The following is a 72,089-nucleotide window of genomic DNA, read 5'->3' on the forward strand; positions in this document are numbered from 1 at the left end:
GGCCTGCGCCACCTCCACCTAATCAAAGCTTCATGATGTTCCAACATTGATGGACGGATTAAAAGGCAGAAGTCTACGTGACCATCATCATCATCAAGCCCTAAATCCCTAAATCCAAAGAGGACTGTTTCATTTATGTTAGGTAGAATGCCCAGAGGGGACTGGGCGGTCTCATGGTCTGGAATCCCTACAGATTTTATTTTTCTCCAGCCGTCTGGAGTTTTTTTGTTTTTTCTGTCCCCCCTGCCCATTGAACCTTACTCTCATTCGATGTTAATTAATGTTGATTTATTTTGTTTTATAATCGTGTCTTTCATTTTTCTATTCTTTAATATGTAAAGCACTTTGAGCTACTGTTTGCATGAAAATGTGCTATATAAATAAATGTTGTTGTTGTTGTTGTTGCTCTCTGCATGCCCTTCGATTTATTTATAACCGGAAGCAATGTTTTTAGAACCTCATCGTTCCGAGAGACAGTACTTTTCAGCTGCTCCGGTTCGATCACGCTTCCCCCGCTCCTTCTGTCATGACACCACTCTCTCTTGTTGGGTTTGCAGTGATTTGGCACCCGCTACTTATTAATCGAGGGCCCGGATCGCACTGCATCTCTTTATAATGTACGGCACCGGTCCCACTCACCTGTACCACCACATCAATCATGACGGGAGACTCCTGACCAAAATGCTGTAGATAGTCCTGTACCCTTTTCAGCGGCGCTTCGGCCGTCGCTCCCAGCTCCTCGATGATCTTTTTAATCGCCATCAGCATCTGCAAGAAACTATGCACAGGCTCGATTAGCTTTTTGAGTACCTGGATGTCCATAAAGTTATTTAATTCGGCCGGAGGCAAGTTAACTTCCGCATTCTCCTTACCTACTGGCCGGGAGCCAATGAGCATGTCCGTTGTCAGCACATGCTCTGACGGGCTTCGTGGAGGCTCTTGGGAATTGGAGTCTCTAGAGGATCAGGTGACCGCTACCGGTCGACTGCGATCTGCCTTTTCTAATTTGTCGGCGGACCGTTCAGTCATGTCCTGCTCCTCTTTACCTTTATTTAATTCCAGCGCTGCTTCACTTGCCTCCCCCTTCCCCTTCAGGGTGCTCGGTTCTGCCGGAAAAAAAACGACCTCACCAATAGACCGATCCTGACCTTTCTCCTTCCCGAGATCCTTCGGGCGGGATCATGTGTCCTGTTCTAGTTAATAGGACGGTCTCTTCCTGGTCAGGTGACGCCGTGTTTTGCTTGTGGCCTACCCGTCCTGCCCCAGGATAGTCCATGTGACTACTGTCAACGAATAGGCTTTCCCCTTGTAGACTCCTAGAATGGCTCAACTTCTTCATATCGCGGCCATCTTACCTAGGTGTGAGGCAGGCATCCGATTCACCGTCTGCTTTCTGCAGGCAGGCCTCTGCAAAATAGGAATAATAAATTCCCAGCGCTTCGGGCATTTTTCCGGCACATACCTCTGAACTTAAACGACGTGTTCCCAGTCCATTTAGGAAGTCCGGTGTGTCTGATATCTGACAGTGCACCTGCTGTCGCGTCGCTCGGGCTTGCTCTGCCTTAATCAGCACCCTGTCTTCCTCACTTCACATCAGGTAAGTCCACATACTCACAGCATCATCTAGGGGTTGTTTTGCTGGGCGATCCCCATTCTTCTTCCCAGATTTTTTCCCCATCACGTACCGATGTTGAAGGAGGCCTCTTGTTGCAGCGCTCTCTGTAGAGGGTAGCGTTTTCACCTCCGTGCGTTCGAGCGGGACCTTCTTAGGGTCGTCTGCGTACACAATATTTGTTTTAAATGCTGGTCCCCTGCCAACAGATGGCCAGAGAATCCTGCCGACTATGCCAGTGTAGCAGTTGGGGGCGCTATCGCTCCCTTGAACCCTCAGGTACCACACCAAACACCAGGTAAAAGTGCTACAATAATTATTTTTATTATAATAATATGCACTAAGCACCCTCCACTGCACACTATTCATTAACCACAATAATAATCACAATACCGATCCTCCGACTCCCAGATGCGTTGCCCTCCGACCACCCAGCTCAGCTCCCCGTCTGGGAGCTCCCATAGTCCTTTTATAATTCCTGACCCGGAAGTGTTTCTCATCCTCCAGTCCATGATACCCTTATTCCTTCCAGGTCAGGGTGAATAGTCCTTATCTTCAACCCGGAAGCACGTCGTTTCTTCCTGTCACGGGATTATGACGCACTTCCATGTTATAGGGCATAAATGAGTCTACTGGCCTCCCGACAGCGACTCCCAGTGGTCCCCAAGGTATCCAGCAGGGCTGTGCATAAAAACTACATAGTCCATGAGGCCCTGCTGGAATTCGGGGCCCATCCATACTGTCGGGATAGCTCCTCTTGGCGGCCTGGGGTGAGGGCCAGAATATGAAGCCGGCCATCCATCACAATATATATATATATATATATATCCCTCCATCCATTTTCCAACCCACTGAATCCGAACACAGGGTCACGGGGGTCTGCTGGAGCCAATCCCAGCCAACACAGGGCACAAGGCAGGAATCCACTCCTGGGCAGGGTGCCAACCCACCGTAGGACACACACAAACACACCCACACACCAGGGCCAATTTAGAATCGCCAATCCACCTAACCTGCATGTCTTTGGATTGTGGGAGGAAACCGGAGCGCCCAGAGGAAACCCACGCAGACACGGGGAGAACGTGCAAACTCCACGCATATTATCAGTCTACACCTTGAACCCAGTCCCAGTTAATCAATACACAAGACACAATGTTCCTCCGGATATCAAGATTGAGCCTGATATGGCCATGCTATATGTAACACAGAGAATGTAAAAGGCAGACGGCATCTCCGGGCATGGAAACCATTCGGTAAGTGAAAGTTCTTTGATCGATGGTGATCACCTTGATAGAAATATCACTACCCAAATCACTACTCGTGAATCTAAGATGTTTAACAGGCATTCCCGGTATTAACTTGTGGATTTGCTTGCGAATATTTAGCAGCAGCATGTCTATGAACTTGTGGATTTTTCTGCGAGTATTTAGCGACAGCGTTTCAATGAACTTGTGGATTTGCCTGCGAGTATTTGGTGGAGGTATATACATATATATTTTTTCTATGTTGGGAATGTGCAGTAGTGTTTTGTTTTGCATTTAATACATTCACTTATTTGACATACCTGTTTTTGCGTGCTTGTGTAAACCGTCGATTGAGGGGAAAATTTCATTTGTTAGAGGTATGGCTTGATTTAAGATTCACCTCAGTAATTTATCCAGGCCACAGGTCTTGGAGGTCCTCACACCACTTATGTAACGGCCGTCCCCTTACCCAGCCGGCAGCTACACATGTACGCCTAATCATCTACTCCTGCTGATGTAGTTAAACAGCCACACAACTTTCTCTAATTTCCCTTTAATGTAGTCAGGACTGGCTTCAAAATTAAATCAAACTTGTCAACCCAACATGATTTTATGCACTTCCAATACCTGTAAGAAAAACACTGGAGATACTCGTTTCCCTTCTGGCAACACTTATCACTTTAAATATCTAGCATCACTTTGCTTCTGAAATCATCTGCACAGTTAGAAAACAGGACATTCAGAAAAAATATAAAGAAAGAAATAAATGGTATGCTCAAGACAAGCGAGAAGACAAACGAGAAGCTGCGGCTGGAGCTGCAAGAGCTGCGGCAGGATAATAAAGACTTGGAAAAACGTATATATAATCGCTTTGATGCAGCCTTTAAAGGTATGCTGGGAAAAACTGAGGGACACATTCAGGATAATGCATCTAAACTGAGAGAACTTGCCGATCAGCTAGAAGACGTTAAGCAGACATTCACAACGCAAATTGAAACAGCTAAGCATTTGGCATCTACTGCTGATGGAAAAGCTAAAGCTGTGAATACCAAATGCAAAAACTCGGAGACAGACTTGCAGCTCTGAAAGATGGATGAGAAGGAATAATATTCGAATCGAAGGTCTACCTGAGAATTGTGAAAGTCCAAAACCAGTGAAAACGTAGCCAAACTATTCTCAAATAATTGGAGAGGACTTTAAATCGGATACCGAGATAGCAGCAGCTTATCGTATATGTGGATCAAATACCTCTAAACCTAGGACTCTGTTGTGATGTGAGATTTTGCATATAACTTGATAAATATTTGGTATGTCTTTATTTGTAATTTAGGCAAAGCAATGTAATTTAGTGTTACTTTGGTCAGAGGCATTCATGTTTCTCCCCCCTTTACGACTGAGTCTCTTTGAATTTTACAACAGAGTTGGGGGAAGGAGGTGCTTGACACAGGTGTTTCTCTGCTAGAGTCTTTCAACCCCCCACAAGAAAGCCAGGTTGACTAACTGGCAAACTTTAGCTCAACAAATAATTTTGGGGGATGGCAGGTATTAAGATGTTTTATTTCCCCATTGGTCTGAGGTATGGTTGTTTGGGATTGGCTTTTCTCAGAGGCCTTTAAGTACTTTGACACTCTGTTGGCTCTAGGGGTTGGACAGAACATCTATAAATTTACTTACTGAACCTCACACTATCTCTCTCTCTCTTACCAACCTCTGATGATGAAGAAGTATCTCTCTTAATGATCTAATGAAGAAGACCATCACACCACGAACTGAAAGGACAACACAATGGAGAGCACAGCTCAGCTTCAGCCATATTGAACAGGCTTGCGGCCTGTTCTGGAGAAAGCTGAACACAAATGATGCATTGACTAGAGACATTTTAAATAACTAACAAGTCAGTGTGCCACCTGAACTACACATCACCATTTAATCAGGTTGTATGGTTGCCAATATTCAAATGTACTTTGCATATTGTTATTATTTATGAATATTATAAATAATAAATTATTTTATGTGTAACTTAACTCCTGCTTGTCTTTTTACTACACCTAATTGCCTGAGGTTATAGATATAGAAGGGAAGGTGGGGATAAGTTATATACTATAATACCTTATAAACAGTGGTAAATCTATGAGATTAGGCATTCTGAGAAAGGCTACTTATTAATAATACAAAAGGGGAAAGTAGAGCAATATATTACTCTGCCAAGATTAAACAGACTCTAATTGTCCACTTCGAGAGATTACAATTCAAGCTTAATGTAATGGGACAGAAACAAGAGATTATATTTGAAAATAACCACATTTGTATTTTCCCTGACTTCTCACCCTCAACAGCTGCTAAACATGCCACTTTTTACAACATTAAACAGCGGTTACGGAAAGCCGAAAACAGATACAGCCTCTTGTATCCTGCCAAACTGAAAGTGGATATTCAAGACAAATATTACATCTTCTCCACCGCAGAGGAAGCAGAAAAGGAGTTAAGAAAGCTGATCCCAACACTTTTTTGAAATACGAAAGTGAGTCGCTTCCTGTCATGGTATGGCAAAAAGATATTACCTGCTGTCTGATCCATTTGCAATAATACGGATATCATAATTATACATCCTTTTCTCGTCTCGACCACTTTCTCTTTATGTTTTAATTACAGTTATACGTGTATGTGTGGAAGAAATTAAAGTAGTTTTTATTTTTCTTTACTATTTCTAAAGGAGAATGTTTAACATCATACCCTTGGTTTATTGTTATTGTTATTATTGCATTAGGGTTTAATATGCTAATCCAGGGCCACTTTTTAACACCATTCCCTGGGTTTACTATCTTAATATTTCAAGACTGTTGAAGATTATATTTTACACTTATAGTATTTAGACTTTATCGACAATAGATATCTCTACTTTTTTTATTATTATTAATTTTATTACAATCAATACATAGCAATCAAGTTTTTACAAAAAAAAGAATTATGTTAAGAACAGATCGATCCCCACCCCTGAGAGAGAGAGCAAGCCAAACGGTGTAAAATTTAAGGCTTGTAAAAATACCTAAATTAATAAATTCTCTGTGCTTTATAAACTTATTTTAAAATATTACTGATTAGATCCTGCCATGTTTTGAAATAAGTCTGTACAGATCCTCTAACTGAGTATTTGATTTTTCCAATTTCAAATAGTATAACACATCAGTTTCCCACTGACTTAAAAGAGGAGAGTTTGGGTTCTTCCAGTTTATCAGAATAAGTCTGCGTGCCAACAGTGTAGTGAATGCAATCACAATTTGTTTCTCCTTCTCCACTTTAAGCCCCTCTGGAAGAACCCCAAACACAGCTGTTAATGGGTTAGGAGGGATTGTGAGTCCAACGCTGTCTGAGAGGTAATTAAAAATTTTTGTCCAGAATAATGTTAATTTGGTGCAGGCCCAGAACATGTGACCCAGTGAGGCTGGGGCTTGGTTGCAACGTTCGCAGGTTGGATCATGCCCTGGAAACATTTTGGAGAGTTTTAGTCGAGACAGATGTGCTCGATATATAATTTTGAGTTGTATAATTGTATGCTTTGCATATGGAGCTCGAGTGAATTCTCTGCATTGCTACTTTCCACTCCTTTTCTGATATATTAATTGAGAGGTCATTTTCCCAGTGTCCTCTTGGATCTTTGAAAGGAAGGGATTGTAAAATGATTTTATATATTGTAGAGATGGAGTCTAACTCCTTGAAATTGAGCAATATTTTTCCAGCGTGGATGAGGGTGCAAGATGAGGAAAATCTGGAAGGTTCTGTTTAACAAAGTTCCTGATTTGAAGATAGTGAAAGAAATGTGTAGCTGGAATGTTAAATTTGGAATGTAATTGTTCATAGGATGCAAAGACGTTGTCTATATAAAGATCTCTAAGCAAGTTAATTCCAAATTTTTCCAGATATTAAAACTGCATATGTTTGTGAAGGTTGAAAGAGGTGGTTCTTTGCAGGGTGCCACAGAAGAAGCTTCTCCGTCTTAAAATGCTTTCTACATTGGTTCCAGATTCTAAGTGAGTGGAGCACAATTGGGTTATTAGTGTATTGCCGATAACGTGTGTTTATTGGAGCACAGAGCAAGGAATACAAAGAAGTACTGCAGGATTTTACTTCTATTGCGGTCCATGCCTGTGTATGTTCTTCTATTTGTGTCCAGGTTCTTATCGCTGTATATTTGCTGCCCAGTAATAAAACTGGAAGTTAGGTAGAGCCATGCCGCCTTCTGCCTTTTGTCTTTGTAGGGTCGCTCTTTTGATGCGTGGATGTTTAGAATTCCAAATAAATGAGGTTATTGTTGAATCTAATTGCTTAAAGAATGATTTATTAATGTATATTGGTATGTTTTGAAATAAAAAGGAGCTTAGGAAGAATATTCATCTTAACAGTGTTAATTCTTCCAGCTAGTGTGAGATGAAGGGTTGACCATCTATGCAAGTCTTGTTTAATTTTTTCCATGCAGACGAAAATTTTGTTGATAAGAGCTTTATGTTTACTTGTGATGTTTACCCCTAGGTATTTAAACTGTTCTGCAATGATAAAAGGTAGGGTGTCTAATCTAATATTATATGCTTGAGAATTCACTGGAAAGAGTACACTTTTATTCAGATTAATTCTGAGACCAGAGAGCTTTTGAAATTCTGTGAGTGCTGCTAAGACTGCAGGCACAGAATTTTCTGGGTCCGATATATACAGTACCATGTCATCTGCATATAATGAGATTTTCTGTTCCAGTCCTTCTCTGCTAATCCCCTTTCTCTGATCAGTATTTCGACAATGTATTGCCAGTGGTTCAATGGCAATTGCAAAGCAGCGGTGACAAAGGGCATCCTTGTCTTGTGCCACGTTCTAGTTTAAAGTAGTCTGAGCAAATGTTATTGATGCAAACTGAAGCTTCTGGGTTAGTATACAGTAATTTAATCCATGCACAAATGTTCGGGCCAAACCCAAACTTCTCCAAAATAGTAAAAGGTATTTCCATTCAATCATGTCGAATGCTTTTTCTGCATCCAATGATAATAATATTTCTGGGGTGTTTGATTTAGTTGGTGAGTATATTACATTAAACAGGCGTCGAAGATTTGAAGATAAGTGTCGGCCCCTAATAAATCCAGTTTGGTCTTGTGATATTACGAGGGAGCACTTTCTCCATCCTTCTAGCTATGATTTTAGAGAGTATTTTAACGTCGTTATTCAGAAGTGAAATTGGTCTGTATGATGCACATTGTAATAAGTCCTTATTTTGTTTTGGAAAGACAGTGATTAGTGCTTGGCAAAGGTTTGTGGAAGAGATTGGTTATCTCTGGCTTCTGTAAATGTTGCTAATAGGAGGGAGCTAGCTGAGCGGAGAATTTCTTGTAAAACTCTGCAGGGTAGCCATCAGGGCCTGCTGCTTTTCCACCTTGGAGTGACTTTATAGCATCCAGTAATTCTGATAATGACAGAGGTTTATCAAGTTCCTCTACACTAAAAGCGTCTATTTGTGGTATCTGTAATGTATCCAGAAATGCATTAGATTGTATATTGTCTTCTTTAAACTCAGTAGTATATAGGGATTTATAGTAGTCTCTAAAAGTGTACATTATATTTTTGTGTTCATGATTTTATCTCCGTTCGTGTTAGTGATTACGAGATTGCGTTGCACATCTTGCTTGTGAATTTGTTGCTAAAAGCTTATTAGCTTTCTCTCCATGTTCATAATAATGATGTCTGGATTTGTAAATTAGTTGTTCAGTTTCTTTAGTTGTCAAGAGGTTTAATTCTGAATGTAGAGCCTGCCTCCTCTTATGTAGAGTCTCGCTTGGTAGTCTGGCATGTTCTTCATCTATTTTAGTAATTTCGCTTTTATCTCTGCTACTTTCTTCTTCGGATTTATTTCTGTGGGAAAGATATGAGATAATCTGTCCTCTTAAGAAGGCCTTAAGAGTTTCCCAGAGTATTCCTGCAGAGATCTCAGGGGATGTATTTGTCTCTAGAGAGAATTTGATTTGTTTGGATATAAATTCCGTACAATTCTCGTCAGCTAATAGAAGCGGTTGAGGCCATCTGCGGGTGAGTGTATGGGGCTTAGTAATTTCAGCTCCAAGATCATCGGAGCATGGTCTGAAATAACAATAGCATCGTATTTACAAGATTTAATCTTAGGCAAGAAGTTATTATCTATAAAGAAGTAATCAATCCTTGAGTAGCAATGATGTACTGGTGAGTAGAAAGAATATGTTCTTGAATTTGGGTTTAAAAACCTCCAGGGATCTGATAAGTTGTGATCAGTTATAAACTTTGTAATTATCTTTGCGGTGTTAGTTGCCGTTCCCCCTGTGGAGGAAGTCTTATCTAAAAGTGGATTTAAACACAATTAAAGTCCCCAGCCATTATAAGTTTATGAGTGTTCAGATTGGGAATGGATGCAAATAAATTTTGTATAAATTCCTTATCATCAACATTAGGTGCATAAACATTTATCAAAATCATTTTACAGTTAGATAAGTCTCCCATGACCATCACATATCTCCCTTCAGGATCCAATACTACATCTGATGCTACAAATGGTACTGTTCTATGTATGAGAATTCCCACCCTCTAGTTTTCTTTGTAAAACTAGAATGGAATATTTGGCCAGTCCAGTCTTTTTGCAGCCGGAACTGATCCTTACTTAGTAAGTGGGTTTCCTGTAAAAATACTATTTTAGCATTTAGACCTGTTAGGTGAGAAAGTACTTTCTTTCTCTTTAATTCGTGATTCAGGCCTTTAACATTCCAGCTTACAAGTTAACTGTCCCATCATGGAGACACTGATTCTGAGTTTTTGATGTCATTTTATAGTCTTAACTGGAAGTGAAATAGTTTAGGTCTTAATTTCCTATTCCCCAAGAGTTGTTGCCATGCAGCTTATTATTACGTTGATAGTTATAATTATAAAGATTGAGATGATAGATTAGGATCAAGCCTGCTCTCTTTCTCTTCCCCCCTTAACCCCCACCCTCCCTTTTGCCTCCCCAGGTGAGGCTAAAACCCACTTCACGCAGTCCCAGTCCTCTGACATACCCAGAGACAGAGCACGTCCAAAGCACATCAAGCCCCCATGCAGTGGCGCTTTAGGTTAAAAGATAGAGATATCTGTTACCAATATAGTCTTTAAAAGAGGAAAAAAAAAAAAAAGAATTTTGCACTATATATATATATATATATAATCTTCAGCAATTTTAGTGCATTAAGATGATACCCCAGATAATAAACCCAGGTGATGGTGTTAAAGATGTGTCCAAAATAAGCATAACAAGTCTTAATGCAGTAATAGCAATAACAGTAAACCAAGGGTATGATATTGAACAGTCTCATTTAGGGTACACATGAAATAATTAGAAAAGAAAAAGAAAAAAAAAAAAAAAAAAGGAGGAAAACGTAATTAAGCACAATAAAACATAAACATATAGCGCCCTAGTAATACTAAGTAATAATAAGAATATATGAGAATATATGCTGATAAAAAACCCGTATTTTAAAACAAATAGATCAGACAGTAGATTATTAATCCTAGCTTTATCATTTACCGCCATGACTCACAATTATGTATCAGAATAGTCCGGATCAGCTTTCTTAATTCATTTTCTGCTTCTTCCTTGCTAGCAAAACATAGAAATGACCCTGCCATTCCACTTTCAGTTTTGCCGGATACAGGAGGCTGTATTTGACACTGGCTTGCCGTAGCGCTGTTTAATATTATAGAAGGCTGCGCTTAATAGCTGTTGCTGGAGAGAAGTCAGGAAGATACGAATGTGGCTATTTTCATATATAATATCTTCCTTGTTTCTGAGGAGTGCCATCACCTCTAGCTTAAATGATAATCGTTCAAAACGAACTATAAAAGATCTTGGTCGGGTCTGACGGTGTTTGATCAGTGACGCTGTAAGCCGCTGCTATCTCAGATTCTGCTTTAAAGTCGCCCCCAATTATTTTAGAAAAAAGTTCAGTTGCGAATATCACAGGGTTTGAACTTTCTCGATTCTCCGCAGACCTTCAATTCTGACATTATACCTTCTACTCCCATCTTCTAAAGCAGCCAGTCTGTCTCCAAGTTTTTCTCTGAGTTTTTTACATTCGGAACTGACATTTACTGCTCTTTCCTCGGCACTGGCAGCTGAATGTTCGCCATTTCGATCCGATTCGTGAATGTCTCCTTAAGATGCTTCAATTGATCAGCAAGCGTGCTCAGTTTAACCGAGGTTTTCTGAATGCGCTCTTCAATTTTACCCAGCACCTGTCGAAGTTCAAGTTGTACCTCTTGACGCAGCCTTTCATTTGCCTGTTGAATTTCCTGTTGGAATTCCTGTCGCAGCCATTCATTGGCCTGTTTCATCTCCTGTTTCAATTCCTGTTTCAGTCTCTCAAGTGCCTTTGCCGCTGCTTTCTTCTTAGCCTTCTCGCTTTTCTTTATATCTTGCGTGAGCTCAGCGAGCAACACTTTCAGTTCAGATAGCTCAATTGTGCCTTCTTGTACCGTAGATGAAGCAGCAGACTTTGCTGAAGCCGGTGTCCCGCTGCTCCAGTCCCGCGTAATTGCGTAACTGAAGCCGCGGACTTCCCGGCCCTTTCCAGTTTCAGGTAATCTTCTCCAATCGGCGAGCTATCCACATCTGCACTCACGATCGCACCTTCGCTACCCTTTTCGCTCTCAGCCGGCGACGATGTAGCGGACCGTGGTCCCGAGGAGTCTGTGCTTTTGCCCATCTGATCCAGGTCTGTCTCTGATAGGCCATATCTTGAACTGGGGCTTGCTGATCGCAGCTTGGATGTAGCTTTAGTTTTCGATTCTTTCGAACCCCCCTTCTTGTTGGCCATGTTTATATGTGCTTACATATACTGTAGCAGTCCCTCTCGGGTTGAATAAATACAGGATATCTCAGAATAATAAGTAAATAATATGAAAAAATAGCACCACTGCTAGCGGAGCTCCACTTCAGACATCCATCTCTCGCATCGGACGAGACCAAATAGATATCTCTACTTTTTAATCCTCAAACGCCGCTGCTGGGGGGCTTTTTTTGTTTTGGACATGCTCTGTCTCTAGGTATGTCAGAGGACTGGGACTTTGTAGGTTCCAGCCTCACGTGGGGAGGCAAAATGGGGGGTGAGGGGATAAGGGGGGGAGAGAAAGAGAGCAAGCTATATCTAATCTATCCTTTTAATCCTTATAATTATAATTACCAATGTAACAATAGGCTGCATGGCAATAACTCATGGGAAAAAGGTTAAAGCTGTCTCACTTCCAGTTAAGACTACAAAATGACATCAAAAATTCAGAATCAATGTCTCCATGATGGGACAGTTAACTTTCTGACCAGGGGCCTCATGTATAAATGGTGCGTACGCACAGAAATGATGCATAAGAACTTTTCCACATTCAAATCGCGATGTATAAAACCTACACTTGGCGTAAAGCCACGCACTTTTCCACGGTACCTCATACCTTGTCGTACGCAAGTTCTCCGCTCGGTTTTGCAGACTGGCAGCACCCAGCATCAAAGCAGGGCTATTGTTCCTGTGTGGTTACTCTTTTATTTTCCTGATGCGGCTTTATAAATACAGTGAAACTAACCGCATATTGTTTATTAGTGTAATGCATCTGATTGTAATTAACTTGTAACAATATAATGGTCCAGGGAATAGCCATAGTATTCCAAATACCATAATTGTTTTAGCGTTGTTACTCTCACTGCACCTTCTTCTTCTTCTTTTTCTTCTTCTTTCAGCTGCTCCCATTAGGAGTTGCCACAGCGGATCATCTTTTTCCATATTACTCTCACTGCACCACTCAGAGTATTTATATCACTGTATCTGAGTGGGGAATCACAGCAGCAGCTGATTGGAAAGAGAATTATCGGTATACAGCATCAAACACACGCTGCCTCAGCCACTGCAAAATGTTTCAAAGCCTTTTCTGTATGGACCTCGCGGTTCAGAAACAGTTTCATCCCAAGAACTTTAAACGTACTTAATCAATTGCTCCTTGTAGAACTGTTTGTACTTATAAGTACAATCACCCCACTGTAAATTTGCACTACAGTTATAATATTACACAACCTGAGCCACTTTATAAAGCACGTATTTACATATGATGAAATCATTTTTAAGATGAAATACAGCAAAATATGTTTATTATATTATACAGATAAAACTTTAACTTCATTTAAATAATCTATATTCTTCACTGGAACTGGTGTGAAGGACAGAATAATTAAACATGTACTATGAAGATATTTCAATGTTCCTTAAACGTTTTGAAGAATTGGCGCTCTAAGCATACAGATGGCTTAACATCTATTACAGAGCTGATTGCCTGGCGATCGGTTACTTGGAGAAAGAAAAGCAAGGACTGCAGGGTCGGCCACGCCAATATATATTGAATATAAAACAGAAAGAGAAAATAACAACAGCTAAAAATGCAGCGGTAAATTTCGACAAAAGTTAAACGCTTGTGTCATGAGCACGAGGCGGCTATGCAGTGTCCGCAATGGATGTGGCCATCCGCCGTGCATAAGATACCATATAGACATTGGCGGCTAAGGGGCCACCGATTCTTTCTCTGCCCAGGGCCACCACAAACCTAGAACCACCCCTGAGTACTGCTGCAATAAATAATTTCATTGAAGGTCGCGCACAATCACTGCGCCGTGAAACCCATGTTTAATAACGTGCTTTAACTCCTATCATCATGAAAATGATATCACGTATACATCTCAATATTTTAGTTATTCAGAGAGCTGTAATATCACAAATGTAATGGATTCTGTGTCCAATCGGAGGAAGAGAGTCAGTTTAAGAAGCAAGTAGTGATTCACACACATAGAGCACATAGAAGATCAAATACAAAACAAAGCATTTAACATGCTGCTTTAATTACGATGTGATTTGAGAAACTGGTTATTTACACGATTTTAAAATGAAGTTTATGATGTTCTACTTTAATGACAAAATAAACTACATGATTAAAGTGCAAATTTTGAGATTGAAGTTGACATTTCGTGCTTTTTCCCTGTACCCTAATAAGCTTTCATATGACACTCAGACAGTGGGCTACAACTCACCTTTTTACGGCGACTTTGATATCTGACAAGTTCTTTTTTACTTCCGGCACTGTGTGACTTTGTGAACGTGAGCTTTCAAGTTTCTCCAACATGCTATGTCACTCGATCAACTTCCTTTTGTTGATTATACCACGGTTTAAATAAACAAATAGTATATCCTTTGCCTCTACTTGGTATTCGCTGAAATTCTTATATTTTCCCCCGTGCTTTTCCCATTGTCTTTTCACAGAAGGCTGATCTTAAGGGCGATTTATATTGCATATTCAAAGAGGCGTAATTCTGGGAGGAGTTGGGGCGGGAGAGAAGGCACGTGCACGTGCGTTAGTTTTCACGCTGATCGGGATTTATGGAGTGGAAGAACGCGAAAGTTGGAGTATGCACAGATTCCTGCATCTGGATTTTTCTGATAGGGGACTGGGCGGTATCATGGTCTGGAATCCCTACAGATTTTATTTTTTCTCCAGCCGTCTGGAGTTTTTGTTTTTTCTGTCCCCCCTGGCCATTAAACCTTACTCTTATTCGATGTTAATGTTGATTTATTTTGTTTTATAATTATGTCTTTCATTTTTCTATTCTTTAATATGTAAAGCACTTTGAGCTACTGTTTGTATGAAAATGTGCTATATAAATAAATGTTAAAGGCCTGAATAATGAATTAAAGAGAAAGAAAGTATTCTCTCACCTAACAGGTCTAAAAGCTAAGACAGTATTTTTACAGGAGACCCACTTATTAAGCAAGGATCAGTTCCGCTGCAAAAAGACTGGACTTACCAAATGTTCCATTCCAGCTTTACAAAGAAAACTAGAGGTGTGGGAATTCTCATACATAGAACAGTCTCATTTGTAGCATCAGATGTAGTATCTGATCCTGAAGGGAGATATGTGATTGTCATGGGCAATTTATTTAATTGTAAAGTGATTTTGATAAATGTTTATGTACCAATGTCAATGATAGAAAATTCATGCAAAATGTAATTGCATCCATTCCCAAGGTGAGTACTCATAAAATTATAATGGCTGGGGACTTTAATTGTGTTTTAAATCCACTCTTAGATAGGTCTCCTGTCACAGGGGTGATGACATCTAACACTGCAAAGACAATTGCACAGTTTTTAACAGGAATACTCTGGGAAACTCTAAAGGCTTTCTTAAGAGGGCAGATTATTTCATATCTTTTCCACAGATATAAATTAGAAACCAAGAAGATATCAGAGCTAACCAGCGAAATTACTAGAATAGATCAAAAACATGCCAGGTGTCCAAGTGAGGCTCTTCATAGGAAAAGGCAGGCTCTGCATTCAGAACTCAACCTTTTAACAACCAAAGAAACTGAACAACTCATTTTTAAATCAAGACATCATTACTATGAACACAGAGAGAAAGCTAATAAGCTCTTAGCTCAACAAATCCACAAGCAAGAAGTTTGCAATGCAATCACAGCAATCACCAACATGAATGGAGATAAAATCATTGACCATAAAAATATAATGCACACATTTAGAGACTACTATGAATCCTTATATTCTACTGAGTTTAAAGAAGACAACATACAATCTAATGCATTTCTGGATGCATTACAGATACCACAAATAGATACTCTTAATGCAGAGAAATTGGATAAACCTCTGGCGCTATCAGAATTACTAGATGCTATAAAATCACTTCAGAGTGGGAAAGCAGCAGGCCCTGATGGCTACTCTGTTGAATTTTATAAGAAATTCTCCACTCAACTAGCTCCCCTCTTATTAGCAACATTTACAGAAGCTAGAGACAATCAAATTCTACCTCAAACTTTTTACCAAGCATTAATCACCGTCTTTCCTAAACAAAATAAGGACTTATTACAATGTGCATTATACAGACCAGTTTCACTTTTGTATAATGATGTTAAGATACTCTCCAAAGTCCTAGCTAGAAGGATGGAGAAAGTGCTGCCTTTGGTAATATCACAAGATCATACTGAATTTATTAAAGGCCAACACTTAGTTTCCAATCTTTGACACCTGTTTAATGTAATATATTCACCTGCAAAGTCAAACACCCCAGAGATGATATTATCTTTGGATAGAGAAAAAACATTTGATATGATTGAATGGAACTAACTTTTCACTACATTAGAGAAATTTGGGTTTGACCCAAACATTTTTGCATGGATCAAACTACTATATACCAATCCAGAATCTTTAGTTTGTATTAACAACATTTGTTCAGACTACTTTAAACTGGAACGTGGTACCAGACAAGGATGCCCCTTGTCACCACTGCTATTTACAATCGCTATTGAACCACTGGCAGTTCACTGTCGAAATGCTTATCAGATAGAGGAGATTATCAGAGAAGGACTTGAACAGAAAATTTCTCTATATGCAGATGATGTGATACTGTATATATTAGACCCACAAAATACTGTGTGTGCAGTCTTAACGGCATTTAGAGAATTTCAGAATTTCTCAGAATTCATTTGAATAAAAGTGTGCTCTTTCCAGTGAATTCTCAAGCATACAATATTAGATTGGACACCTTCCCTTGTATCATTGCAGATCAGTTTAAATACCTTGGGGTAAATATCACAAGTAAACATAAAGGTCTTTATCAACAAAATTTTGCCATCTATAAGGAAAAAATGAAGCAAGACTTGCATAGATGGTCAATCCTTTATCTAATTCTAGCTGGAAGAATTAATGTTGTTAAGATGAACATCTTTCCTAAGCTTTTTATTTCAAAACATTCCAATATACATCAATAAATCATTTTTTAAGCAATTCAACCATAACCTCATTTATTTGGAATTTAAAACATCCATGTATCCAAAGAGCGACCCTATGAAGACCTAAGGCAGAAAGTGGCATGGCTTTACCTAACTTTCAGTTTTATTACTGGGCAGCAAACATACAAGCTGTAAAAACCTGGGCACAAATAGATAAACATACACAGGTTTGGTGCACAATAGAAATAAAATCCTGCAGTACTTCTTTATATTCTCTGCTTTGTGCCCCTATAAATGCAAGTTATCGCCAATATACTAATAACCCAATTGTGCTTCACTCACTCAGAATATGGAACCAATGCAGAAAGCATTGTAAGATGGAGAATCTTTTCTGTGGCATCTCTTACATGAGAACCACCTTTTTCAACCCTCGCAAACATATGCAGTTTTTAATATCTGGAAAACATTTGGAATTAAATTACTTAGAGATCTTTATATAGATATCAACATATTTGCATCCTATGAAAAAATTATTTTACAGTCCATTTCAATGATCCAAGAAGACAATGGGAAAAGGATCTCTCACTCAACATATCAGAAAAAGATGGGAAGGTAGCAATGCAGAGAATTCACCTGAGCTACGTATGCGAAAAGCATACAATTATTTAACTCAAAATTATATATCGAGCACATCTGTCTTGCCCAAAACTGTCCAAAATGTTTCCAGGGCAAGATCCAACCTGTGAACGCTGCAATCAAGTTCAAGCCTCACTGGGTCACATGTTTTGGGCCTGCACCAAATTAACATCATTCTGGACAAAAATTTCAGGTGCCTTTCAGACAGCCTTGGTGTCACAATCCCTCCTAACCCATTAACAGCTGTGTTTGGTGTTCTTCCAGATGGGCTTAAAGTGGAGAAGGACAAAAAAACTGTGATTGCCTTCACTACATTATTGGCACCAGACTTATTTTGCTAAACTGGAAGAATCCTAACTCTCGTCTTTTAAGTTAGTGGGTAACTGATGTTTTATATTATTTGAAATTGGAAAAAATCTAATTCTCACTTAGAGGATCTGTGAAGAACTTTTTCAAAACCTGGCAGGATCTAACCAATAATATTTTAGAATAAGCTCTTAAAGCACTAAGGAAGCAGATTCTGTCCCCATTTCTAAAACATCACAGTGAGAAACAAGCACTGAATTGAGAGAAGACTGTGACAATGCGGGTCCCCTCCAGACTCCCTCTTCACATATGGGAGCTTCTAGAACCCAACACAATCAATAGTTATGTCTGAGCTGAGCTGACTAATGGAGACAAATCTCACATGTAGCTAGGGAATGGTGGCAAAGTGTCAAAGTGCTTTTATTAAAAACAATTCCAAACAAAACAAAAACAGTGTCCACAGTGCAAAAACCCAAATGTCCATAAATAAATCCATAAAAACCAAGTGAAAAGTGGATGATAAAAACCATAATAAACACATCCATTAAAATCAGAGGTTAAAATACAGTCATTAACTCCTCGCGCTCTCAGCCCAACTCCTTCATCTCCCTGGCTCACGCATCACTTGCGTATCCGGCATAGATTCAGCAGCCACGAACTTTATTCCTCTAAACTGCGCAGCCAGACCATCCAAGGTCGGCTCTCCTCCCGTCTTACAACATGTCTCCTCTCAATTAAGTGCTGAATTTTAACTATGAATGCCATTACAGGAGGAAAGCATTGATAGTCATCTTAAGACATTGGTGTTGCAATACTTAAAACTATCGTCTCAATAGCATTTTGTTGAACATAAGAAGTACCTATAATATTCCAAGAATGACAAGTTGAACATTAAGTTGAAGCCAGTCATGCCTCCATTAAAGAGAAAATTATACAAGTTGTCCTTCTGTTTTATTGTACCAGCTGGAGAAGATTGGTCAACAACAGCCGTGAATAATGCGTCTCCTCTCCACTTAATTCTTCCAAAAAACATCGAGTTTTGAAAGTCCCTAGAGTCTTACTGTCTACCACACTACGTGGTAGCTTATTCCAAATGTCTATCATTCTTTGTGTAAAGAAAAACTCCCTAATGTTTGTGTGAAATTTACCCATAGTTTCCAACTATGTCCACGTGTTAATTGATAAACTCATTTTAAAATAACAGTCTCAATTCAATGTACTAATTCCTTTCATAATTTTAAACACTTCAATCATGTCACCTCTTAATCTTCTTTTGCTTAAACTGTAAAGGCTCAGCTCTTTTAATCTTTCCTCATAATTCAACCCCTGTAGACCTGGAATCAGCCTAGTCGCTCTTCTCTGGACCTTTTCTAGTGCTGCTATGTCCTTTTTGTAGCCTGGAGACCAAAACTGCACACAGAACTCCAGATAAGGCCTCACCAGTGCGTTATAAAGCTTGTGCATAACCTCCTTGGACTTGTACTCCACACATCGTGCTATGTAACATAACATTCTGCTTGCCTTCTTAATGGCTTCTGAACATTTTCAGGAAGTCAATAGCTTAGAGCAGGGGTCACCAAGTTCGGTTCTGGAGGATCACCATGGCTGCAGGTTTTCATTCTAACCCTTTTAAATTGAGTGCCCTGTTTGTGCTGTTAATTAGCTTCTTGTGAATTCATTTTAATAGATTTGCTTTTTTAAGATTTGTTCTGAATTTCTTCATCATTCCTCTGAATTGCTTCATTTCTTTCCTTAAATGGCACCCAAACAGAAATGAAATTTGAAGTGAGGGAGCCAACAGAAGACCAACTAAATCAGGGCCTCAAACTCCAACCAATTTAATTCCAACAAGTTGCTCAATGAGGTGCCAATTATTGTTGTTAATTAAACCCGTTCTTTAATTTTGTGGCTTGTTGCTGCTCTCGTGGGGCATTGTCAGACATTTACGAAATTGTTGATTTTCTCTTTTCTAAGAGCACTGTTAAAATGTTTTGGGGACCAGAGCAGATCAACATTCCTGAAACCTTCATCTTCCTTTTTTTCAGATATTGTATGATGGACACCAGTTTTTTTGGCTCATTTTGTATCACATTATTGTTTGGCTGCTAATTAAGGAAAAAGGAACAATTAAGGGGTCTGAGTCTTCAAGAGAAAATTAATTAAAATTAGTTCAATAGACGTTAATTAGCAGCAAAAACAGGTCACTCATTCAGAAAAGGGTTAGAATGAAAACCTGCATTCACAGTGGTCCTCCAGGACTGGAGTTGGTGACCCCTGGCTTACAGTCCACTATGACTCCTAAATCCTTCTCATAAGGTGTACTCTCGATTTTACGACTACACATTGTGTATTCAAACCTACCATTTTTACTTCCTATGTGAAATATTTTATATTTACTGACATTCAATTTCATCTGCGACAAATCTGCCCAAGACTGTATGCTATCCAAGTCCTTCTGTAATGATAAAACGGATTCCAAATTATCTGCTAATCCACCTATCTTGGTATTATCTGCAAACTTAACCAGCTTGTTACTTATATTCTATATCTAAATCACTTCTATATATATATATATATATACTGTATATATATATATATATATATATATATATATATATATTGTCACACATGGGTGATTAGGAGGCAGCCAAAGAGCCTAAAGGTGAGTAAAACATCGCGAGATAAGAGGTTGTCACGTGGTATTTACCTGTATTTATCTCTCATCAATAGAAAACAAGAAGAAATCTAATACCACAACTTCCGGGTTCCAAAATGGCTGCGATGACGTCACTTCCGGCACTCACAAAACACCTCACTTCCGGTTCCTGCTGCCACATCACCACCTTGCCAACCATTTCCTGTCACATGTTTTTCTCTTGCTATATAACCACCATTTTGAAAACAGTTCATTGTTCATTGTGATTTTTCAAAGACTCTGAATCAATTCTTTTCTTATTGTTTGACGACAATATACGGGGACGGTCCCCAAATCTTTATTTTGTATTTTGTGAAGTTTATTGGATCACAATATATATATATATATATATATATATATATATATATATATATATATATATATATATATATATATATATATATATACATACAGTATATATATATATTAAAAATAGCAGCGGCCCTAGCACTGACCCCTGTGGAACACCACTCTCAACATCAGCCAATTCTGCACTCATCTACAAAAATCACCCTGAACTCCCACTTATTTCAGTTTGATGCCCAACCTCTCATTTGGCACCTTATCAAATGATTTCTGAAAGTCAAGATAACTAACATCATAAGCTCCACTTTGATTATATTCTTTTGTTGCCTCCTCACAGAATTCCAGCATGTTAGTAAAACACAACCTCCCTGTTCTGAATTCATGCTGACTGTTCCGAATAACTCCTGTCCTTTCTAGGTGTTGCTCAATCTTATCCTTAATAATTCCTTCCATTAATTTTCCTGTGATGCATTTTAAGCTTACTGGCCTATAGTTGCTTGGATCTGCCCTGTCACCCTTTTTATATAATGTGATAATATTTGCCATTTTCCAGTCCTTCGGAATCTCTCCAGTGCGCAGTGACGTCCTAAAAATGTGTCAAGGGTTTATATATGTACTCGCTAGTCTCCTTAAAAACTCGAGGGTAAATACTGTATTATCTGGTCCTGGTGATATGTTTGATTTCAGCCGATTTAATCTGAGCAGTACTTCTCCCTCTACAATTTCCAAATCCTCCTAAGTAGTCCCATTTGACTCTGGAAGGTTATTCACTTGCTCACTTGTGAAGACCTCAGAAAAATGTAAGTTTAGGGCATCCGCTATTTCATTCTCTGTATCTTTTAATTCCCCTTTACTATTTCTGATGCACTTCACCTCCTCCTTGACTGCTTGTTTTACTACTAAAATACTGAAAGAATCTCTTAGGGTCTTCTTTCGCCTTATCTGCTATATTCCTCTCCAACTGTCTTTTAGCCTCCCTGATATCCTTCTTAATGGTTGCTTTCAAGTTCTCACACCCTAAGATTCACTTTGCAGTCCTTAGTCTTATATGCCTTATAAGGCATTTTGTTCCTTTGCAGCTTCTTTTTTAAATCTTTATTAATCTACTGTGGAGTTTTTTTAAATTTCCTATTAATTCCAAATTTACATATGTATCTGTCCTGCATTACATGTAAAACATTTTTAAACCTGTTCCACTGCTCCTCGACTGTCTCCACACTTAAAAGCTTATCCCAATGTATCCTCCTTAGACTTTGTCGCATCTGGTCAAAATTTGCCCTACCAAAGTTCAACTTAACAATTTTAGTCTTTGCATCTGCACTCTTACAAAACACTTTGAGAATTGTATTACATTATGGTCACTTGACCCTAGTGGTTCAATCACCTCTACACCCTCAATTCTGTCTTGATTATTACAAAATACAAAATCCAGACAAGCTTCACCCCATATTGGTGATTCAGTATACTGTGTTAAAAATCAGTCACTGATCACTCCTAAAAACTCTTGTGCTCCTCCATCTGCAAGGTTATCCCAGTTAATATTTGGATAATTAAAGTTCCCCATGAATATAATATCTCCCTGTAAACTTGCCTTTTTGATATTACTAAAAAGATGTGTGTTGAAAGTACTGTCTGATTTGGGTGGTCTATTACACACTCCTAAAATAAGACTTCTTTCCCTAATATTTTCTAGGCAAAGCCACATGTCCTCACTAAGATGGAGCTCATCATCCAGCTGAAGAGGACTTACATTTAAATTCTGTTTGACATAAACAGCAACCCCACCTCCTTTTCTGTTCTGTCTATCCTTCCTAAAAAATGTGCATCCCTCTGCATTCATCCCCATCTTTGTTATTTAGTCAGGTTTTCATTTTTGCTTTAATATCATAATTATGCTCTGCTACATACAACTCCAACTCACTTACCTTATTTTTGATACTTCTAGCATTAAGGCAATCTATGTTTAATGTGTTACTCCTTCTACATTTAAATGTTGGGTTAGAATTTACATTACCACACATTTTTATTTCTACACTGTTGTTTGTTCCTTCATGTATAGATCTAAACCTTGCCTGTCCTAAACTCCCTGCCCCATTTCCCTAGTTTAAACAATCCTTGAATAGTCTACTAATATGCCTCCACAATACTGTACATTGGTGCCCCTCCGGTTCAGATGTAACCTGTCATGGCAGAACAAGTTCCATCTGTTCCAAAAGGAGTCCCAATGCCCCATAAACCTATAACCTTCTACCCTGCACCAAGATTTGAGCCATGCATTAAGCCTTCTAATCTCCTCAATCTTACTTGGACTGGTGCGTGGCACAGGCAGAACTTCAGAGAAGACTACCTTGTCAGTTCTGCTCCTCAGCTTGGCACCTAACCCTTTGAATTTGGATCACAGAACTGACAGACTACTCTTATGTATGTCATTTGTTCCAACATGGACAATGACAACTGGATCCACCCCGTTCTGGCCAAGAGCCTATCCACCCTTCCAGGGAGCTCCCCAACCTGTGCACTGTGCAAGTCTCTCTGTCTCTGGAACACACCTGTGCTTCAATGCCCCTAATGATTGAGTCCCCAACCTCTCTCTTTCTGGGAACTGGTTTTGAAGTGGCTTGTTGGGGTTCCTCATCCCTGCCTTCCACCTCAGAATCATCAGAGACACCGTCCACCTCTGCAAGGATGTGACAATGGTTTGACACTTCTAATTCTAGGGTTGATGCCCCCGGACAATGTGCACCCTTTACCTTACGCCTTGTGACCGTGACCCACCTATTTCTACCTGTCTGGTCTGGATTCTCCTCCAGTGCCACCTTAGGGGTGCACACTATCTCTCTAAAGGACACCTGGGCCAGGTCTACCAATTCTCTACTACAATGCAGGCCAGCCAACTCCTCCCCAAGTTCAGCGTCCCTGAGCTTGAGGTGCTGGATCAGCTGGCATCTCCTGCAGATGTAGCCCTCATAGACAACTGGCTTCTCCAAACCATCATCTAAAAAGTTCAACATCCAACAGGACTTGCATTGCACTGACTTCGTTATTAAAATTTGATTTAGGAACAGTAAAATTGCCTTAACTTTTTTTTTCTTAAAATTAAATGATTTAACTTAAATGGTAACTACGGTGGCCAAGAAGGGCAAAACAAATTTACACTTCACAAAACAAATCTACAACCGTTAAGATAAATTTACAAAGGAAATTCAAATTAACATTTCAGAAAACAAATTTACAATAGTGAGAACAATTTACAACTCCCAAAACAAACTTACAAGCAGTAAACAAATTAACAGTTCAGAAAACTATTTTACATGTGGCCCAAAACAAATTTACAAGCGGCAAATTAAACAGAAAGGGTAGGTACAATACACAGGAAGTGCTTGTTGCTGACCTTTTGTGTCAATCAAATTGTTTTGTGAGGGAACATTGAACGGAGTTTGTGACGGTAAATCAAGAAACAATGTTTTGTCCATTTTGTGGAAACTATTTTATTATTTTATACTATTTAATTATTATTATTGCTTAGTTTACGTAGTACAAGTCATTTGAATTCCATTCAAATAAACAACTTTTGTGCAAGTTAGAATATACAGTATATATATGTGTGTCACACTTAATGCACGCATTTAATTTTTTAATTACTACCTGTTAACTTTCATAATAGTTGTAACCTAATAAAATAAATCATGATTTGGTCTTGTATTATTTTCAACATTCAGCATTGCCAGCACATTTCAAATTACAGATGTAGCTGCGTCTTTTAGGTTCCCAAGGTCAAGCAGAAATTGGCATGGTTGGATCCAGCATGAGTCAAACACGTATGAAAAGAAATATCTCAGTCCAATAAAGTTTGTTTCAAAAATGTTTAGTGAAAATTTGAAAAAGAAAATATCAAAACATTTTAGAAAAAAGTCATTACAGATGCAGAATAAAAGGCAAAAAGGAAAAAAAAGGTTTCCTCTTGGTCTATTTACAGTCTTAGCTTTCTTTTGTTAAACTTCAGTTACTTTCTATACTTAGAGGTTGTTACATTTCTGTGGAAAACTTACATAGACTTCATTTTAGTATGTTAGTACAGTTTGAAGCTGTTTGCCCTCCATGTCTTAACAACTGCAAGGCACATCATAAACTGAACTAGTCTGTAGTCAGAATGACAAGAAATAATTAGAATATTCCATTTACAATTTAGTTTGTAGGGCTTATAATAGAACCTCCCACTGACTATGCACTAATACAGTGGTGCTTGAAAGTTTGTGAACCCTTTAGAATGTATACTAATAAAAGGCAAAGCCCTCACTCACTCACTAACTCACTGACTCACTCACTGACTCATCATTAATTCTCCATACATTACCGTGTGGGTGGAAGGCTGAAATTTACAAAAGCTGGGCAGGTTTCATTTCGAAATTCTACGCGTAATGGTCATAACTGGAACCTATTTTTCTCCATATACTGTAATGGAGTTGAGCTCAAAAGCCGTGGGGGGCGGAGTTTCATGTTACATCATCACGCCTCCCACGTAATCACGTGAACTGACTGTCAACGCAGTACGTAAGTACGTAGAAAACCAGGAAGAGCTCCAAAAAGCGCTGAAGAAAACATGCATTATATAATTCAGAAGGCAGCGAAACAATAGTGTGACATATACAACCATATTCATGAGTGCTGCTAATTCGGAAACAAAGCACGGTGTAAACCTAAAGTTTAAATTAAGTTCATAAACAGGCTGCCGCTGGCGTTTGTCATGCCCACAGGTAATGCGGGATACAAGTTTAGTGAGAGGACACAGGATATAAACGAGAGTTTTGATCACTTTGTAACTAAGTTAAAATTGCAGGTGAAGGGCTGCGCTTATGCAAATTCTGAGAGACTGTGTTTGTGGGGGATTGACAGTTAAGGCGGGTGGGAGAGTCACGTCATCATCTCCCCTCCCATTCACCTCATTTCGCTCTGAGCTGAGCTCCGCAGCTAACGCTAACGCAGTGATGCCCACGGGTAATGCGGGATACAAGTTTAATGAGAGGACGCAGGATATAAACGAGAGTTTTGATCACTTTGTAACTAAGTTAAAATTGCAGGTGAAGGGCTGTGCTCATGCAAATTCCGAGAGACTGTGTTTGTGGGGGATTGACAGTTAAGGCAGGTGTGGGAGTCACGTCATCATCTCCCCTCCCATTCACCTCATTTCGCTCTGGGCTGAGCTTCGCAGCTAACGCAGTGTTACGGAAGCGGGTTTGTGACGCTGCCACCAAATACTCACAGAAATATCCACAAGTTAATACACACACTGTCTCTACAGTTTCTCCACACTGAATCCTCCAGGCACTACTTACAAAAGGTTACATTGATAATCGTGTTACGTTATTTTTAAAATGTTTCCTTTTCTTAGCACAAGCACAGCTGAGAAGCTTCGATGCATGTGCTCCATAACGCGTTAAAAAAATCACGCATTTAATCACACTTTGCATTACAAACAAAGGGGAACTTCTGTCAATGCATGATTTCATGGTACACCGATTACATTGATCAGCGCTTCCCGATTCATTTTACCCTCGCACCCCCTTGGTTTGAGAACAAGTATGAAAAAATATGAGGTTAACACAGAAAAACAGATCACCAATTGAAGCTTTATGAATAATCGATACTTTATTCGCCATCAATAATTGTTTTGGTAAGGCCATACTCAGTGTAATCCTCCTTCCATTTTATAATTTTTCCGCCACTAGCCATGATTAAATGAACGGTAAAAAAGTAATAGCGAAGCGAGGGTGACTTATTCAGGCAGGCAGGCAGGCGACAGCTCAATAGCTCAAATTTGGATATAAGTAGGTTCTATTTAGTCGCCAGAAATATCTTTGGTAGGAATGGAAGTTGAATTTAGTCTTTAAATTTCTATGGTGAAGAAAAATTTATGCAATGATGCATAAATGCACCCTAGTACTGCAATGATGACTAAATTTAACTATATAAAGTCAAAACTTGATTATATAAAGTCAGTGTCGGAATAAATAAAGTCAAAACTTGAATATTCCAGCGATGACTTTATATATTCAAGTTTTGACTTTATATATTCAGAAAAAAGTTTTGACTTTATATATACCGACGCTGACTTTATATATTCAACTTTTGACTTTATATATTCGGGAATGACTTTATATATTCAAGTTTTGACTTTATATATTCTGACCCCGACTTTATATATTCAGAAAATCAATGTATTTGCCTGTTTGGCACCCCATAGTATATGTGTGTGTGTATATACAGTATGTACACATGTACAGTATATATATATATATATATATATATATTGTCACAAAACGAGACAAAGACAGAAAAAGGTTTGGGGCAGCCACCCATGTAATTTGGTATCCTGGCTGCAAAAGTCGTTTTTCTTTTCAAAATACCAGCACTGAAGTGCTTACACCAGAGTCCAAAACAAGACTGTCAGAGAAGGGAAAAGGGAAGGCTTTTAAAGGGGGAGGCAGGAAGTGAGGTCATAAGGATCGGGCACGCGTGTTCATCATTCATTGGATTAGGCCCAGATGTGACATCAGGAGGGCCGGAGCTGGCAAGGTCTGTCTCCATTGGCTCGGTCCCAGAAGTGACATCAAGAGAGACAGGTGGAACCTCCCGGGTTTGGTCTACAGGGAAGTGAGAAAGAGAGTTAGTGCACTCTGCCACATCCCGGCATGCCTCAGAACTGCCTTCACTCGAGCCCTTTAGCTGCCTCCCATGCGCGCGTGTGACAAGATATACATATATATATATATATATATATATATATATATATATATATATATATATATATATATATATGCCAGCAACACTCATGACAATGATAAAACAATTACATTGTCAATCATGTTACGTTATTATTAAAATGTTTCCTTTTCTTTTTACTTCTCTGCTGTGAAGCGCGGCTATTTTGCTATATCTAGACATAGATATATAGATATATATATATATATATATATATAGATATGACAACAACACTCATATCAATGACAAAACAATTACATTAACAATCATGTTACGTTATTTTTAAAATTTTTCCTTTTCTTTTTCATAACTTCTTTAACACACTACTTCTCCGCTGCGAAGCTCAGGTATTCTGCTAGTCTATATATATAATTCACTAAGGGCACGCAAGAAAGTGAGCGCAAGCAAGACAGAGAGCCCCGCCCACCAACTCTAAGACCATGGGATACGCTCGACAGAGCCCCGCCCGCCAACTCTAACCCTCCTACCGCGTCATGGGATATGCACGACAGAGCCACGTACGCCAAATGTAACCGTTCTCCCGAGTCCAGCGTCGATCTCGAGGTATGTGCACTGCTTGCTCATGTGCCCGCACGCAACAACTCACCAAACACAGCCTCAGTCACTTTCGTCTGTGCAAAAGTCAACATGCACCTGAGCATGAGCCATGTTGACTTTTCACCACACTCAAGACAGAGAGCCCCGTCCGCCAACTCTAACAGAGCCCCACCCATGGGTTACGCACGAAAGAGCCACAAATGCCCACTCTAACACTACTCCCAAGTCATGGGGAACGCAAAACAAGGCCTCGCCTGCCAACTCTCAGCCTCCGCAGGCTTCCAACATCGCTCTCGAGGCAATTATATGGCGACATCGACTTCTCAACTGTCACTCTGGAACAACTCAGTACGCAAGCTATATTAAGCGTCACCAACGAAGACTCACTACACCTTAATGAACAGGTGCTGAAACTTATCCCTAACGACGAAGTAACTTTCACCAGCATTGACTCCATCGTCACAGACGATCCTGCAGATCAACTTGCATTCCCTGAAGAATTTCTTAATAGACTTACTCCCACTGGCATGCCTCCGCATAAACTCAAAATTAAAATTGGTTCAGTCATCAGGCTTCTCAGGAACCTCATGCCAGCAAAAGCTCTCTGCAATGGCACTAGAATTTCTGTTACCAGCATTCACCGCAGTGTACTGGAGTGTAAGACTATCACATCTGCTACCTCACAAACTGTCCTTATTCCCTGGATTTCCCTGACCTCATCAGATTCTTATTTGCCTTTTACTTTTACACGCAGACGATTTTGTGTTAGATTGGCATTTGCAATGACTATCAATAAGGCACAAGGACAAACTTTCAAAAAAATATGCCTGTATCTGCCAAAACCTGTTTTCACTCACGGACAATTATATGTTGCTCTCTCCAGAGTTCCATCTTTTCATTCACTAACAGTTGTATCCTCAAACCCTCCCCATTTGGACAACTGTGTCTTTCAGGAAGTGTTCACTCATCAGTAAATAGTTATATGCGGTGTATGCTACGCCGCGGGTTGGCTAGTTTTTTTATATTTCTGCATAAATATGACCTAAAACATCATCAGATTTTCACTCAAGTCCTAAAAGTAGATAAAGAGAAACCAGTTAAACAAATGAGACAAAAACATTATACTTGGTCATTTACAGTATTTATTAAGGAAAATGATCGAATATTACATATTTGTGAGTGGCCAAAGTATGTGAACCTTTGTTTTCAGTATCTGGTGTGACCCCCCTTTGCAGCAATAACTGCAAATAAATGTTTCTGGCAACTTTTGATCATTCCTGCATGGAGGAATTTTAGCCCATTCCTCCGTACAGAACAGCTTCAACTCTGGGATGTTGGTGGGTTTCCTCACATTAACTGCTCGCTTCAGGTCCTTCTACAACATTTCGATTGGATTAAGGTCAGGACTTTGACTTGGCCATTCCAAAACATTAACTTTATTCTTCTTTAACCATTCTTTGACAGAACGACTTGTGTGCTTAGGGTCGTTGTCTTGCTGCATGACCCAACTTGTCTTGAGATTGTCCTGACATTTTCCTTTAGAATTCTCTGATATAATTCAGAATTCATTGTTCCATCAATGAAGGCAAGCTGCCCTGGCCCAGATGCAGCAAAACAGGCCCAAACCATGATAATACCACCACCATGTTTCACAGATGGGATAAGGTTCTTATGCTAGAATGCAGTGTTTTCCTTTCTCCAAACATAACGCTTTTCATTTAAACCGAAAAGTTCTATTTTTGTCTCATCCATTCACAAATCATTCTTCCAATAGCCTTCTGGTTTGTCCACATGATCTTTAGCAAACTGCAGACGAGCAGCAATGTTTTTTTGGAGAGCAGTGGCTTTCTCCTTGCAACCCTGCCATGCACACCATTGTTGTTCAGTGTCCTCCTGATGGTAGACTCATGAACATGAACATTAGCCATGTGAGAGAAGCCTTCAGTTGCCTAGAAGTTACCCTGGGGTCCATTGTGACCTCACCGACTATTACACGCCTTGCTTTTGGAGTGATCTTTGTTGGTCAACCACTCCTGGGGAGGGTAACAATGGTCTTGAATTTTCCACCATGTGTACACAATCTGTCTGACTGTGGATTGGTGGAGTCCAAACTCTTTAGAGATGGTTTTGTAACCTTTTCCAGCCTGATGAGCATCAACAACTCTTTTTCTAAGGTCCTCAGAAATCTCCTTTGTTCGTGCCATGATGCACTTCCACAAACATGTGTTGTGAAGAGCAGACTTATGGCGCTTTTCCACTGCATAGTACGGCACGACACGGTTCAGTTCAGCTCACTTTTGGGAGGTTTTCCACTGGGAACAGTACCTGGTACCTGGTCCTTTTTTTAGTACCACCTCAGCCGAGGTTCCAAGCGCGCCGAACCGTTACCAAAACGTGACGTGTAAACTCTGCTGTGCACTGATTGGCCGGAGAAAATCGTCATTACTGCGTCACTGGCTATTCTTTTCTTTAAAGGTACACACACGCGGAAGTTTGTGTCCCGTCTCTCCATCACTGGACGCAGTTTGTTGCATAAGTGGATGAATGTTTCTTCAGACATTCGAAAGTTCTCCAGCCACTGAGTGTTTGTAAAACCGGGAACAATCACATCCCACCACTCTGAAGCACGGTTAAATGTCCAAACAGATGGTCTGTTGTGGTGACTTTTTTGCAAAATGTGGAAGATCTGTAATATACAGAATCAGCATTTTAAATTTACACTGGCAGTTAAGTTCATTTTATGCTTTGCAACAGTGATAAAAGTTAGCTAGTGATGTGCTTTTTTTAGATGCTTACCCTTGCGCGTCGTCGAGCTAAAGTGCTGTCGTTGTCTGCGTGTTGTTGTAAAAGTTCCACGGTGTCCTTTTATCCTTTTGTATACAGATTGCTCAAAGGTGGTCAACGTGCCTAGGGCAGAAAGGCCATTTGCATTGGCTGAATATAAAAAGCAAATGGGAAAGGCATATTGCAGGATCTCTTTTTTTATATGCCTGGAAAAAGACTTTAGAAGAGGTTAGTGGATCTGATGATTTAGCACTTTTATATATTTCACAGTACTGTTACATACTGTACATAATAATGCATAATAGTATTAATAGCATAATAGTGTTGATTTTGTTTCGTTTAACTGCAAGTGGATATTAGCTCAGAAGCAGACTCTGATTCTGAAATTGTTGTTACATGTAGGAGCACAATTGAATTCAATCAGGCTGACACTATGTTGAGTTAACATGAAAAAAATAATTTAGGAAAGCAATAAAATGGATGGATGGATATACCGAATGGCCGTATTAATTATCTTAGCCAGAGCTCTTCTGTGCATGATGCTTGCCAATATTTTGGTTCAACAGAGGCTAGCTACTTAGTAAGGTCAGTAGTAGAGATGGTTTTGTAACCTTTTCCAGCCTGATGAGCATCAACAACTCTTTTTGCATGATGCTTGCCAATATTTTGGTTCAACAGAGGCTAGCTACTTAGTAAGGTCAGTAGTTGAGTTTGAAAATACGTTCCTGCATCGTACTTGGACAAACAGTAGGATTTACATTTTAAATGGCACATGTGAATCATTTTGATTATTGTTCAGTTGGTTTATCTGTCAGAAATACTAACAACTTGGGACCTTTCACCAGGCAACATTTCATTGATAAATATTTGTGCAGTAAGGGAAGAATAATATAGGCTGTATAAAATTGTTCAGAATTTTATGCTTTTTCCCCTCAGGTTTTTGAAGCCTATAACCGAAGTACAACCAAACACAAACTAGAAGATGTGGTGTAAGTGTTAATTTGCAAATGTAAGTAATAATGTAAGTAATCTGTAAGCTGGTAATGTGATCAAATCACATGTTTGGGGCAGACCCTTGAGTTCATGATGAGACCAGAGTTTTTGCTCTAAATATATGAAGTTGTAAATGATGTAAGGGTATTGTGAAATATAACAAAATTATCTAGATTATTATAATTTACCATAATTTTAAAAGTCTTTTTTTAACTCCATAATACTTTGAACTAAAGTAGTAATTGTAACTTGTTTCAGAGATGTATCCGGACATTCATCAGCAATTCAAGTTGGACAGGTATTGAAGCAAATGTTACCTCATAATACTTTTTTCTTTCAGTTTTGCTTTGTGTTGGACATTTAAGTTCCCCAAGTCACTTTATTTTTGAGATAGTAATATCTGATACCGAGGAACCCAGCCACAGAGGATGCACAAACCAGTGTGTTTCTTCGTGCCGGTCCCAAGCTCAGATAAATGTGGAGGGATACGTCAGAAAGGGCATCCGGTGTAAAATTTTTCCAAATCCATATGTGGACAGATGATCCGCTGTGGCAACTCCTAACAGGAGCAACCGAAAGAAGAAGAAGAATATCTGATACTGAGGATACTCTGGATCTACCTGAATACAATGTGACTAAGTCCACCTACTAAAGACCTTTGTAGACATTTTTAGATTAGATGAAAAAGAAACTGGCAAGTTGTTTCTAAAATATCAGTAGAATGGTTAACTTACAAAAACATACTTCAGGGGTTTACTTAGGTTGTAAATTACACAAGAAGAATGTTTTAGTGTAAAATGGGTGAAGTTGTCTTTTAACATAAGAATGATAATTTCTCTACAGTAAATATACAAACCATTATTTACCATGTGTTGAAGAAGATGATGAAGAGCCAGATCCTGTAAATTTGGGGAATTTATCAGACACAACCATGTAAGCTGGCATTAATTGACAATGGCAATAGGTTTTCTCTGTACACTTAATGGTAAAAGATTGAATTACTTCTGTGATAATATGTGAAAGCAACCCTTCACTGCACATCAGTGTTGTGCAAAAAATAGAAAACTGTATACTGTCTGGCATTTCACAAATGTAACTCAGTCTTGTTTAATTCTTTCTGGTTGGGTCAAGAAAGTATGACTCTGTTTCTCCTATTTTAGCTTCTTTACACTGGCTGCCTGTCAGTTTTCAAATTGATTTTAAAATCTTGCTGCTAGTTTTTAAATCTTTACATGGGCTCGCTCCTGCCTATTTATCTGAATTGTGTGTTTTACACCAGCCATCCAGAGTGCTTAGATCTTCTGTTCAGTTGTCTCTGGTTGTCCCTTGTACCAAGTGTAAAACCAAGGGGGACAGGACTTTTGCAGCTGCTGCCCCTAACCTGTGAAACTCTTTACCTCGTCATATAAAGAAGTTGTCTACAATTGAACTGTTCAAAATAAGATTAAAAACTCACTTCGATTCACTTGCATTCCGTGACCTTCAGTAATACTGATGGATTCCTCTTTGTGATTATATAACATTAGTTCTATTTATCCATCCCGCTGAATCCGAACACAGGGGTCTGCTGGAGCCAATCCCAGCCAACACAAGGCAGGAAACAATCCTGGGCAGGGTGCCAACCCACCACAGGACACACACAAACGCACAATAGGGCCAATTTAGAATCGCCATTCCACCTAACCTGCATGTCTTTGGACTGTGGGAGGAAACCGGAGCACTCTGAGGAAACCCACGCAGACACAGGGAGAACATGCAAACTCCACGCAGGGAGGACCTGGGAAGCAAACCCAGGTCTCCTAACTGCGAGGCAGCAGCGCTACCACTGCGCCACAGTGCCGCCTATTTCTATTTATTATGTATCTTATTTTATGTTCATATATGTTATTACTATTTATGTTTTATTGTTTATTGTTTTTTCTTTTATTCTATTATTGTAAAGCACTTTGGCCGCAGCATTACTATGTTGTTTTAAATGTGCTATATAAATAAATTGACATTGACATAATTCTAGAGAGGAGGTAAACATTACACTACCTGATATCATTACAAACCTGTCACATTATATTGATCATGGAAGAGTTAGCCGGTTCAACATTGCAAGGTCAAATGTTTAGGGTGGAGCAGTCCAAGGTTTCAAGCGTGCAACGTATTCACAAGCCTGTGACATGCTGGTCAGATTTACTGGTGATGCTTTTGTTTTTGAGGATAGAATTGATACAGGTGGTCCAAGATGAGAATTTCTATCTCTACTAATGAACCATCTTAAAGAACAACCAATTGTTGATGGACTAATAGGACAACATTACTTAGTCTACAACGCAAATTGTATGTATACATAGTGTTGAGATGTGTGACTTGTACTTATATATCACTGATACGCTTTGTTACTGGAACTGTTCCAGAGATATTTAGCAACAACATGCTTAGGTTTGTCTTGATTTTAATGCATCATGAAACATATTTGAATGTATCCAAAAGTAGTTGCTAAATATGTGTGGAACAGTTGAAATAGCATAAAAAGCAATCTGGAATTGTGATTCGAATTGTAAATCACCAAAAAATTTTAAAGTATGAATGACTTTCATTCTCACCTCTCTGGGAGGATGAGTACTTCTTAGCAAGAAAGATGATTGCAATATCAGATGTGCATGGAGACCCAGGTCCGCATTTCCTCTCAGAAGATTTTGTACTGTATCTTTCAGGCCAGCCTTCATTCAAAGCAACAGTGACTGACATAACTGAAGAAGAAATAAAGAAAGTTTTGTGTGTGGTAGGAAAAGCATAATGCTATAGTAGGGCAGGGTTTATTTATTCATTTCTGCAATGCTTTGAGAAAATCATTACTTCCTTGATAACATACACAGAGTAATGCATTTATTGTTCTGTGATTGTACAAGATACAGGGTTAAGCTAGATAAGTAACGGAACAGAGATTTGAGATAACTGTGTATACTGTATAAGCCTCTATTCTTTTTTTGTGTTTTAGATTGACAGTGCTGCTTCTGTCGAAGCTCTGCAAAAATGTACTTTAAGAAATAGCACAATGTTACAGACAGCTGGTTGTCTGAGATATGTGGCTACTATTGAAGGAAAAAGAACAATTGTGTCAGACTACCTCTGATGGTATATTATCAACCGTAACTAATGTGTAATTGACAGGCACCATCATATCCTAGTCTTACAATTTTTGTAAGTTACATTGCCATGTTCAAAGCAAACATGATGTCAGTCTGTAATTCAGTTGTTAGCAAGCAACTTACAACTACTGCATTATTAGTGAAGGACAGTTCCAATAATTTTCAACATATATTATCTCAAAAAGGGTTTATGGTGATGAGACAGGTTCAAAAATGTTTTAGTCGATAGTGATTTTAGGGAAATGTCCTGGCCCTTCTTCAGTTTCCTCATCTCATTTCAAGAGTAGTAAAAGGGGACATGCTGTTCAGGCCTTCAAACCATCTAAAATAAATGATCTAAAACCAGAAACTCAGAAAGGCTTTAAGAGCATACCCCATTGACTAATGTTTAAAGGACACAGTAAAATGCAAAAGCAACACTTTCTCTAATATGAATTGATACAACAAACCATATTTTTGATTTTTGTCAGCAGCAGAGAAATCTTTAAAAAACCTTTGAAAATGACTGGAACTGTCCTTTAAGTATCATGTTTTTTGATATACTGTCCATACACATACACTATGTGATTAGCACTATATAGCAGTGTATTTTGTACTCTTTAGATTTAAAGATGGTCTTTCAGCCCTTCAGTTTTTGACTGCACTGCAGCAGCATCCTACTTTGATGATCCCTGTCCTGTGCCACTCAGAAAAGAAGGTCACTGCTCTTGAGCTTGAGAGACTTTTCAAACCTGACCTCAGTCCATCAGGGAGCAACAGGAGACTCAGAGAAGGACAAACATTAGGCTACTGGGCTGACTATCTTCTTGATTGTGAAGGTTTGCAAAATAGATTACATAATTATTTATTTATTTCACAAGTAGTCAAAAATAATACTAACAATATGCCAAGATGTGCATGAACAATTCTGTTTCCTTACAGAAGGTCAGGCTGCTGTTTGCGTGGAAGATGTTTTCATGTTTGCAATTGAACTAATTTCACTTCCCCCGTCTGGATTGGAACCACTGCCAAGGATTGAGTTCCTGGATGATTCACCATTCCCAATGGAAAATACATGTTCAAACACATTGAAATTGCCACTGTTGGATTCATACAATGCTTTTAAATTACATATGGATTTTGGAATTAAGAATTCTCCAGGATTGGCTGTATTCAAATCAGGTGTGATTGGGTCCACTAGATGTGGATAGGCATGTGCCTTAAATCACTGCAGCTAGAGAACTCGCATCCATCTGCACTGGTGGACACACTTTTGCACTATTATAATTTCATTTTGTAATATAACTGTGCTGCTTTTGTATATATTTGAGATTTTGAAGAAACCACATGTTTAATTACTGTTTATTTAAGCTACAACTTTTTTAATGAGTTCTTGTTTCTATTATGTTACATTTGAACAGTTTCATCAGATCCTGGGATCTGAAAGAGAGATTTCCTGGGAATAAAGCCATATCAAGAGTACTTGAAATTAAACATTTATTTTCCATACTTAAATAATAGTGTAATAAATATTTTATACTTTGCATTACTTTTACTCCACTTTATTTCATTTCACACTTTATTTAAAATAATTTAGGGCAGATGTGGAAGTTTTCCAGTAAAATTTGAAATTCATGGACAGCACAAGTTAATCTTCACACGCTTGAGACACTATTTCATTAATGTATACATTATTAGACCTGTAGTACACAGAACAAATTATAATTGAGCAATTTCTTTAAAATGTATGTACAGTTCTGATGCAGACTCCCAGTTCTCTAGCTTCTGTAGGAGACTGTGCTCCATAACAAAGTCCAAGTACTTCTGCATGTTCAGGTCTCCAGATGAATGCATTGGCTGATTTGATTCAGGGAAAGTATCCAGTTCAGTACATTGAATCCTAAATCCACAGTCTCTGGAGCCAAATCTAGATTGAGAAATGGATCAGAGTCATAGCATTTATTTACATTTAAACTACATAGAAAACAAAAGGTTACTGGGAAATGATAATCCACTACCTGTGTGGCAAGTAGTACAGTTCATTGGGCACTCCTCCAGGACATGATGCGGTTGTAGAAGGGTGAATCCGGTGATTGTTCCACAGAGTCATGCATTCATCCATGTCTTTCTGTATGACATTCTTGAAACAAAATCTTAGCAAGCACTGATGTTCATGACTTCCATTAAAGTGTCCTGCATCTCTGAGGTCTGCAAATAACTCCATCCAGAATTGAGACCTATATAAATAACTGGGTTAAACTTAATATTAATTCTGCCAGTTGCTTAAGCATACCAGTTTATTTACACTTGTGGATCAAGAGATGATATCCAGATAAAGAAAACAAATGTTTACAAGGGACCAGTGTCGGGGTATGTTACTTTTAAAATGAACTTAGTCACATTCCTCATTACTTACAAAAAAAGTAACCAAATATGCTATGTAGTTACTTATAAAATTTAATGCTTTACAAACCGTGCTTTTCCTGTGCATTTTTTTCCTTAAAGTAAGTGATATAAAACCCATACTTATAATAAAAATAAATCTGTTTTCTTGAACTACTTTATTCCTGATTAAGATGATAACATAAACAGAATTCCATTCTATTTATTTATAATGAAGCTTTTAGATCTCTTTATTTTAAGCCTTTGTTATTTCTTAGGATGTCAGTTCTAACATTGGGTTCAGTAGAACATAAACTCCACAAATGCTTATTTTAAATTTAATTGTAGTGGTCAACTACTTCTCAATTAAGAAAATATGTTGTAATATGTGTTGTAAAGAAAATAACATCCATCCTCTTTTTATATTCCCGACCTGAGCCCACTAAGATGCTTTTGCTTCCTGTATTTCACCAGGTACTGCTGCAATAATCACTGGCTCCCTGTGACCCTAAACTGGGCCAATTAAATTTACCCTTCAGCACATGCTGGATGTCACCAAATGACCTGAAGAACCATGGGCACTATGTAACAGCCCCAGAAGGCAATGACTCTGAGAAAAGGGCAGTATTTATAGGAAATAAAGCACTACTACTACTACTACTACTACTAATAATAATAATAATCATTATTATTATTATTATTATTATTATTATTACTAGGGAGTTCCCCCCTGCTCGCAAGCCACTTCACATCTCTGCCGCTCGCATTGTGAAGAGGGGAGCTGAACGCACCCCAAGGAGACATGGTCACTCCTCCTAAACCCCTTCTTAAATGGTGATACAATGGGAAACAAATACAGTTTTTCTTACCTCCTCCTTGCTTGATCAGCTGCTGGTTTGCTGCTGCTGCCGTGCCATGTGATCTACATATCACACTGTGCTTTGAACATTCAAAAGCCAGTCCTACAGCTTGTGTTTTATTTCCAGCCCCAGGTGTGGTTAAATCTTTTGCCGAAGTCCCATCTCAAAAGACGTGAGTTCTTGATATTTTAGTTTATAATTTAAAAGTGGAATAAGAATCTGAAAATCTAACAACATCACATTAAAGATTGGCAAATTCTGAAAAGAATGATACCAAACATATATATGTAGGTTTTAAAATAAGCCTGATTTAAAGTGTGACAAAAAATGTGACATTAAAAACATCACCGTTGCACTTTTAGTCTTAGGATTATATACATATGTTATTTTTGAGTGGCTTAAGTAACGTTAATATTTTTCTTTAGCAAAATAAGTATCGCATTAAGTTACTTGCTACTTTAGAAAATGAAATGACTATGTAACGTAACTTTTAACACATTACCCTAACATTGCAGAGGATAGTAAGTGGCCAGGGATCCTAAATATCGCATTTAGGGGTTGCGTTTAAAATGTTAATCCCATAATTTTTTTAGTGATTAATCAGCAGCCTTAACATAACTTAATACATTTTGTTTATCCTTAACATGCAACACAGGTGTAGGCTAACAGTAATGATGAAGAGCAATACTTCATTTAGGTCACGTAGCTTCCCTTTCTGAATATGGACCACCACGACTCAATATGTTGCTCGTGGATAAGCCATACATGTGGCCAGACATTCCCGAGCAGTAGTAGGCATGCTGGTGACATAGGGTACATTGAATTGCAGCCATAATGCCATTCTCCGTGCTGCAATTGGTCCTCAGTCTCATGGGTACAACACCAAGGTGTCGCACACAAGTTAGGAAATTGTGAGCGATCACTGATGGATTGTTATTTGTATTTGTCAAGCCACAGTACTTTACGTGAAAATTCATCAATGCATCCAGAAATAGTAAATCTGAATGGCTTTAGTTTGCATCAGCATGCCACATATAATTTGGCCCTATCGAGTGGTAGGTTCTTCTTGTAAACCTTCTGCGTGCGCTCCTCTCGCTTCCTTGAGTATTTAGCTCCTGGAGAAAAGGCATAGCATCATCTCTCTTTACTCGCAAATTGTACTTTTGCCGGAGAACTTGCCACATCATTTGGTAGCCAAATAGTTGTCCAGGTCCACGAAGCTCTAACCTGATGGAATTCCTGGCAGCGTTTGTGGAGGAATACTCCTTTCTATGATTTAGCCTGCCTTCTCTAAGTTTAGTTTTAAGGCACCACAAGCTAATGTTTACACCATGTAAAGAGGACATCATGTCAACGATGACATTGTAAGAGTGTCCTTCATTGAAATAGCCTATACAACAATGTATCACATCTTCCTTCTGGGAGTCTCTTTTAGGAAGCCTAAACACTTCCCACAAGAATAAGAAAATGCAAGCCAGCTGGCTAAAATGGTAACCACAAAATGGACAAAGCATTGTCGCCTGGCAGTGCTTAATCGCTACAAACTCCATTCATTGTCCACTCACAAAACACTTTGATTGACACAAAAGGTCAGCACCAAACACTTCCTGTGCATTGTACCTACCCTTTCCGTTTGATTTGCTGCTTGTAAATTTCTTTAGGGTCATTTATAAAATTGTGTTCTGAACTGTTAATTTGTTTTACCGATTGTAAATTTGTTTCGGGAGTTGTAAATTGTTCTCACTATTGTAATTTTTTTTTTCTGAAATGTTAATTTGAATTTCCTTTGTAAATTTGTCTTAACGGTTGTAGATTTGTTTTGCCCTTCTCAGCCACAGTAGGGGTCACAGTACAGAAACTTCAGTAACCCATGTTGTAAATGACATTGCAATATCCTCTGATGAGGGAAATTCCAGAGTAATTATGCTATTCGATTTAAGTGCAGCATTTGACACCATTGGCCATACTATTTTATAACTTAGGCTGTGGAGAAAAGCCAAGCAAAATGACACCTTTTATTGGCTAACTAAAAAGATTACAATATGCAAGCTTTCGAGGCAACTCAGGCACCTTCTTCAGGCAAGATGTAATCACTTAGGCTGGAAAATTATATTGGGGTCACAGGCTATGTGCTTGCCTGGTTAAGTTCTTATTTATCAAATCGATTCCACTACATAGAGAATTCTCCTGAAAGTACTCTTCATTAAACTCATATGGCAAATATTGTATCTTGAAGGATTTGTTTCTCAGACTACTACTGTTTTCATTTTACATGCTTCCACTGGGAACTATCATTAGAAAACATAACATTAATTTTCACTCATATGCAGATGACACCCAATTAATTATACATTTTGTTTAGACCAAAAGACATTTCCCCAATAATGTCCTTAATTAGTTGTGTTTTCTCTGAATATAGAAATGTCAGTTATTGGAGGGGTGGCGCAGTGGTAGCGCTGCTGCCTCGCAGTTAGGAGACCTGGGTTCGCTTCCCGGGTCCTCCCTGCGTGGAGTTTGCATGTTGTCCCCGTGTCCGCATGGGTTTCCTCCCACAGTCCAAAGAAATGCAGGTTAGGTAGATTGGTGATTCTAAATTCTCCTGCGGTGGGTTGGCACCCTGCCCTGTGTTGGCTGGGATTGGCTCCAGCAGACCCCTGTGTCCGGATTCAAGGGGTTGGAAAACTGATGGATAGTTATTGGAGGGAATGATGCTGACACATTTTAACTTATTTGGAATCATTTACTAGTTTTACTGAATCAGTGAGCAATTTACACATTATCTTTGACACTAGCATGTCATTTAAAACACACATTACAAAACAATCTTAAACATGTTTATTCCATCTTAAAAAATGTGTTAAAATTTTTTTCTAAATATGCAAATAATGAGAAACTTAAAAGTATGCATTGATTTCTAGTAGGATTGCCCACTGTAAAATGTTAGTCACTGGCTGTTCAAATAGTTCTTTATGCAGCTTTCAGTTAATTCAAATTGTTGCTGTAACAATTATTACACAAACAAGAAAATAACACATACTGTAACTCCAGTTCTCAAGTTCTTACACAGGCTCTCAGTTTAGGCCTGATTTCAAAAGCCTCATTTTAGCAGCCTTGTTTTTTACTGTTCAAAACCTTAAATGGCCAAGGCTTTTCTTACTTATCTGAACATATCATTGCCTACAAACTAAAGCATATACTGAGATCTCAAGATGTCTGCCTAATCAAGATTCCAGAGATTCATAAAATAACAACGGGAGGCTGAGCTTTTAGTTACAGGGCCCCAAAGCTGTGATCTGCCTGTTAACATAAGAGAGGTCCCATCAGTCTGTGCTTTTAAATCCAGGCTGAAGATCCACTGCTAGTCTAGCACAGGGATTTCCAAATTCTCTGACACCAAGGCTCTCCAAAATGTCGTACCACCTTGTTAGGTCTCCCCACTAATATAAAGCCAATGCTATGAGGTGGGACATGATCTCAGTTTCTGCCAACAGTCCCATACCATGATTTTGGACAATAGCACACCTATTAATCAAAGCAAATGCTTAAATATAGCAGACTATTGATGTGTATACAATCAAACAGCACATGGTATCTCTAGACCATCATATTCAACCCATGGTACTTTATTTATCACCACCTAGAACTGAATTGCTTTGTGCCACCATTTCTTAAGTTTTGAACTCTTTGCCACAAAAAGGTGATATTTCTTTAATTCCTCCTACATAATACTGTTTTGCTGAGATTTGCATTTTTAATTTTTCTTATGTAGGTGCCAAATGCTTTTAAAAGCTACTTTTAATGTAAAAACAGTAGTGTGATTTGATATGTATTAAAAAAGCTTTTCAAGTTTTTACATTTACAAAAGATAGACAGTTACATATAATGCCAGATCCAAAGCTGGAGAAAATAACTCACAAGTTACATACAGTTTATAGTGGGGAAAAAACCTTACAAATGGCCCAGGATATAAAAGCTAAGTAAAATGAGAGCCTCTCAACCACTTATTGCTTAGGAAAATATTTATATGTTAGCTATGAACTGTTTAAATTGAAATGGCAAATTCAAGTTTAGAAATGAACAGCTTATATGTGTTGAGGGACAAAGCACAGTATCATGGAAAGATTACTCAGACTACACACAGTGCACAACTTAAACTGAACACTGTAATTTTCTCAAACTACATAAAGAGAAAACTGAAATTTCAGTGATTGGAAATAATGGATATAATGAGGTTATTAGAAATAAACTTGATGCATTAGGATTAAAAGTCAAGACGGAGGTAAAGAATTTAGGGGTAACTGTTGACTGTGACCTGCATTTTAAATCACATATTAATCAGATCACTAGGACAGCATTTTTTCACTTAAGAAATAGGCCTATAGCAAAAGTTAGACCTCTTATATCATTGAAAGATGCCCAGAAATTAGTTCACGCTTTTGTTTTCAGTTGACTAGATTATTGGACTACTCCAAAAAAGACATAAATCTTTTTGCAACTAGTGCAGAATGCAGCTGCTAGAATCCTAACCAGGAAAAGAAAATCCGAGCAAATCACTCCAGTTTTGATGTCACTACATTGGTTACCTGTGCCATTTAGAATTGACTTTAATATACTGCTTATGGTTTACAAAGCCTTAAATAATCTCGTTTCATCCTATATTTCAGAATGTCTGACACCTTACACTCCAAATCGTAACCTTAGATTTTCAAATGAATGTCTGCTTAGAATTCCAAGAACTAAACTTAAAAGAAGTGGTGAGGCGGCCTTCTGCTGTTATGCACCTAAAATCTGGAATAGACTGCCAATAGGAATTCGCCAGGCTAATACAGTGAAGCACTTTAAAAAAACTGCTAAAAACACATTACTTTAACATGGCTTTCTTATAGCTTCATCTTAGTTCAATCCTGATGCTCTGTATATTCAATTAATTACCATCATTATTTATGGTTGCTCCAAAATGCGTACTAACCCCTACTTTCTCTTCTGTTCTTTTTCCGGTTTTCTGTGGTGGAGATCTACACCACCACCACCTTATCAAAGCACCATGATGTCCCTACATTAAAGGCCAGAAGTCCACGTGACCGTCATCATCAAGTCCTTTCATCAGAACCCCGAATACAATGAGGACTGATCGATGTCATTTATGTTAGGTAGAATGCCTGGAGGGGGCTGGGCGGTCTCATGGCCTGGAACTCCTGCAGATTTTATTTTTTCTCCAGTCGTCTGGAGTTTTTTTTGTTGGTTTTACTGTCCTCCCTGGCCATCAGACCTTACTTTTATTCTATGTTAATTAGTGTTCTCTTATTTTAATTCTTATTTTGTCTTTTATTCTCTTTCTTCATCATGTAAAGTACTTTGGGCTACATTATTTGTATGAAAATGTGCCATATAAATGCATTTTGTTGTTGTTGTTGTTGCTGCATGTTCAGTAGGCGGGCTAACTACCATGCTGGCAGGTGTTTCTTGGTTAGTGCGAGAGCAGCAAACAATAGAATATACCATTTTCTACATTAATGTCTCTTTATTTCCACACCAGGATGCATTTATTTTGTTTAAACATGAGCATTGTAATTTTTTTTCCATGAACCAGAAGTAGCACATAAGTTTCCATTATGAATTTTTCAAATTTAGCATGGTCCTCCTCAGTGGTAAGTAAAAAAGAGCAGACATTAGAAAAACTGAGATGATCAGTGGCTTCAGTAACTCTAAACAGAATAGATGTAATTTACTCAACAGAACTTTTATCAATAAAAATTTTGGTATTGATGAGTGTATAATGGCACATTTTCATACCTGGATCTGGTACAGTTGTGCTCTCTTTAGTGGCTACCATTTAATCTGAGTGTTCTGTGTGTAGTATTTGAAAAACAGTCAATGTGCATAAATAAAATTAATTTTGCAAATAAAATGACCTTTTAAAAAGTAAGTGTGCTAAACAAAATATTTTTTAAAAATTGACTAAACTTGAAAAACAGTTAATTATTTTATTCAAATTACTTATTGTAACAAAAGAATGCCGGAAGCAGGACTTGTAGCATTCATCATCCCAGTTGTGCCATTTGACAACACAGCCCTCATGATCCTTGCTGATGTGCCCTCATCACCAACTGACTAAAGTGAGGGAGAAGACCATGCTGCAGTTTGAACAAGCTTTTACGCCATTACAAGGATTTGGAAGTAGACAGGGGCGTCTGCAAAGCCTGCAAAGTTACATGCTCTTCAAACTGGTGTGGCAAAACTTGAGGAGTCCTTTTAAGGATAGCGAGTCACCTCAAAGAGACCTGTAAAGAGCAAAGCTCGATTTGGTATATGTAAAATATGTTATACTAGCCAACCCGCATAATCAGGCCACTTTTTAAATGATTTTTAAGCACAGAGGAAAAAATAAACATTTGAAAAATCCGTAATTTAATAAACCACCAAGAAAAGTAACATTGCAACAATGCACGCTATGAACCAACATGCAATTGTCCGTGACTGAAAACCGGAGGAGTGCCGTCGCGCCTTCTCCTTCCAAAGCGAAGCTCGTTCAGTACGCACTGCCTGCTTATGTGCCCGCCCCCAAATCCCTACCTGAGTCGCTATCGTCTGTGTACAGTCCACACGCACCTGTGAGTCACGTTGACTGTTAATTTTCCAAACACCGCCTCAGTCGGTTTCCACGTTGAATTTTCATTGTTCTTTGCGGTTCCGGCTGCTTTTTTATATATAATCCACCAAGTCACACAAACATGGAGGGGGGGTTTACAAAGGGTAGGGATGTAATCAGTATCAGTGCAAGTGTAGGACCCGCACGTACTGGGAATTTCTCGTTCGTGGGGAACAATTGCAAGCCACGGTCTCCATCACGAAGGGTGTTCAACGGCTTACCTACGTCTCCCCGCGCCGGGTAGACACATGTTGATCCATTCAGTGTAGCGCGCGTGCAGTACCGGACATACAAGTGCATCACAGACCTGTTAATGCTCAATCTCACGTGGCTGAAAGCCACTTGTCCCTCTAAGAATTTGGACGCCGACCGCTGTTGGGTCTTGTAACTATTTGGCAGGCGGGAGTCTCGTTCATTTTCGGAAATAACCAGCCAAATCGCTCTACCAACTAAGAACTGCCATGGACCACCACCCACTGAATCGAGAAAGAGCTATCAATCTGTCAATCCTGTCCGTGTCCGGGCCGGGTGAGGTTTCCTGTGTTGAGTCAAATGAAGCGAAAGGCTTCACACCTGGTGGTGCCCTTCCGTCAATTCCTTTAAGTTTCAGCTTTGTAACCATACTCCCCCCTGAACCCAAAGACTTTGGTTACCCGGTTGGCTGCTCTGTTGCGAGGCCTGCATTGGTGAAGCAGGTGAGACGGTAATGAAACAGAGGCACAGGGCTTATTGGTTTTTAAAGACTGCTTACTTCATTGGGTTTTAACCAATGCACGGAACGAACCAACACACAATCGTCTGTGTGGCGCGGAGGGTGGAACGGGAGGAGAGGAGAAGGACATCCACTCCGCTCCCTCCGTCATGTTAGTCTGCTGATTTCTCGTTCAGTAAGACCAAGACACCCAACCACGGTAGTAGCAAGGTGGGAGGGGGGTGTATACAAAGTGCAGGAGCATCTAAGATGACGCATGTTTGTCGCAGATGCGAATTGCTGTATGTAGCGTGTAAAACAGTTTGCTATGGTCACACGGTCGTGCGTCATAACCGAAAACTCGTTTTTTAAAGACTGCTTACTTCATTGTGTTCTAACCTCAGTTGTAAAGGAATGTTTTAAGGATCCCATGGGATACCCCTTGCAAACCGTTTTACACGCTGCATATTCACCTCCGCGAGAAACATGCCTCTATGTACAGTCAGCGTGGGTCGGAGCTGCATGTTGCCTCTACGACAGACAAATATAAATGACACCATTTTCTGTGTCATCGCGTCTGAGTTGGTGGGCGTGGCTCTGTGAGTTGTCATCGTATCCATTGGTCTTGGAGTTGGTGGGCGTGGCTCCTTCCTGTGTGCGCTATAGGTGTCTCACTTGTCGGCGGCTTAGTGAATCCACGCCCCTTCCAGCGTGCTTTCCATGGTCGTCTTGCCTTAGTGAATTATATATATAGAAGTTTTGAAACAGTCACCAACACACACTCCGACATAACAACTGTGATAGTAGAAGTCTCTTTCTTTACACACGTTTTATAATATTTTTATTTGCTTGTACATGAGGATAGATTGACGCACCTGTTGGGTTAGTGTGGGTTTCTACAGCGCAAGGCTTAGTGACTTCTGCATTTACCTGACATGAACATTGACAGTTGCTGCATCTAATGACCAATTCACATTGTCATCACTATCATTTGATTCCGCTAATGGCTCAACTACAGCTTGTTCTAAAACTGACTTTAGATAGATAGATAGATAGATAGATAGATAGATAGATAGATAGATACTTTCACATAATCCAGCAGCAGTATACCAATACAAAAAAACAATATTAAAGAGTAACAAAAATGCATGTAAAAGTAGACTTTACAGCGTCTCGCTTACATGACATTGTGTTTTGGTTGAAGGGTCTCTTCCCCAGTCATGAATATTGATGAATTAGGCTTCAGTTGCAAAACACAGAAAATATTCTTGACGTTTTTGCAGCATGAGGTTATTTTACCCTCTAGATGGCAGCAGAATACTGTTCTCAAGCATATTTCAGGGTTAAAAATGTAAAGCAGATTGTTAAACATCACCATAAGTCTGATTGATACTTAATGGTAATTACATGGAATTCAGAGGCTGGGTCACACTAGGGGGGGTATTTTCCATACGTCGCTTAAATCATCCAAGATCAGGTGCCTCATCTTGGATAAGTTAATGCCGGTGACACTCATCCGGGATAGGTCAGTTTTACAAACGCAGCGGTGTAGTAGATTAGTCTAGCTGGATCTAATCATCTTAGATGATTGCGCGCGCCCGCCCTGATTGAAAAGCCCATATATATTGAGTCTAGAAAACATGATCAGCAAGTCTCAGGCTGTGACAAAATGACGAAAGAACGGGAGCATTCTTTCACACCACCGGAGCAGGACCTGTTACTCGAAGGATATGAAGAATTTCAAGATTTAATATGCACAAGGGGTAACACTACAAAGGCAGCCCAAACTAGAAAAGATGGTTAGCAAAAAGTGGCAGACGAATTAAACGCGTAAGTAGTGTGCATTGTATTTACTGAATGCAGCGTTTCATTTCCTATGTGTCCCATTAATTATTATTTAATATGTCATAATTCCAGATCAAACGTGAGCACAAGGAGAACATGGGAACAGGTTAAAGTGAAGTATAAGAATATACTTCAAACTGGCAAATATTGGTATATAACTATTTAAAGAATTGTTGACATAAAGGATCATATATAATAGAAAAAACATTCATTTGAAAGCTAATAAGAAGAAGGCAGACAAGCAAAAAACAAGTGGAGGTCCACACGGTCCAGACCTAACCCCTGCAGAAGAGTTGGCTGTCCAGCAAAATGCCCATCGCCCGGTTTCTGAGGGCATTCCGGGGGAAGCTCCTCCTCAGAACCAGTGGCAGGATTCAGTGGTAACTTAATTTCAGGTAAAAGATGGTCATTGCATATATTTTGTCCTCAATGTGTGCCATAGGTATGTCCCATTTAGCCCTCTTTTTGTTTTTTTGTTGGGTCAGTTGCAGGGAATGTCATATCCCTAGAACCTGTGTCTGACCACCGAGCTATTGACGAATGTCAAATATTTGATGAAGACACTGTGTCTGATTTTTTCATCAGGGGGAGAGGTAAATGTTCCAAATGTTTGAACAAACTCCACTCTGATCAGTCCCATGTGCTAATTGTGATATAACTGTGTTGCAGGAGCCTGTAGCCAGCACACATGTACCTTTTGGAAGATCCACATCAAAAAAAGGAGATGGTGAGGTTGGTTGAGCCATCTGTTGTACTTGATACAAAATAATTCAAAATGATATACTGTGTATACAATATAGAGGAAAAAAGGCATTTGTAATTGTATATTTATTTGCAGAAAAATGTAAGGGCTCTACACAAGAGATATCTTCAGCAGAAAGTCAAGTACAGAAAACTAAAAATGAGGAAAATACAGCAGGACATGGAACTTCATGAACTGAAGACAACCAAAATGAAGTTGCAGACAAAAATACTAGAAAAACAATTGGTAACAAAATTCTCTTCTCTTTCCCATGATGTGTATGCGTGAGTGTATCTTTAAATTATGTTCTCCTCCTTACAGGCTGAAGGTCCATAATAATAATAAATCAGTTTTGTGTGAAATCACTGTTGTCTTTTTCATTGAAAATGTTAGGCCACAATTCTGTCTCTGGCAGCTCTGCCACTGGTTTGCTCAAGGTGCACTGGGTCAAGGTCATCATCAGGCTGCACCAAAACCTCAGGGACTCTCTCTTTTCTGATGAATGCTATGTTGTGTAAGACAGAGCATGCAACAATTATGTCACATGCTCTGTCTGGTGCAACCCTCAGCCTTTTTAGACATTGAAATCTCTCCTTCAGGTGGCCAAAGGTCATTTCAATTCGTGCCCTTGTCCTAGACAGAGCTGCATTATATCGAGTTTGTGGCCCAGGGTTGGGGTCAGGAAACGGGGTCATTAGAAAATTCCAACAGGCATATCCCCTGTCCCCAAGCAGGATTCCATCATGATGACCTGTGGAATATGCAAAAATTGTGAATACAATACACACATCACCATTATTAATAATTAGATTATTACCTTGTTCAAATGTCCGATACAGGTGTGACTCCTTAAAAATTCTAGAGTCATGAACAGACCCTGGCCATTTAGCCTCCACATTTGATACAAGGTAGGATGCATCACAGATCATCTGAGAATTGATTGCATGTACAGTAGGTCAAACAATTTTACTGTCAACATACCTATTGGCTATTTTCAACTCTTTGAAAAAGTGACATTACCTGCACGTTAATACTGTAGAAGCCTTTTCTGTTCACGTAATCTGGCTCATTTTGACCTGATGGGGCCTTTATTCGGATCTGCGTACAATCCAGTGCCCCAATCACATTTGGAAATCCTAGGTAATGAGAATGTTAGGCTGATTGTGAGATTCTTTGTGGAACTGTGGGTGTTTTTTCCTGTATATTGCCTACCTGCATTGGCATGAAACGCCTCTTTTATGGTCTGCACACACCGGTGTCCAGGAAACACTATGAAAACCCGAAGAAATGTTTCAGAGCCAAACAGACTTTACGAATTGCCTGGCCAACTGCACTTTTCGATAGATGTTCCACATCGCCTACAGTATATAAACAAAGTGCCATGGCAAGAAACCTCAAAGCAATGCATACTGTCTGTGTGGTTGTGAGAGACTGACTTCGCCAAGTTTGACTTCGAATATAAGGAGCTAATAAATCTTTGAGGTACAATATTCCCCTCGGCTAAAGCGGTATCTTTCGAAAAGAATTTCCTCCGGGAGCAATAAAGGATCTTGCCGATCACGCAAAACCCTCTCTACAGTATATGAAATTCTCTTTGTATAATTTGTGCACCGATATCAATTGGTCGCTCATTCATGAACGGCAAAGCCATGACTGGATGAATTCCACGCACCGTCACCGATTACGTGTGTGAGCTAATCCTTGTTTACATAGAACAAACCTGCTCCGAGCAGGTTTGAGGATTAGGATGTGTTGCTATGACAACACTTCCAGCAAGAGATTTGAAAAACCAACAGATCCAGGATCAGGCCAAATCATCAACAATTACATCCGGCTAAGCGAGTAATCCATGTACGAAAATTACCCCCCCAGGGGTTAATGGCAAGGAGGATAATGAAAATAAGTATTGTAATGATACTTGATTAGTAAGGTCTATTAATGGACACGTACAATATGATTAGTAATTTCTTGTGTGCATAGAGTGCAGTAAGAAAAATCCTGGTGGTTTTTGTCTAAAAAAGCTTGTGTAAAAGGTAATGCCTCCCAGCACTGCCTGCAGCAGCGAGATCCTGAGAGTGTCATCATGGCTTGGCCTGCCACTTATTGCGTGTCATCCAAATGCCTCTCCTTCACATAGCAACCTATGCCATTTGGTTTCCAATTGTTTCCATTTTCTGCATCTATTTTTACTTATAGCCAAATCTTATCTCTCCAATACTAGATTCAATGCAGGAAACCACCCTAGAAGGAACACCTACACTCTCTCATAATAACACATATTTGTAGTCACCAATTGATAAAAAAAAGGTATGTCTTTGAACGTGGGAGGAAACCAGATGTCAATAAAGGAAGCTGAAATAAATTTGAACTAAACATACAAACTCCACATTACTGGGCAAGGAATCAAATACAGACTTTTAGAATGAGGCACAACTATAGTTATGTAGCCGACTCAATGGAAAGACTATAGAACTGCACTGGTGGATGCCAGGTTATGACTAACTGATAAGTCTCAGGCATATCAGTTAAATAATTTTAACTTCACATTGCCCTTTTTAGGGATGACAGATTTGGGAGGATATATCGCCAACTTTACATTTCGTCACACTGAACAGGCATAAGTCAAGTTTAGGAATCTCAAAAGAGTGAAATAAATTGTCAGACACTAATAAAAACATTCTTTATTTCATTAACTTATATCTTTATAGAATTATGGATTTTAATAAAATGGAAAAATTCCCACATATGATTGTTGACTTGAAAAATAGTCAATAAAGGAGTCATGATTCTTTCATCCGTGATGAAAAAAAACATATTTGTTGTGTCTACTGCGTGCCCTTTGTACACTACAGGTTGAGAATAAATACTGGATTTTAAATCAGACATTGAGGCTGATGTACAGTATGTATATCTCCTGGCATGTTGTATATTTGTATGTAAGAATGTATTGCTTGCATATGTAATTCAAATTTGCATTTCAAAGCATCACAAATACAAAAAAAAAACATTTTCATGGCCCAAATATTGACATTTGACCTATAAATGTGCTAATCTATAAATAACACAAAGCTGATATGAGCGCCGACAAAACCGCTAACTGGTTTTCGACAAATGTGCGGCGACAAAATTGCGAGAGAGGCCAAGAGAGTGGGGCGCGTACGTGCGCATTATGTACACATTATGAGCTAGGTTATAACTGTTATAACTGCTGATGGCATGCCACAAACAACTCAGTCGAGGGTTGGCATAACGTGTCGTATACAAAGCGGAATTACTAGCAGTCAGGCAGCCAGCAAGTCTAAATACGCTCAACTATCAAGACATCTTGCTGCAATTCTTCCTACATATGCAGGGCGTAATCTTAAGGACTATCTGCGTGCCGTGTCTCGTAATATTGACTTCTAAAATAAACATTATTATATATGCTTTAAACTAGTAATTCCTATTTAATGAAACTTTCGCGATTTTGTCTGCGCGATTTTGACTCTGCGTTTTAATGGGAGCTATTTTGTCGGCGCTCATATGTCTATTGCACAAATGTCGGGTCACTATTACTTATTTAGTTAAAAAGATGAAATTTGATACAATTGTACATCTAAGACATCTGCTAAGAAAAGACATTTCGATATATCAGTGTTTAGGGGTAAAAATCCTCTCATAATAGAACAACTAAATAATCCTCAAATCTCAAAAATGCCTTGACTGATTTGTTTGAGACATGGAAACATAGAAACAAGAAAGATAACCAACATGTGTGATATTATTTATGCTGTAGTGAGTGGGATATCCTAATGTATCATGTCCCTTTTTCACCACAGCATTGACAAGTGATTGCAGAAGTGAAGTGAAAGGAATATTCCGCAAACCTCAACGAAGACGTGCTTACCAAGTGCTACAGTCTGAAGTGCATGCAATGGACTGTGGCTATAAACTTAAATGGGAAGGAGAGAGAAAGAAGTACAGGATGAAGTGCAGTTCTTGAGTATAAGCAGTAAGTAAATAAATAATCTCAGAAACTCCCCAGGGAGATTTTTAGGATTTTCAGATATGAAAGTCTTAGTCCCCTCTGTTTGCTATTTTCTCACATGGTCTTACTTAAATAAAAACATTAAAAAATGGAAGAACTTTGGGCTTCCATGCAATAAGCAGGCGCTGAATAAAACATGACAGACAAAAAAATTAGGGAATTAATGCTATAATTCTTGTGTATTCATGCAAAAAAGATCAAAAGATTGCCACACTGTGCACTCACTATAGGCTAGTTCCAACTCCTTATGATGTGATACAAATGTTCCGTAGCCTTAGCGGCTCAACCAGTCAAGTTTGCACAATTGATCCAGTAGGACTGGTATATACTGTAGTACATACATACTGTATACAATAAAAATACCCCCCAATGCAGGGACTACAATTCCCATCAGTCAATTAACTGTGCCTGATGATTTGAACAACACTGACAAGGTTCAATTATGAGCACCAATAAACATAGCATGCCATCAAAGATAGTAACTGCTGGGTTTTCTTCCCCAACCACTTTGGAACTAACAGGTTAATTGTCTCTCTTTCTCTGAATTATTTATCTTAAGAGTGGTTTTGTTTTTTTCCTCATTTTGGATTGTGTTGCATTTACAAAATATATTTTTGTCCCTGTTTATTTGAATCTGGACCCTTTTCTTAGATAAATATCCAGTGATCAGTAATTCTGTGGAAGAAAATTCCTTGTTAATGAGAGAAGACAGAGAAGAATGATCACACATGCATAAATAACTGTGTTTTACCACAGTGTTGGACATTATGGCGTCTCTAGCTGCATGTTAGATCTTGAAGCAGATGGCCTTACAGCAGCTGAAATTCACCATTGTCTCCTCTCCTGTCAGGAAAACAATGGTATAGTCGATGTATAAGCACCAATACTGGATGGCTGAAAAATGGAAAAACATCCCCTGGCTCGACACACCTCAATTTCTGCCATGAGAATTTGACATAAACAACATGAATCCGGCATATCCTGTGTCAAAAGTTCAGGTGAAGGTGGTGAATAATTTGAAGAGCATTTTACTGGCATAATTCAAGATTCTGAGCATCAGCTTAACAACACCATTAATACATTCATCTTTTTGCGGACACAATACACCGTTTTCAAATGATACAGATTCTTTCAGTTGGATAATGGGCCCTGTCACGAAGCATGCATCATCTTGGGCTGCTTCAATAAATGTAACAGTGACTTCAGTTTACACCAGTGGCTTCCATCCCCAGATCTCAATTGAGTGAGTCACCTTTTAATGAGTCGGGCAATAAATTGGGACTGTATTATGCTATCAAGTCAACATGGACCAAAGTTTTAAAAAGAATGTTTTACAAAACTTACTGAATAAATGCCCTGAAGAGATCAGGCTAATGTGTAGGCAAAAGGGTATCTTACCTACTACTAGGTTAGGTAAAGTTTTGGTATGTGTATTATTTATAAAACACTGAATAAGCAACGGCAGCACAGTTGTGGTGCTGCTGCTTTGCAGTAAGGAGACCAGGGTTTGCTTCCCTGGTCCTCTCTGTGTGGAGTTTAGGTTATCTCTGCGTCTGCATGGGTTTCCTCATTCAGCCCAAAGACATTCAAGATAGGAGGATTGACCTGTGCGTGTTTGCTATGCAACAGACTGGTGCCCAGTTTGCTCCTGCCTTGTACCCTATGCTGGCTGGGATAGGCTCCAGCACTACCTGTGACCCTGTTCAGGACAAAGAGGGTGAGAAAGTTACTGAATGAATAAACAACTTCAGCATAACAATTAGTTTATTATTCAGAAGAGGTAACTTTCACAAAAAAGAATGATCCATAAAAAAATAACTGCAGTACAATGCCATAGAAATGCTGCTTGTGTGGTGGCATAGGGGTTATCACTGATGTCTCATTGGTCCACAGTATTAGGTTCAAATTACACTGTGATGTTTACATGTTCTCCCAGCGTCCACTTGGTTTTCTCCTAGACTCCACAGATGTGCATACTAGGTTCACTACTTACATGACATGCTGTGGAGTGGCACTCATGCCATGATTGTTCTCTGCCAATCACCACATGCCTCTTAACTGACTGTAAATTGGCTTAAGAATGTTTAAAAACTGATGAATTGCTCATTGTCTATATAAACAGAACATGGGTAACTTGGACATGGGTATCATTTCACAAGACGAATCACACACAAATAGAGGTGAGAAAAAAATCAACTCTACAAATTGCAATTTTTGAGAATGTTTATCAAAGCTTAATAGCTGACACAGATAAACAATGTACCATTTGAGGAGTTAAATGTAATATATCCAACTGAATTACATTATTAAATTTGCATCATCATGCACACAAAGGTACACTGTCCTCCTTAATGTTTGGGACAATGGCACTTTTTTTTTTTTTTTACCCCTCTGCTCCACAGTTTAAAATTACAAATCAAACTTGAAGTGCAAATTGCAGACTTTAAGTGTATGTGCACATTTTTGGTCCCACCATGTAGAAATGACAACACTTTTGTACATGGTCCCCCCATTTCAGGGCACCAAAATGTTTGGGACAATTGGCATCACAGGTGTTTGTGATTACTCAGGTGTTTTTTCACTGCTTCATTAGTGCAGGCATAAGATGCCTAGGCTTGCTTCTGACCTTGGAATATGTGGTTGCCGCAGTTCAACACAAGGAAATGAGATGTACCAAAGAAGCCATTATGAGGCTGAAAACCAGAAATAAATCTGTTAAGAGATATCAGTAAAACCTTAGGATTACCTAGATCAACTGTCTGGAATATCACTGCAACAAGGAACATGGAAAGGAACTGCCCAAGATCCAAAGCACACCACCTCATCTGTTAAATATAGTGGTGGGGTTTTTTTGGCTTGGGTATGTATGTATGGCTGCCACAGATACTGGCACAATTATCTTCATCGATGAAGTAACTGCTGGTGGCACTTACTCAACAAATCCTGAGGTGTATAAAACAACTTATCCTCTACAACAAAATAATGATGCCAAATATACGCTAGAGTTTTTCAAAGCTATAAAATGGAAAATTCTTGAATGTCCAAGCCAGTCACATGATTTAAATCTAAGTGAGAATGCCACCCATATTCCAAGGAGAAAACTATGGGGGACAAGCCCTCAAAACAAGCAGGAGCTGAAGATGGCTGCAACAGAGGCTTGGCAGAGCATCTGCCGATGTCCATGAATCACAGACTTTAAGCATTCATTGCATACTAGGAATATCACTGCTTTAATACAGTATATCTACATTTGTTATGCTCCAAAAATTATGGTGCCCTGAAATAGGGGAGCTATGTATAAACAGTGTTGACATTTCTACATGGTGTGACCAAAATGTATGCAAATTCCCTTAAAGTCCACAATAAGCACTTTAATCACATCTGAATTGCCTGATTTGTAATTTTAAACTATGGAGCAGAGGAGTAAATCAAGGGGAAAATATGTCTTTGTCCTAATCTTTATGGAGGGAACTGTGTGTACCATGTGAGCAGTGTATGTAATTTACCCAACTGAATTACATAATTAAATTAGTATAATTCCAACAAAGATAAATAAGTGATAGTAATTTTTTTTTTTTTACAGTGCTCGCATACATAATTTATGTTTTTGTTAGGCATGACCACAGGTTCATGCAGCATCCCTCATTTCAAATCTAAAACACGGACTTGCTTTCAATTTTACAAAGTGAATCAAAAACAGGACCTGAACATGGCTTAATGCAAAATTTGCCTAGGAAAGATAAGTCATTGTGGAAATCTCACTAATATTTGTGTGCATTGTCTTAGACGAATTCACTTGCAGTTAAGCTCAGACAAAGCCAAACCAGCAACAAAGGTTTCTAGCGCGAAAATCACTGGCCTAGCAATTGTAACAAGGCAAAACGGATAACGATGTCTAATGCGTATTTTACTTTTTCTCTGATATGGCGGCGTTTATTGTTTTGGCATGCAATGCACAGTGTTTAAGGGCAGTACAGTGTTATGTCAATGGAACATTACAACATATAACTGATGAATAGTATTCTACCTTCGCATGTGCTTCACACAATATCGTGCATGAGAGTAATATGGGGGATGGATTCTGCTGACTCTCACTGGCACAAACGATCCTAAATAATTTACTCTCAACTCAACCTAAAGTGCATGTCTTTCAGGTGTGGGAGGAAAATAGTGTACCTCCAAAAGAACTATGCAAAATATGAGAACACCAAATTATGTACTCTGGACAGATGTTACAACTGTAGCTTTAAATAAAATTCAAGTTCAGTATAAGCAAGAAAGGCTAAATATAACCGCAGTTTACTATTTAACTTGATCATAGCATGCATTTTTCTAAATGATATCTGGTAGTTACAATTATTAGTTTCCACTATATATCAAATGTCTGGGAGGTCCTATAAAGATCTAAAAATATCCTGCTTATAAATTAGATAAGCCCTGCCGAAAAGTGCAGCATAACAGGTGTTGTATGTAACTTAATCTGTTCCTGCCATTTGGATTACTTTTGTGACATTTACCAGTTCACCAGATTCCTTTCAATACCCACTCCATCCATCACCTCCAAAACAGTTGTGTACTGGGAGTGAAAGGAATCTATTGGTGACTTGGATTCAATCCTCACTCTAGGCATTTTGAAATATATTCATAATTTTGACCTCTTCTGGAGATCAGGGGATTCATCTGTGTAAGGTACTACTTCTGAAAAAGTCATTTATTGGGTTAATTGTTGTAAATAATATTTGAATAAAAAAGCTTGTTACTGCTTACTTGGTTGCTCCCTGACTGTCTAACAGAGTGGTTAACATCTAAATTCAGTACTGTTGGAAGTCAACAAGCTATCAGCCTTTGGATCTTTCTTCTGAACCAAGCCACCCGAACACAGAAGAGCTAAGGCCTCTGAGACCTCTGTTAAAGACAAGCAACAGCGCAGGTTCTGTTCTGAGAGGTGTGTGCACGTGTGTTTTTGGACTAGCATTAGATCACAAAGTAAAATAACCTATTTTTTAGTAAGTATCTGACTCCTGCAAAAGAAAGGGTACTAAAACCTTAAAATAAAACTACATAAATTTTCACTGAAAGAATAATAGGTTTTTTTTCTGGCAATTAGCATATCTTTGAATAAGATATGTAAAAAGAATAACAAGATTTTGGAGTCTCTCTCCTACCCTTCTCTTCCCCCAAGAGTACAATATTGCTTTATACTTCCTAAACCTTCATTTTACCTGAAGTCTGGAATTACAGTCTCATCTCAGACATCTTGTGTCAACTCACAAGTGTTAAGGAGAGCTTGAAAGGTTTAGTGAATCTGAACTGTTTGCGTATTCTGAAAAGTATTTAATTTTTTTATATTTTATAAATATAAGAAAACCAATAGGACTTTTACATAATTACAGCTGAGTAGTTACCACTTCATATTTTAAGCAAAAAAGAGGAAAGAATATTGTAAATTCTTCCAAAAAATTAATTATCTATAATGTCATTTTTCACTACAGTGACACAAGTGGCTTAAGTGTACCCCGAAAGATCTGACACAAGGCATAAATCAACCACATCCAAGTGTTTACACACACTGAAAACATATACATACTATCATCAATCCAAAACTCCAAAATGAGTCAGCTTAAAGTCACCAGTTCTCAAAAGAGAACATTGCTTTAAAGTAAAATCTATAATCAAATTATTTCTACTTTAAACTGTAAAAGACAATTACTATAGTCATACTGTGATATTATAATAAAACCCACAGTATTTCCTGTACACAAATCACTTGAGATGAATTATGCAGGTTTTGTTAATGCATCCAAATGCAACCATAATATGCAAAACAAAAATAAATCTAGCAAGTGTTTAACTTTTCTTTGGCTAAGAGCCTACATGTGCTACTCACGCTCTGCACTTCCTTCTGATCTTGAACATCCTTTATTTTTTTTATTTGCAAAAATCATTCACCCTGAAGATAATGCAATTCAAGGTACCAAGAATGGAAAACAATGTTATGAGCATGATGAAGCGAAATTTTAATATCTTTAAATAAATCATTTGAATTTGTAAGACTGCAATATATATATACAACAACGCACCTGCTGAAGATACTGCACCACCTCTGAAGACTCTCCTACTGAGGTCGTGCCTTCATAGGTTAGTGGTTGTGTGCAATTAAATGTACAGTACCATAATCTACTATATAAAAGCGTTCGGTATTGTCCTTCCGTCCCATGAGTGCAAAGCGTAGTGGTATTCCGCTTATTACAGACTTACTACTTGCAGTTTGAGGTACGAAGCGACACAATGTGAGCAGAGTTCTGGTGCTCTCATCATTCCCTTGCTTTTGTGCGCGATGCACTGGAAAAATAAACAAAATTATGTCTCTGGAAATAATTAATGTTAATAAAGTACAAATGCCTCACCGCATAGTAAATATCAGGGAGATGGTGCTTGCTTATTCTCATCTATAGCTTATTTAGTGCATGAAACTCCGCCTTTAGCAGTACAGATTCGGGCTGACATTGTACGACTTTGGACAGGCACTTGAGGGGATAAAAAAAAAAGATGTTATGAATGGGCACTTTGATGTTCTCATTCCCTACACTTGCATGCCTGATGTACACATGGAGCGCACAAAAATTGAAGATAAAAGTCAGTCGCCTTAAAAGGCGAGTGCGCCTAGTAGTATGATATTTATGACGTCTAATATGTCTTATTTTCTCTTATTTTGTCTAATATATTGAGTAATATGAGTGTAATGGTGACTAAAGGGTGTTGTTTCATGTCTAGAGGGCTCTAATAATGTTAAAAAACGTATTTAGAAGGTCGTAAACAGGTTTTCTATACTCTAACTGCGAAAATATTCGATTTATAAATAAAGAATCCTACTTCGCGAAAATTCATTTATCACGGTAGAGTCTGGAACGGATTAACCGCGATAAACGAGGGTTCACTGTGTGTGTGTGTGTGTATATATATATATATATATATATATATATATATATATATATATATACACACACACACACATTGATACAATCATGTCCGAAATTATCGGCGCCCCTGGAATTTTCCCAGAAAATGCACCAATTCCTCCCAGAAAATATTTGCAATTACAAATGTTTTGGTATACACATGTTTATTTCCTTTATGTGCATTGGAACAACACAAAAAATGAGAAAAAAAGCCAAATCTGACATAATGCCACACAGAACTCCAAAAATGGGCCGGACAAAATCATTGGCACTTTTGTGGGTAAACTGTTCTATTTCAAGCATATGATGCTCATTTGAACTCACCTGTGTCAAGAAACAGGTGCTGGCAATATAGCAATCACACCTGAAGCCAGTTAAAAATGGTGTTGTGTGTGTGAGTGAAGAACAGAAAGAAGAGCAGAGAATTGTCTGAGGACTTGAGAACAAAAATTGTGGAAAAATATCAACAATCTCAAGGCTACAAGTCCATCTCCAGAGATCTTCATGTTCCTTTGTCCACTGTGCGCAACATAATCAAGAAGTTCACAACACATGGTACTGTAGCTAATCTCCCTGGACACGGAAGAGAAAAATTGATAAAAGACTGCAACGAAGGATAGTCCGAATGGTGGATAAACAGCCCCAATTAACTTCAAAACATATTCAAGCTGTTCTGCAGACTCAGGGTGCAACAGTGTCAGCTCGAACTATCTGTCGACATTTGAACGAAATGAAACACTATGGCAGGACAGCCAGGAGGACCCCACTGCTGACACAGAAACATAAAAAAGCCAGACTGGAGTTTGCCAAAATGTACTTGAGGAAGCCAAAATCCTTCTGGGGGAATGTCTTGTGGACAGATGAGACCAAGGTAGAGCTTTTTGGTAAAGCTCATCATTCTACTGTTTACACAAAACACAATAAGGTCAGTGAAGAAAAGAACATAGTACCTACAGTCAAACACGGTGGAGGTTCTAAGATGTTTTGGGAATGTTTTGCTGCCTCTGGCACTGGATGCCTTGACTGTGTGCAAGGAAAATTCCAGGGGTGCGATAATTTCGGCCATGACTGTATATATGTATATAAATCACTAAATATGTAATAACATCAAGAATTTTACATTAAGTGTTTTGTGAGTGGAACCACATTGCCTGAAAATGCTAAACCTCAAGACAAAAATCGATAACGAGTTGTACAACATTTCAGGTACACCTTTAAGCCTACCAGATTTCTTAGCTTAGTCCTGGTAAGGCTTGTGGTGGAGAAAAGACAAGACGGGGGAGGCATGTAACACACAAAAGTAGTTCCACGTGAACATAAAAAATATAATCACTCCAGCATGTCCTGGGTGTATTCCTAGTAGGCTGTGCATGGTTACTTCACCAGAAGGTACAAAAGGTTGTACTCGACAGATATTGGAATAACCTCATCTGGCTACTTCGACCACAGGAACAGCAGTTGTTCTCTGGGCTTCTCATGATATCATGTAGTGTAAACCCTAAAATTCTGAGAAAATAACTCTTTCTGCACATTGCACCCAGTTTCATTCTCTTTGGCCATTACTCCAAGCTTGACAAAATAGCTAGGGTAATTTTGACTGACCAGTCAAGAATGATAATGGTGTGTATTAAACTATAGAAAACTGCATTAACACTGACATACTGATCCATCAAAGGCAAAATATTAAAACATATAATTTAAAATGATTTGAGATTCTGAGCTAACAAAAGAAGAAAAGATGTTGCTGAAGACAAAGAAGCATGATGAAAAAGATCTTGCCAACAAATAAAATAGTTATTCCTACACACAAGGCGAAAACAATCCCTTCTTTTGTCATTCACAAGCTATTTTCAGTGTGAGTTCGCCAGTGTCGTTTAAAACTGTTTAAATGCCTGAAGTCCTGGCCACACTCTGTACATTGGTATGGTTTCTCTCCTGTGTGAATGCGACGGTGCTTCTTCAAGCCATCTATGTGTCTGAAACTCTTTCCACAGTCAGTGCAACGAAAGGGCTTCTCTCCAGTGTGAATACGTAAATGCTGCATAAGATTTCCCAACTGGCTGAAACTCCTTCCACATTCAATGCAGCAAAATGGGGTCTCACCAGTGTGAACACGCTGATGCTGGTTCAGATACACTAACTGACTGAAACTTTTCTCACATTCAGTGCATGTATAAGGACTCTTTCCAGCATGTGTCTGTTGGTGTTTCCGGAGACACGTTAGCTGATTAAAGCTGTGACCACACTCACAGCAATAGTAGGATTTCCTCTTTACTGTTGTTTGGTGCTTTTGTCTGGTTTGGTTTTTCAGATCTCCAAATTCAATGGCACACTGTGTACATAAATATGGAGCCTGGGGTGCTTGCTCTGCTTCTTTGCCAAAGCTCTTCTCACATTTACCACACTTTGTTGAGCTGGGAATACTTCCCAGCACTGTAGAATGGTTGTCATTATTACTGGATATAGACTGAGGAGCATCTTCCATAATGGTAACAGTTTCCTGTTGAAAAGCAACTTCTACATGAGGTATACTGTTTGCATGAGAAACTTCATCTTTGATAATCACAGATTCCATCTGAAGGACATCTTCTATTACATGAACAGACTCTAAATCGGAATCCTCCTCTTTAATCAGAACTGATTCCATTTCCGAAGTATCTTTAGCAAGGTGAATGTGTTCTGCATCAGGGGTGTCTTCTACTCTTGGTCCTGTACTTGCATCAAGATAAACCTCCTTCTCTTCAAAGACTGCAGAGAAAGAAACACATGTTTATATACAACCTTTAAAAACCTTGAAAACCAAAAGCTGCACTCCAGAACAAGAACTTCATATTTTTTTCCCCCGTTTGAATACCGTGTGAAGAGTGTAATCTTACAGTCTTAGTTGTGAATGTTAGCATTTGGGCTGTTATAATTTGCACTTGTTTCACTTATGGATCTAAATCCATAATTCCCCACGATGTAGCATTCTGTAATGGTCAACATGAATTGTTCCTTATCTAACTTATATTGGTTATTAAAAAAAAAAAAGCTGGGTGAGTCTGAGTTGAGGAAGACAGTTTGTTTTTGATGTGTAAATATTATAGAAAACTAATTTAAGATGTGTTGGTTTTGCAGAAATTAACACTTAATATAGTGATCCCAACCCCCTCAATTGAATAAAATACAAATTAACAGATGTGTAAGCCATTCTTGTTTTTTTTTTACCTCCTGTTCTCCTAAAGAGCACTGATATAAATAGTTAATTTAAACCTTATTCATTGTAAAAGAGAAAAACCTACAAGTCTAAAATTCTACATTTTTCAAACATGTGATGAATATAATGAAAATTTAATATTACTACTTGATAAGTTACTGAAAGTAAAAGCAAAAATCAGTACGAGGTCATCAGTTTTTAAAGGACTATAAAACAAAATAATATAACTGATCTCAGTGCATTTGTCAAGTAAAAATAATTCTCAGCTTATGCCAAGTTATGCAGAGAAAAACTCATTTTGAATTATTAAAATATCTGTATGGCTTTAGGAGATTTGACATCTGGTGAAGGCTTTCAATGTCAATGTATTTACAGGTGCCGGTCATAAAATTAGAATATCATGACAAAGTTGATTTATTTCAGTAATTCCATTCAAAAAGTGAAACTTGTATATTAGACTCATTCATTACACACATACTGGTGTATTTCAAATGTGTATTTCTTTTAATTTTGATGATTATAACTGACAACTAATGAAAGTCCAAAATTCAGTATCTCTGAAAATTAGAATATTGTGAAAAGGTTCAATATTGAAGACACTCTCAGTTAATTAACTAATCAGCTAATTAACTCAAAACACCTGCAAAAGCCTTTAAATGGTCTCTCAGTCTAGTTCTGTAGGCTACACAATCATGGGGAAGACTGCTGACTTGACAGTTGTCCAAAAGACGACCATTGACACCTTGCACAAGGAGTGCAAGACACAAAAGGTCATTGCTAAAGAGGCTGGCTATTCACAGAGCTCTGTGTCCAAGCACATTAATAAAGAGGGGAAGGGAAGGAAAAAAAAGTGTACAAGCAATAGGGATAACAGCACCCTGGAGAGGATTGTGAAACAAAACCCATTCAAAACTGTGGGGGAGATTCACAAAGAGTGGACTGCAGCTGGAGTCAGTGCTTCAAGAACCACCACACGCAGACGTATGCAAGACATGGGTTTCAGCTGTCACATTCCTTGTGTCAAGCCACTCTTGAACAAGAGACAGCGTCAGAAGCGTCTCGCCTGGGCTAAAGACAAAACTGCTGCTGAGTGGTCCAAAGTTATGTTCTCTGATGAAAGTAAATTTTGCATTTCCTTTGGAAATCAAGGTCCCAGAGTCTGGAGGAAGAGAGGAGAGGCACAGAATCCATGTTGCTTGAGGTCCAGTGTAAAGTTTCCACAGTCAGTGATGGTTTGGAGTGCCATGTCATCTGCTGGTGTTGGTCCATTGTGTTTTCTGAGGTCCAAGGTCAATGCAGCTGTCTACCAGGAAGTTTTAGAGCACTTCATGCTTCCTGCTGTTGACAAACTTTATGGAGATGCAGATTTCATTTTCCAACAGGACCTGGCACCTGCACAAAGTGCCAAAACTACCAGTACCTGGTTTAAGGACCATGGTATCCCTGTTCTTGATTGGCCAGCAAACTTGCCTGACCTTAACCCCATAGAAAATCTATGGGGTATTGTGAAGAGGAAGATGCAATACGCCAGACCCAACAATTCAGAAGAGCTGAAGGCCACTATCAGAGCAACATGGGCTCTCATAACACCTGAGCAGTGCCACAGACTGATCGACTCCATGCCACGCCGCATTGCTGCAGTAATCCAGGCCAAAGGAGCCCCAACTAAATATTGAGTGCTGTACATGCTCATACCTTTCAGTTGGCCAACATTTCTAAAAATCCTTTTTTTGCATTGGTCTTAATTGATATTCTAATTTTCCGAGATACTGAATTTGGGACTTTCATTAGTTGTCAGTTATAATCATCAAAATTAAAAGAAATAAACATTTGAAATACATCAGTCTGTGTGTAATGAATGAATCTAATATACAAGTTTCACTTTTTGAATGGAATTACTGAAATAAATCAACTTTGTCATGATATTCTAATTTTATGACCGGCACCTGTATATAGCACATTTAAAACAACATAGGAATGCTGCTGCCAAAGTGCTTTACAATAAAAGAAGAAAAAGCATACAATTAACATAAAAAACATAAATAGAAATAAAATAAACATGAATAAAATCTATAATAATAAAAGGCAAAGCCCTCACTCACTCACTCACTCATCACTAATTCTCCAACTTCCCATGTAGGTAGAAAGCTGAAATTTGGCAGGCTTATTCCTTACAGCATACTTACAAAAGTTAAGCAGGTTTCATTTCGAAATTCTACACGTCACGGTCATAACGGTCAATAATGGTCGACAACGTCCGCCATGTTGAACTTTCTTATTTATGGCCCCATCTTCACGAAATTTGGTAGGCGGTTTCCCTGCACTAACTGAAACCGCTGTACTTACTTATTTCGATGGTATGACGCCACTGTCGGCCGCCATATTGAACTTTCCAACGTCACCAATTTTCAAACTTCCAGTGTAGGTAGAAGGCTGACCCCATCTTCACGAAATTTGGTAGGTGGCTTCCCTGCGCTAACCAAAACCGATGTATGCATTTTATTTCGTGGTATGACGCCACTGTCGACCGCCATATTGAATTTTCCAAACGTCACTAATTCTCCAACTTCCCGTGTTGGTAGAAGGCTGAAATTTGTCAGGCCAATTCCTTACAGCTTACTTACAAAAGTTAAGCAGGTTTCATTTTGAAATTCTACGCGTAATGGTCATAACGGTCAACAACGTCCGCCATAGTGAACTTTCTTATTCATGGCCCCATCTTCACGAAATTTGGTAGGCGGCTTCCCTGCACTAACCGAAACCAATGTACATACTTATTTCGGTGGTATGCCGCCACTGTCAGCCGCCATATTGAACTTTCCAACATCACTAATTCTCAAACTTCCCGTGTAGGTAGAAGGCTGAAATTTGGTACTTATTTCGGTGGTATGATGCCACTGTCGGCCGCCATATTGAACTTTTAACGGAAACCGATGTCTGTACTTATTTCATTGGTATGACACTACTGTCGGCCACCATATTGAACTTTCTAACGTCACTAATTCTCCAACTTCCCGTGTAGGTAGAAGGCTGAGATTTGGCAGGCTCATTCCTTACAGCTTACTTACAAAAGTTTAGCAGGTTTCATTTCGAAATTCTACGCGTAATGGCCATAACGGTCAACAACGTACGCCATGTTGAACTTTCTTATTTATGGCCCCATCTTCTCGAAATTTGGTAGGTGGCTTCCCTGAGCTAACCGAAACCAATGTACGTACTTATTTCGGTGGTATGATGTCACTGTTGGCTGCCATATTGAACTTTTCAACAGTCTTTGTTACTTATGGGCCCATCTTCAAGAAATTTGGTACACGGGTTCCCAACGCTAACTGAATCCTACTTACGTACATATATACGCCCATAGCCTGCAGCTCGTCGCCGTGTGAGGCGGCATTGGGTCCCCCATCCCAACGCCTCCCACGTTGTTGGCTGCCTGCCTATATAAGACCGTCCGTCGCTCCGGTCTCTACATTCCCTTCCTTGCTTCGCAACGGGATTCACGTCTCCCTACTGATAACTACAGCCTTTTTGTTTAATCCACGGCTTCTCCGCTGTTTTATTGTTTGTTTATTACAATTATAGTTATTGTGTAGGTATTTTACACTTACTTTACATTGCTCAGGTACCCATTTCCTTTATCATTCCAACCCCCATTACCATGTCTATCGAGATGATCATATTGCACGGCCATATCAGGCTCACTCTTGATATCCGGAGGAACATTATGTCTTATGTATTGAATGACTGGGACAGGTTTACGGTGTGGACTGATGACGGTACAGGAGATAATTATAGTACACAGGAGCACTATAAGAGTAAAATGCTTAAGCCCTTCACCTATGGTTTTGCATGTGAGTTGATGCTTTCAAGTGTACCGAAATGGCCAAATATTTTACACCTTTCGACAACTGCCAATGCCTCTTAAACATCTTAGATTCACAGGTGACGATTTCAGTAGTGGACACCTTGATGTTTATCAATGTTTAAACTCTCAAAAGCTGGATGTGATTTTATCGATGAAACCGGTTGTGTGCTCACAACGCTTGACAGATACCAAATGTCACTTCAACACAACAAATCCTGCAAATACTGTCGTAATTGAAACAAACCATGAAACTCAAACCGATTATGACAGCAGCAATCTAAGCTGTGAGATTTGAGACAAGATTACTGTTCACATGGCCAACTGTATGTTGCATCCTTAAGAATAAGCTCAGCACACAGCTTGGTCATATTACAACCGGAGAGCTGAACATGGTATACAAAGAGATCCTTAACAAATAATTATTGGCATATTTTCCCTCAGTTAAAAAGGTTTACTTTTCTTCTTAATAAAAATTTTAATGCAGTACTTTGCCGCTGCGAAGCACGGGTATTTTGCTAGTAAATAATAAATAGAAGTAAGATTATATAATCACAATGAGGAAACCATCAGTATTACTGAAGGTCATGGAAAGCAAGTGAATAGAAATGAGTCTTTAATCTTATTTTGAACAGTTCAATTGTAGACCACTCCTTTATGTAATAAGGTAAAGAGTTCCACAGGCGAGGAGCAGCAGCAGCAGAAGCCCTGTCCCCCTTAGTTTTGCACTTGTTACGAGGGACAACAAGAGACAACTGACCAGAAGATCTAAGCAGTCTAGATGGCTGGTGTAAAGCACACAATTCAGATAAAATGTGTGTTGCCTGCATAACTATTAGTTCTATAATACAGATAAATTATTATTAAAAAAATATTCCTACAATTATTCAGCAGTGATGACACAGATTCAGACCTCCCTTTTAGACTTCATGGTGATCTCTAATTTTTCAAATGTCACTAAGAGATTTAAGGTTTAATTTAGTAATTCTGGACACAAGTCCACAGAAACACTCACTTCCTAATTACCTTTTTTACTTACAACTTATACTTCTTTTAAACTAGACAATGTCCTTTAATTAAGTCTGATAACCCATAATGAACTTAACTAAGATTTGCATTTCTTTACATAATTAATATTTGCTTCTTTCTTATTTTGTTCTAACAAACATTTATCACACTTAAAATTATCTAAAAAAAAGCATTTCTATATTTAAATAAACAGGTGATCATTTCAGTGCATAATACTTGAGTAATAAAACAGCTTGGTTCAAAAGTAAAAATTGTGCAGCACTAAAAATAGGAACTCGTTTTTTGTGCTTTTAATTGATATTCTCGACTCGTGTTCAGCAGCTTTTAAGTCATTCAGCCCAACAGCCATGTGTTCGTATGCCAATCCTATTTTTTATATCAGAACTAGACATTAAGCCCGTTATAATAACGGGCACTAGAACAGTAGAGCATAAACATTAGTAGAAACAGTCTATATTAAATGGCCAGGGATCTTGTATGTGGCTGTAATATGCGTCACTGTATTGTGTGCCTTTAATTTTCTCTCTCAGTAATACTGGTTTTTATTTCCGTAAAATGCCTGTAATTTTGTCTGACAGTAATACAGTGGAACCTCAGTTCACGACCATAATTCATTCCAAAACTCTGGTTGTAACCCGATTTGGTCGTGAACCGATGTAATTTCCCACATAAGATTGTATGTAAATACAATTAATCCGTTCCAGACCGCATGAACTGTATGTAAATATATATTTTTATAAGTTTTTAAGCACAAATATAGTTAATTATACCATTGAATGCACAGTATAATAGTAAACTAAATGTAAAAACACTGAATAACACTAAGAAAACCTTGAACAACAGAGAAAACTAACACTGCAAGAGTTCGCGCTATAGCCTTACGACTTAATAAACAACCAAGAAAAGTAACATTGCAACAATGCACGCACGTGCCTGTGTGTCTCTCTCTTAAGCGCGCGCCTCTGTGCCTGTGTGTGTGTCTGTCTGTCTGTCTGTCTCTCTCACTTGTGTGTGTGTGTGTGTGTGTCTGACACGTGTGTGTGTCTCTCGTGCGCGCGCACCTGTGTGTATCTCTCTCTCTGCACAGGGAATGCACCGGAAGAGACTGAACGTGCCGTGTGGCCCCACGCATGCGCACTTCAGCAGAAGACACCCACACACAGACACCTGGACGCACACAGGTGTTTTATTAAAGAGGATACTTGGAGTCCATAAAGCTTTTGAGAGTGGCAGATGATATAGATGAAATATGGCTTTTAAAATTGAGGGAGCTTTCAAATACTAAAAATGGTGACAGCCAGTTAGCTAGTAAATCTTCTAATATACGAGAAGCTCAAAATCTGTGTGTGTATATTGTACATGTACTGTATGTCCAGTATAAAAATACACACTGTTGGACCAATCTCTGCCAAAATTTGCATAATCAAGGAAAACTTGTAGACTATGTCTCAACCCAAATTTTTGACCTGAATTATAAATATTTTGGGCTACAAACTGTAGGTATACTAACACTCACTGACTGACTGTGCTGCACTTTATGCAAATGTGCACTTTAAGCAAACTGCTCTGCAGTTTATGGAAAAGGAGAGTGTAGCAGAAGCAATTGACCAGTCACATGAATAGCACCACTGACACTTAGTGTGGAAAGTGAGGTGTCATATGTTAGGAGAAAGATCAGAAAATCTTAAGGAATAAATGCTTAGCAAGAGCACTTTAATGGTTGATGTTGGATGCCAGCTGTGTCTGTCAGCCTTGGTGTTACATTATTACTACCTCAAATACTTAAAATATGAATCGGGTGGATCAGCTCAGGTGCCAGATTAGACTAGATTTTAGAACATCATTAGTAAGTATCTTGGAGGAAGCAGTCTTACTTAAATATGAGACACTTATTTGGGTTTGTTCTTTGTTGTTGAGGTCAGTGTTATCATCATGCCCAAGTCAAAACAGCTCTCTGAGGCTTCAGAAAGATTATTAAAGCATGTGATTCTGGAAAGGGATCAACCACTCCTCTGTTTAGAAGATCGTCTATAAGAGAGAAGATTTTAAACATCTGTTAACTTGATCTAACCAGGTTGTCTCAGCAAGTTCTGCCTGAAAGCAAAATGCAAGATGTTGAGTCTCTGAAGACCCCCAGAATTTAATCATGAGACCTATAGGCAGCTGCCACTGTCAATGTCAAACTGCATAAGTTTACCATTAGAAAGATGCTGAACAAATCAGATCTGTATGGGAGGTATTCAAGGAAGAAACCTTTGCTGTCCAGAAAGAACATCAGGGTATGACTAAAGTTACCCTATGAACACCTAGGAAAAGACCACAGGCCTAATGTATAAATGGTGCATGCGCACAAAAATGTTGCATACACACGTGTCCACGCTTAGTTTGCAATGTCTAAAAACTAAACTTAGCATAACGCTACACACATTTTCACAGCAGCCTCAGACCATGCGGATGCACGTTTCTGCTCAATTTTGTAAAGGGCAGCACCCAGCATCAAAGCAGTGCTACTGTTTCTGTGCGGTTTTCCTTTCTTTTTTAGATTCGCATCCATGATGTGGGCTTTATAAAATACACTGAAATTAACTGCATATTGTTAATAAATTTAAGGCACTTGATTGTAATCAATCTGAAACAATATAATGGTGCAGGGAATGGCCGAACTATTCCAACTACCATGGCTGCTTTAGTGTTGTAAGAAGACATTGTAAATGGAAGGATTACAAGAGGATTGCATTAAAGTATGTATATTACATTTTACAGATAAATTGTTAACTTAATTTAAATAATGAATATTGTTAATAATTAAACATGTGAGGGCATGGTGGTGTGGCAGAAGCGCCACTGCCTTGCAATGAGCTGGTCATTTCCCAGGTGTTATCTGCCAGGAGGTTGAAAGTTTTGCTGGCGAGTTTCCTTGGCTTGCTTTGGTTTCCTTCTAAAAGCAGGCAGGATGGGGGATGCTAAATTGATGCTGCTACTGTATGTGTGTACTCATATTCATCCTGCAATGAGCTGGGATTGTTCCTACCTTGAGCTTGATTCTTGCTGAGACTGGTACAGTAGAGCTACCTTGCCTCTACATGTTTAATACATGCTTTAATGCATTTCATCATGAAAATGATTTCAAGTATACATCTTAGTATTTGTAAATGTTCACAGAGCTATATCATGAATGTAATGTATTCCGTGTGTTAATCACTGCCTGCACATTAATGCTGGCGTAAGAGAAAGCCCATTTAAGGCAGATAGCGATTAACGACTGGGTCTGGGAACACTTACAATACGAAGCATTTAACGTGATACTTTATGTATGATGGAATTTGACAAACTCTTGTAAATTAAACTTTGATTTCAAGATGAAGTTTACAACATTCTACTTTAATGATAAAAAGAACGACAAGATAAAAGTTGACACTTACGACTTTAACCTTGACATAGATTTTTTTTCTTTGCTGTGTCCCAATTTTTTTCCTTCTCTGTGGCCCTAATACACTTCCGTACAGTATGTGATACTCAGTCAGTGGGCTGAGGCTTGCATCTTCATGTCAACTTTGATATCTGGTTCAAATGTTTCTCTAACTTTCTCTCCCTTTCCTAGAACACGAAGCGGAAGCAGACAATGGCCGACGGCGAGATGGTGCATGTCGTCGATGAACTCCATGCCCTCGATAACCAGATCAAGAAACTCCTGTTCAGACAAAGGCACCTGAGGGAACGGAAGGCTCGTCTAAGGAAAGAATCTGCCCTGACATCTGAAATCGTCACAGCAAATCTCGTTTCAGTAACATTGTCTCGCCAAGTGAGTTTTACCCCCATACCTCGTCTTCGGAGGGACAACGTCGATGATGAGGAACTTGGTCTGTTTCAACTATGCATCGGCCCAGGCAAGCATCTCCACCCAGAACCAGTTCAACCCTTTCCGCTACCCCACTTTGCCTTCAACCCCGGGTGATGTATTTGTGATTGGAGCTTCAATTGTACGAGATCTAAACATTTTTTTCCCTAAACAGAAATCTTTTGTTTCTTGTTTTGTTGGTGCTCCTGTTCGAGATGTTATGAGAAGAGCGCCAACAGTCTTCAAAACGCACAAGAAAAGGGCAGTGGAATCGATTGTAATACATGCCGGGAAACAACGTGAGATACCGACAGTCGAAGACTCTCAAGGCGGCCTTATTAAAGCACTTATTAAAGCCACAAAAGAGAGGACCCTGGCTGCAAAAATCCTCATCTCAGGTCCCTTACCTCTGGTTAGAAGATTGAATGAGTACTACAGTCACCTGCTTGCATTAATCATCTGGTTAAAAGGCTTCTGCGAGGGATAAATCATTGGGTTCGTGGACAACTGGGACCTCTTTTGGGAGAGGCCGTGTTTCTTCAAGTGGGGTGGTCTGTATCCCAATTAGATTCGGAACCGGGGTCCTCTGCAAAAGTCTAAGGTAATTTGTCTCTTTTGACAGGCCCGCACCTAGGAAATTCTGGGCCCCAGGCAGCTGACAGAGTTCGGGCGCCTTTCGTGTTTCAAATATGTGCGTATATTTTAAAACGCCACTTATTTTCAAAAAAGGGTGGGCCCCTATCTAGCTCGGGCCCCTGACAAGTGTCATGGTTGTCTCCTCCTGGGTCCATTGCTCTTTTCAATCTACTGTATATGCTTCCATTAGGTCAGATTATTTCAAGGTATAACTTGAGCAACCACAGCTATGCTGATGATACACAACTGTATTTATCAATAGTGCCTGATGACCCCGACTCTCTTAGTTCACTGACACAATGTCTAACCTGTGTTTCTGAATGGATGAGTAGTAATTTTCTCAAACTAAATAAGGAGAAAACTAATTTTAGTGATTGGAAAAAATGGATATAATGAGGTTATTAGAAATAAACTTGATCCATTAGGATTAAAAGTCAAGACAGAGGTAAAGAATTTGGGGGTTAATTATTGACTTTGACCTAAACTTTAAATCACATATAAATCAGATTATTAGTACAGCATTTTGTTCACTTAAGAAATACAGCAAAAGTCAGACCTA

The 72,089-nt window shown here is 38.9% G+C and overlaps 1 protein-coding gene and 1 pseudogene across 1 annotated transcript in view; one reads left to right on the plus strand and one right to left on the minus strand.

The window, feature by feature from the left end:
- Window positions 1–895: 895 nt before the first annotated feature.
- On the plus strand, window positions 896–36,025 carry LOC120543318 (annotated as a pseudogene).
- A 23,956-nt stretch (window positions 36,026–59,981) lies between these two features.
- Window positions 59,982–72,089, minus strand: part of LOC120542962 (zinc finger protein 436-like) — a 19,869-nt gene continuing 7,761 nt past the window's right edge. Inside the window, exon 2 of the mRNA XM_039775735.1 lies at window positions 59,982–61,717. Within this exon, the coding sequence (XP_039631669.1) occupies window positions 60,807–61,717 (911 nt within the window). The 3' untranslated portion in view covers window positions 59,982–60,806. The remainder of the gene's footprint in view (window positions 61,718–72,089) is intronic.

This window comes from Polypterus senegalus, chromosome 13, assembly GCF_016835505.1.
Source record: "Polypterus senegalus isolate Bchr_013 chromosome 13, ASM1683550v1, whole genome shotgun sequence".
Classification (NCBI taxonomy): Eukaryota; Metazoa; Chordata; class Cladistia; order Polypteriformes; family Polypteridae; genus Polypterus; species Polypterus senegalus.